Source organism: Homo sapiens, chromosome 5 (assembly GCF_000001405.40).
Source record: "Homo sapiens chromosome 5, GRCh38.p14 Primary Assembly".
Lineage (NCBI taxonomy): Eukaryota > Metazoa > Chordata > Mammalia > Primates > Hominidae > Homo > Homo sapiens.
In genome coordinates, this window is record NC_000005.10 from 68,016,533 (window position 1) to 68,068,108 (window position 51,576).

The 51,576-nt window shown below is 40.7% G+C and overlaps 1 annotated feature.

The window, feature by feature from the left end:
* Positions 24,635-24,744: an enhancer, noted in NCBI's record as "active region_22627". NCBI's record gives its function as "activates an Ori minimal core promoter by ATAC-STARR-seq in GM12878 lymphoblastoid cells {active_cell/tissue: GM12878}" and the evidence as "EXISTENCE:reporter gene assay evidence [ECO:0000049][PMID:35858748]".

Genomic DNA, 51,576 nt, shown 5'->3' on the forward strand with positions numbered 1-51,576 from the left:
GAGTAGCTGCTGTCTCTGAAGAAAGAAAACTGGGGCTGGGTGAATAATCACCTGTTATTTTATGTCTTTTTGCTTTGTTTGAATTTTTTTCTTAATTTGCCACATGTATTATTTTTCAGTCACAAAATTAAATTCAATTTTTAAAATGTAGTACGGCTTGATTGAAACTTCTCATGGTAGGCTGATAAATAGCCCCTCAAAGATATCAGGTGCAAACTCCTGGAACCCGTGAATGTTACCTTTCATGGAAATAGGATCTGGCAGATGTAATTAAGTGAAGAATCTTGGCTGGATGCAGTGGCTCACACCTGTAACTCCAAAACTTTGGGAGGCTGAGGCAGGAGGATAGCTTGAGCCCAAGAGTTTGAGACCAACCTGGGCAACATAATAAGAACTTGTCTCTATTTTTTTTTAAGTAAGTTAAGAATCTTGAAATGGGAAGATTATCCAGAATTGTCATAGCGGTTCTACTTATTATAGTACTGTCTTGGCACAATCTGTGTTGCCATAACAAAGTACCCAAGACTGGGTAATTTAGAAAGAAAAGAGGTTTATTTAGCTCATTATTCAAATGGCTGGGAAGTTCATGATTGAGGGGCCAGCACCTGGGCAGCTTCGGCAAGGGCCTTGTACTGTGTCATACCATGGTGGAAAAGCAGAAGGGGAAGTGGATGTGTGCAAGAGGCCACCTGGCTTTACAACAACCTGTTCTCATGGGAGCCAATCCATCCCTGTGAGAACTAACACAGTCTCTCAAGAAAGGCATTAATCTATCTTAATGACCTAATCACATCTTAAAGACACTACCTCTAAACACCGCCATACTGGGGACCAAGACTCAACATGAATTTTGGTGGGGACAAACCATATTCAAACCAGAGCAAATATCCCAAACTGGGAATTACCCAAATGTCCATCAATAATTGAATGGATAAATATATTACGGTGTAGTCACACAACGGAATGCTGTACACTAATGAAAACAAATAATCTACCATTAAACTGCACAGTTAATTATTTTTATTTTATATTTTTGGAACTGCTTAAATTTCATTTTTAAAATTTTGCCACATATATTACTTTTTCGATCACAAATTAAATTAAAAATTTTAAATGTATTAGAGCCTGATTGTTCTCAGAAACCTGAAAGAAGACAGATATGAAAGAATATATATTGTGTGATTCCATTTATATAAAAGGAAAAATAAAAGTCAAAATCTATATGTGTCTGGGCACGGTGGCTCACACCTGTAATCCCAGAACTTTTAGAGGCTGAGGCAGGTGGATCACCTGAGGTCAAGAGTTCGAGACCAGCCTGCACAACATGGTGAAACCCCATCTCTACTAAAAATGTAAAAATTAGCTGGGCGTGGTGGCGGGTGCCTATAATCCTAACTTCTCAGGAGGCTGAGGCAGGACAATCACTTGAACCCAGGAGGTAGCTGTTGCAGTGAGCCAAGATCACACCACTGTACTCCAGCCTGGGTGACAGAGCAAGACTCCATCTCAAAACAACAACAACAAAAAAACAAACAAACCCACTTGCTGTCGAAAGAATCTGAACAGACATTTCTCAAAAGAAGAGATACGAACAGCCAACAGATATATGAAAAAAGTGCTCAACACCTCTAATCACTAGGGAAATGCAAATTAAAACCAGAGTGAGATATCACCTTATACCTGTTAGAATGGGTAATATCAAAAAGACAAATAATAACAAGCATTGGCAAGGTGGGGATGAAAAGAAAACCCTTGTACACTGTTGGTGGGAATGTAAATCAGTGCAGCCATCTCAGAAAACAGCATGAATGCTCCTCAAAAAATTAAAAATAAAATTACCATATAATACAGCAATCTCACTGCCAAGTATATATCCAAAAGAATTGAAATCACTCTGTCAAGGAGATATCTGCACTCATTTCAGCATAATTCACAATAGCCAAGATACGGAACCAACCTAAGTGTCCATCAATAGATAGATGGAAAAAGAAAATGTGGTATAAATATACACGGAATACTATACAGCCTTTAAAAAGAAGGAAATTCTATCATTCGAGACAACATAGATGGAACTGGAGGACATTATGGTAAGTGAAATAAGCCAGGCACAGAAAGACAAATTTCTTTGAGACTATATGATCTCATTTATATGTGTAATCTTAGAAAGTCTATCTCATGGAAACACAGAGTAAAAGTGGTCACCAGGGGCTGATGGAGAGGGAGAGAGATGGGGAAAGGAAAGATGTTGATCAAAAGGTACAAAGTTTTGTACCTTTGGAGGAATACATTTTAGTAATCTGTTGCATGCACGGTAACCACAGCTGATAATAATGTATTGTATATTTCAAAATGGCTTAAAAAAAATAGATTCTTAATGTTCTTACCACAAAAAAAGTTAGTGAGATTATATGTTAATTAACTTGATTGACTCATTCTATAATATATACATAAATCAAAACATCCCATTGTATACCATAAATATACACAATTATTATTTGCCAATTAAAAATAAATTGTAGGGCCAGGAGCGGTGGCTCATGCCTGTAATCCCAGCACTTTGGGAGGCCGAGGTGGGTGGATCACGAGGTCAGGAGATCGAGACCATCCTGGCTAACATAGTGAAACCCCATCTCTACTAAAAATACAAAAAATTAGCCGGGTGTGGTGGCGGGCACCTGTAGTCCCAGCTACTCGGGAGGCTAAGACAGGAGAATGGCATGAACCTGGGAAGCAGAGCTTGCAGTGAGCCGAGATTGCGCCACTGCACTCCTGCCTGAGCAACAGAGCGAGACTCCATCTCAAAAAATAAATAAATAAATAAAATAAATAAATAAATTGTAAACATCTATATGCTGTCAGAAGACAGGAAAGGGTACCCTAGAGGGGGAATATGTCAGGGACGTGGGGATAATGACTTATCCCTTTATCTGAATACTTATTGCAGAGTTGTGTACACTCTGTGAAAATTCAAGCTGTACACTTATGCCATGTGCAGCATTCTGTACCATTGTGGGTCCGTAATTGGTGGGTTCTTGGTCTCACTAACTTTAAGAACCAAGCTGCGAACCCTCGCGGTGAGTGTTACAGCTCTTACAGTGGTGTGTCTGGAGTTTATTCCTTCTGATGTTCGGATGCGTTCAGTTTCTTCCTTCTGGTGGGTTCGTAGTCTCGCTGGCTCAAGAGTGAAGCTGCAGACCTTCGCAGTGACTGTTACAGCTCTTAAGGCGGCGAGTCTGGAGTTGTTCGTTCCTCCCGGTGGTCTCGTGGTCTCGCTGGCTTCAGGCGTGAAGCTGCAGACCTTTGCGGTGAGTGTTACAGCTCATAAAAGTAGTGTGGACCCAAAATGAGCAGTAGCAAAATTTATTGCAAAAAGCGAAAGATCAAGCTTCCACAGTGTGGAAGGGAACCCAAGCGGGTTGCCACTGCTGGCTCGGGCAGCCTGCTTTTATCCTCTTATCTGGCCCCCACCCACGTCCTGCTGATTGGTAGAGCCAAGTGGTCTGTTTTGACAGGGAGCTGATTGGTGCGTTTACAATCCCTGAGCTAGACACAAAGGTTCTCCACGTCCCCACTAGATTAACTAGGTACAGAGTGTCCACACAAAGGTTCTCCAAGGCCCCACCAGAGTAGCTAGATACAGTGTCGATTGGTGCATTCACAAACCCTGAGCTAGACACAGGGTGCTGATTGGTGTGTTTACAAACCTTGAGCTAGATACAGAGTGCCCATTGGTGTATTTACAATCCCTGAGCTAGACATAAAGGTTCTCCATGTCCCCACCAGACTCAGGAGCCCAGCTGGCTTCACCCAGTGGATCCCGTACGGCGGCTGCAGGTAAAGCTGCCTGCCAGTCCTGCGCCATGCGCCCGCACTCCTCAGCCCTTGGGTGGTCGATGGGACTGGGCACCGTGGAGCAGGGGGCGGCGCTCATCGGGGAGGCTCGGGACGCCCAGGAGCCCATGGAGGGGGTGGGAGGCTCAGGCATGGCGGGCTGCAGGTCCCGCGCCCTGCCCCGCGGGAAGGCAGCTAAGGCCCGGTGAGAAATCGAGAGCAGCGCCGGTGGGCTGGCACTGCTGAGGGACCCAGTACACCCTCCTCAGCCGCTGGCCCGGGTGCTAAGCCCCTCATTGCCCGGGGCTGGCAGGGCCGGCCGGCGGCTCCGAGTGCGGGGGCCCGCCAAGCCCACGCCCACCCGGAACTCCAGCTGGCCCGCAAGCGCCGCGCGCGGTCCGGGTTCCTGCTCGCGCCTCTCCCTCCACACCTCGCTGCAAGCTGAGGGAGCCAGCTCCGGCCTTGGCCAGCCCAGAAAGTGGCTCCCACAGTGCAGCGGTGAGCTGAAGGGCTCCTCGAGTGCCGCCAAAGTGGGAGCCCAGGCAGAGGAGGCGCCCAGAGCGAGCGAGGGCTGTGAGGACTGCCAGTACGCTGTCACCTCTCAATTGCATTAAAATTTTTTGAAAGATCCAAAGGTCTGATAAAAGACACGGACATATGTATGTAAGAATGTAATATATGTATGTGTGCCTACATACCACACACACAGAACACTGCTTTTATAGAGGGCCTAATAAACTTAGCAAAAATATTTTAAAGCTGAGCACTGAAATTCCTTGTGTCCTCCTTGCTGACTTGCCCTTTCTCATAATGTTATTTGAAGTCACACAAAATTTGGTATTTCGGTGTTTCAGCACATTTTTTTTTTCTCTCAGTGGAAGGAAAAAAAGAAAATGTCACATGAAGACTTATATACCTCAAAGGCAATTCTGCGAACAGTTCTTAATCATCCCCAGTTTTCATCTCTGAGCCAGTCTTCTTGACTGAGGGGACTTATTTTTAGATAGTTGTGCATTTGACAGTTGAGAATCCAGCCACTCCACCCTCCTCCCCTACCTCTCTGCCAGATCCTGCTCAGTTGGGAATTTACATTTTCCGCTGTCCCCCTAGGATTTTTAATGATGTTGGGAATTAGCTGATGTGGAAAGCACAACCATAGAATTGGACAAAAACTGATGTTTGCAATGGAACATTTAGAAACTAAAACAATGACCATTTAATTTAAAACTGAGGCTTCAGGAATGAGAAATGAGCTATGAAGTTTTCACCTCCAAGTCACTAGATCAAGTTACAATTCTAAGCCCTAAGAAATATTAGTCCCCAAATTAAGTATCGGTTTAGAAAAATCAAGCACCCGACTTTATACTATAAGTCAATGGCTCTCAAAGTGTGTTCCCCAGACCAGCAGCCGCAGCAGCAGCAGCAGCAACCCCCACGAACTTGTTAGAAATGCACATTCACAGGCCTACCCTGGACCTACTGGATCAGAAACTCTAGGTGTTGGCAAACGCTATTGGGGAACAATATGAAAATAATTAAGTGTATCAGAAACAGCACTGCAACCGGTGTTTCAACGTGCCCTTGAGGTGATTATGATGCATAGTAAAGTCTGAGAACCACTGCTCTAAATAAGTGTTCTTTCATAAAGAGTTAAAACGTAATCATTGTGCTGCATCATGCAGTTGCATTTTCCACATATTTAAATAAGTGTAATAGAATATTTGCTAGCATTTGCTTTTCCTGAATTTCCCAACAGGCCAGACACAGTTCAAGAATTATCTGGCAACACAAACACCTTTAAGCACAAAGGTAGGGATGTGAGTGGATATGGAGTGTGTCTGCATGCACGTGTACATGCTTGCATTGGGCAATGGAGCCACAGCAGCCTGCCTCTGTACATGCTGGTGTCCACTGTAACCTGCAATTATTTCATTTGCTTAGGTTTGAAAAGTAATTTTTCAAAACTCTGCCTACCACCTAAAGACTTGTGGGAACACCCAAAAATAGATCTGTAAGTCCATAAATATGGTCCCATTAAATTCAAGGCAGCAAGTGAAAGCTTAATTTTTTTTCAGAGGAAATTGTGAATGCTGGAAAAAGCTCCCAGATAGGATTTCGAAGATAATCAACATAACGCCTTTGAAGAAAACCGACTTGAGCTAAAGAGACAGAAGCACTGAATCTAATACCCCATGGAAAAAACTCCATCATTTAAGTTTAGATTTAAGCATTTACTGAGCATCCATATGTGTAAGGATCTGTGATAGTATTTTACGCAGTGTGAAGAGCAGTCTTCTGATGGGACGGTACATCCCGACCTCCTTGGAAATATAATTCCCTTGTAACAGGAGGGCTGTTATGGCAAATGACAGAAAATCACCATGAATTTGCTTAAGCAAAATTTTAAAAAGAAAAAGGGGAGGAAAGGAAGAAGAGAAAGGCATTGAGATTGTATTGGCTCATCAAACCAAACTTTGGAGAGATTAAGGCTGGAATATACATAACAAAAGTTTAGAACCAGCAACTCAAACAACATGCATCTACTTCTGTTATGGTTAGTATTACTCTATTTCTCTCTCTTGTTTAACTGCTTTATTGAGATATAATTTGCATGCCATACATCTGACCCACTTAAAGTGTACAATTTAATGACTTTAGTATAATCACAGAGTTTTGCACCTGTCATGATAATAAATTTTAGGATATTTTCATTACTCCATAAAGAAACCTTTCACCCCTTAGCCATCAACCCTCCCCAAAACCTTACCATCACTCCCACTTCTAGGTAACCTCTAGTTTATGTTCCATCTCAACAGGTTTGTGTTTTCTGAATATTTCATATAAATGAAATCATAAAATACATGATCTTTTATGACTGGCTTATTTCACCTAGCATAATGTTTTTAAAATGCATCCATGTTGTAGCATGTGTCAGTAATTCATTCCTTTTAATGACTGAATAATATTCATTGTTATGGATATGCCAATTTTTATCTATTCATCAGTTGACAGACATTTGGGTTACTTTCGCTTTTTGACTATTAGAAAAATTGCTGGCAGTACTTTCATAAAACAGTTTCTCTAGGTGGCAGGAATCTAGTCATCACCAGTCCTATGTTCACACCAAGTCCCTAATAACTTCCCAATCAGAAGTAAAATCTTCCCTACAGATTTCAGATTGAAAAAAGAAACAGGTGGGCCTGTAATCCCAGCACTGTAGGAGGCCAAGGTGGGCAGATCACCTGCGGTCAGGAGTTCAAGACCAGCCTGGCCAACATGGGGAAACCCCAGCTCTACTAAAACTACAAAAAGTAGCTGGGTATGATGGCACATGCCTGAAATCCCAGCTGCTCCAAAGACTGAGGCAAGAGAATCGCTTGAACCTTGGAGGCAGAAGTTTCAGGGAGCCAAAATTGTGTCCCTGCACTCCAGCCTGAGCAACAGAGTGAGGCTCTGTCTCAAAAAAAAGAAAAGAAAAAGAAACAGGGAGGAAGTATGTCTAGGCTGACTCAGTGCAACTCTCGACCAACTTAACTAAGGGGCCAGAGAGAAGGAAGCACCTAACAAGACAGCCACTCCTATTCAGATCACTTGTTTAGAGCGGATGATTGTTGTTTCCTGAAAGGAGTAAGGGGTAGCATAGACATGGTTACTATGGAAACTTTTAGTTGGGCAGCTTCTTCCATTTTTGTCTAGCTCTTTTCTGCATATTCCCTGTACCTCAGGCATATGAAGTCGACAAACTTGACATCTTGAGATGTGAAACCATAAAGCTACCAGCTCTACAGTCCTTCAGAAAGACCCTAGAGAGTTCTCAAGAACAAAGTACATGAGGTGGGTCCAGATTTAAAAGCAAAGAGAATACACAACGTAAAAGGAATTCATCCAGTTAGTCAACTATCAGATATTTATTACTTATTTATGTACTATGAGTTAGATACCATTGTAGGTAACAAAGCAAATAAGATCCATGAAATGATTTGGGGGCTGAAGTGATCTTGCTAAGAATTTATTTTCTTTCTTGCTCTTTCTTCTGCTTCTCTTCTTAACTCATGGTGGCCTGTGAGTGTACAGGTTTGACACAGTGGGCCTCAGGGTTTTAAAGTTGTGAATTTTTTCCACTGTCAATTATCCAAGTTTGTTCTCTTCCATGGCATCAAAATGCAACAAGCTCTTCAAGACTAGGCTTTGGACCAGGAGAGAGAACAAAGAACTCTCAAACCTGGAACAAATCCATGCTGGAAAACCATGCAAAGGTTACCAGTCACTAGGGTTTTTGTTTTGTTTTGTTTTTATCAAAGGTAAGAATTGAATTTAGGAGGAATTTCAAGAAGTTAAAGACCTTAGAATATGTGGTTCTGACTCCACACTGTTGCATTTCCCTTGGGACTCTGTCACCACCCCCATTATTCCCCTGAGAAAGAGTCCTCTTTAAAAGCCTGGATAAGCTCAGACAAAACCTTTAATAAATGTGAGTTGGCAAATGCTATTTGGGAACAACATGAAAAAAAGTAAATGTATCAGAAATAGCATTGGCTCTGAAGCTCATCAAAACTGTTGTAGCACTTCCTATCTGTGGGAGGCTGGAAAAGTCATTTATATTCTTTTAAATTCTTTTTTCTCTTCTGGAAAATAAGGGTAATAATACTTATCTTGGGCCAGGCATGGCAGCTTCTGCCTATAATTCCAATGTTTTGAAAGTCCTAGGTGGAAGGATCACTTGAGGCCAGGAGTTTGAAAGCAGCCTAGACTTCATAGCAAGACACCATCTCTACAAAAAATACATATACATTTTTCATTTATATATAAATAATATATAATATATAATTGTATATTTTAAATATATTTTTATAATATATAAAATATATATATATATTTAAAATATGTATTTTAGTCCCAGCTACTCAGGAGGCTGAGGCAGGAGGATCACTTGAGCCCAGGAGTTTTCAAGGTTACAGTGAGCTATGATCATGCCACTGCACTCCAGCGTAGGTTATAGAGCAAGACTCTATCTCTTAAAAATAAAAAAAATAAATAAATAAAATATAATACTTATCCCACAGGCTTATATTGAGGGTTAAATAAGATTTATTCACTTGACAAACGTATACTGAGTGCCTATTAAGTGTCAGACACTGTTTTAGATATAGCAATACATACATACACAAAAATCATACCTTTATGGAGCTTACATTCCAGTAAGGGAAGACAGACAATGAGCAATTAAATAGATAGAAAATTTGGGCTACATATATTTTACTTAATATTTGCTGCTATAACAAAATACCTGAGACTGGGTAGTTTATAAAGAACAAAAATTTATTCCTCACGGTTCTGGAGGCTGAGAAGTCCAAGATCATAGCACCAACATCTGGTAAGGACTTCTTACAGTGTCCTCACATGGCAGAAGAGCAGAAGAGAGCAAACCCAACCCCACAAGCCCTTTAGATCGTGGCATTAATCCATTAATGAGGGCAGAGCCCTCATGACCTAAACACCTCTTACTAGGCCCCACCTCCCAACACAGTTGCATTGGAAATTAAGTTTCCAACACATAAATTTGGGGTGACATATTCAGATCATAGCAATGTGTGTAGCCATGTCTAAGAAGAAGAAAAATATATATATACATATAATAATTAAAATATATATATATAATTACTATCTGAAAGCCACCTGCAATTTGTAACTGTTGCTCAAGAATGTGCTTTTGGAGGAAGTTGACGCTTTTGTCTGTGAAGAGCATTTCAAGGGGGATTTCATTATCCAAAGGAAAAGGCCAAATCCCATTTCACAACTAAGACATTTTGGAGAATGAGGAGCTAGACTTCTATGCACAATAATTAAGACATTAAGACAGGTCTGGGACATTAAGACAGGTTGAGGGAAACTTGGCCTAAGTCTAGTGAGTACAGAGTTGAGGGAGTGGGGACAGCCCCTGACCAGGGTAGCAGACTGGGGCTCAGGAGGAAGCAACCAATCACTGATCCTTTGTGAAGGAGCTTGGTTTGTGTTTCCAGGAGTAGGAATGTCTGATATATAGTCTGAATTTTCCATCTTGGCATTGTAATTGTCTTCTGTTATTCTCAAGCTATTTGTAAAGTTTTATCATACATTAAAAATTGGTAGGTAGTAACCATGCTTTCTGAGAAAAGGAGAAGAGTATTTGTTCATACCAAGAGTGCCTCAGGGTGGGGAGAAGCCAGAGGGCATTACAGAAATCAAAAAGTGTGAAGAGAAATGCCTGAAAGAGAAGTCTAATGTGAGAGATGACAAAAGCCAGATCAGAGGACTGAGGGTGCATTTTCTAGCAAGCACAAGATTACTAAGAAAGGGGAAACTCAGGAAGATGAGAACCTGTGGAATGGAGCATCGGGTTACATTTGTTGAGCATTTAAAAGAAACCCCAAAGGCAAGAGAATTTGGGAACTTTATGAGCACATATGTAACACTCTGGACACATAGTAGACACTCAATACATGTTCATTACCTTCCCTTCTTCCTTCTTCTTTATTTACATGATAAAATCATAAGAAAAAAATCAAAGATGTGAGAAAATATTCACCCGTCAAGGTAACGTGGAGCTACCAGAGTTAATTTGGATACAAGGCAATGTCAATTCACAATGTTTATAGAAATTTTCAAGGATTCTTGCTTCCTAACTTTCATTTTGCTGCCCCATGCAAATCCTTTTTTTCTTTTTGATACGTAAGAGTCAGTGTCCAAACATCCTTTTCTTTGTCCCTGTTCAGGCTTCAAGTGAATTCTCACTGGTCAATCACTTCAACATCTCAGCTCAGTTCCGGTTCCTGGTTGTAAATGTCCTCCCTCCACATAATTAAGCATTATATTTGATGACTTGCCTGGTCTTATCTCTAAGACCAATCTTGCTTTTTAAATACAGGATAGCCTGACCATATGACCTGTATCCAAAGAATACTTCAGTAAACACAACCATACAGCTAATGTGCCAATAACACTATTATCGGGGTGGTGGTTCCGATAGAGTGTAGTGAAAATTATATTTTCTTTCCCGGTGCTTCCCTTGGCTCTTTATCCTTCATTTAAATGTTTCTCAGTGAAGCAGCACAAAATTTGGTTTCTCTCCTTTCCAGTATTTCTTTTTCTGCTCCCTTTGGTTGTGAGTTACCATTTACAGGTAAGACTGGAGATGGAGTTTGGCTATAGTTGCATAATTTCATCTGTTTAGCCTCATCACGAAGCATGCTGGAAAGATCTTAAACGTGGTGCACATTTTGCAGGCTAGTAAATACCTTGTGGTACTTTAATTTACTTTATAGCTTTTTTCCAAGCCTGGTGCTTGTCTGCAAGGGAAGAGTCAGCTCTTCCTCTAAGTGACGGAAATAAGCCATTCTCAAGTAGAAGGAATGCATATTTAAATTTATGATAGCTGAACTTGGCTGCAACAGCCACATTCTTGTTCTGCTTGGAGCTTGGCAGGCCACCTAATACTTGTGCTTGGTCTGTAGACGAAGGAACTCTTTATTTTTCTTTGTTGGGATCTTACAAAGCTCAAAAATATATTTTCATTTGAGACTTTGATAGACCATACAAAGATGATGTGAACAGTCAAGTTTTGCCCAGCCTGACAAACCAGTGAAAAGAATGTATTTACAGTTTGTTTATGTTTCACTGCCATAAGACCGTCAAACATTTTCTTTATACAGAGGCTGATTTACAGTCAAACTCTAACAGCAAATTATTTTATTCTAGACTATCTGTTCAATTGGTTCAGTATAGAAGTCTGGTTTTAACAGAAATAATGTTTTTAAAAGCATATAGGCCCACAGTATAAGTGGTCTAGTTTAAAATCCAGAGATATTGCATTTATTTGGCTCAAGTCCACATCCTAAATCCTGGGGCAGAGTAGTGAATTAAACCAATCTTTCCTTCCATCTACCTCCACATATTCAAACACACTCACAAGAATGTTATCACAACATATCAGGAGGAAATTTTATTATAAGAAACACATGAGTCATCAGTATTCTGCAACCTGTCAAGATAGACTGTTTTTTAGACTTTAACTCATTTAATAAGTAGTCATTTAAACATCTATTATGTACCAGATTCTGGAGATACATGTAGTAGCAAGCCAAAAGACAAATTTTGTATAATCCTGGAGCATTCTACAGGGAGGGCAGGGAGTGGGTGTGAAGCAGGAAGGCAATAATCAGATGACTATGTAATATAAAGTTAGCTAGCGGTTACAGCTTGGAAGAAAAGTTAGTTTCCACAAGAATCAAATGGGCACTTGTTTAAAATGCAGATACGTGAGTCCACCCACACTGAACTGGAGTATTCATTCTAACACCTCACACTGTAACCTGGAAAGTGTCTCCAATGCTACTTCCAGTTTGGTGGAAGTCTGGTTCATCTAGACAGCCCTGGCAAGGGAAAGTAAAGCACCGTCCATTGCAGCCTGCCCTCCACATGGTCATCTATGCTTAGTGGGTAATGATTAGTCCGAACTGATGATCAACCAGTAGACTTTCTACCAGCCCCAGGCAGCTGCAGCTCTGTCTGAGACAGCAAATGCCTCTGGAAGTTAACTATGCCCTGTGCCCACTCATAAGGTTGCTATAGGCAGGGGTCACTTTAAAGAGAAGAAAGCAGAAGATGTTAGAGAGAAGCATTTATTATAGGAGGTGGGGAGGTGGGAAAGGTCAGTTAGATTCTCCTCCTAATAACACATGACCCAGATGTCCCAGATATCAGATCTATCCCAATCAAATGACAAGGTTTCTTGAAAGGGAAAGTAAATAGCCTGATCCATTATGTGAGCCTCAAATGGTATATGAATGTGCGAGCAAGACAGAAAGAGAGAGAGAGTAAAAACTACAGAGCCTCTTTAAGAGGGAGCAGCTTGTATCCTTAGAAGGACCACTGAGGTCAACAACAGGAAGAGTGAGAAGCTTAAACTTTTTATTTTTTGAGACAGGGTCTTGCTTTGTTGCCCAGGCTCAAGTATAGTAGCACCATCATGGCTCACTGCAGACTTGACCTCCTAAGCTATCCTCCCACCTCAGCCCCCCAGGTAGCTGGGACTGCAGGCGTGCACTACCACGCCCAGCTAATTTTTGAATTTTTTATAGTGATTAGGTCTTGCTGTTGCCCAGGCTGGTCTCAAAATCCTGAGCTCAAGCAATCCTCCCACCTTGGCCTCCCAAAGTGCTAGGATTACAGGCATGAGCCACCACACTCACCAGTACCTTCATGCATGCTCTTATAACTTACATGTGAACAAATGAAAACGGTATCTGTAATTTCTTAGATAAGTCAATTCTGGAGGGAACTTTAAACAACATCCACCCCATATACAAGCAAGGAAAACAAGGACTAGAGGGGTGAATGATGTCTCCAAGGGTTCAAGACAAGTTGAAGCAAAAGCCCGTGGAGCATGTGGCCTCCTAGTACTAACTAGTCCATTTCAGATGTTAAAGGTAAATGTTATAGTTTACCCTATATAGCCCTTTTTAAAAAAATCTAAGTTTTTATCAGAAATAACTGAATTCAGATGAACTGTACTAACAGTTTATTAAATGGATACCTCAAAAGAGCCTTAACTAAGGTTAACTCAAATGTACCTAGTGAGTTGAGTGAGGATTCTCCTGACATAGGATGAAGATCTGGGTCAATTCACCTGTGTCCATCTGTCATTTGCTGAGAAAGACCTATGGGGGAAAAGGGTGAAGGGTTAACTTCGGAATGTCTAACCCTGCATTAGAACAGTTGGAAGGACCATGAAGCATGGGGGAGATGCACAGATTTCCCCTCTGAAAACAACTCCAATGCTACAGAGCCAGGGGAAGGAGGCAGCAGTATATCTGACGCTCTGAATTGGGTACAGCCATTCAGAAGTACAGAGACCTTCCTGAGGTAAGGTCACCTGGAGAGCCAGAGGCTCATTTATGGCAACTTTGATTAAAGGAAAAAAAATTTGCTGAGAGATTCTCAGTGTAGAAAGCAAATAAATATCTCAAGCAAGGGCACCATAGCTCCCCCTTGTAAATGCTGGGCTATGCCTATGAGCCCAGCTTTGCAACCTGGAGTTTCATTTGACCAGCCTAAGGTAGTACCAGCCAAGAAATTAGATCTGCCAGTGTCCCCTTAACAATAGTGATGAAGAAGTGGAGCCTACAGACAGGACTCAAAAGCAGAAATCCCAGCAAAGTGTGGAGCTAAGCCAATGAGGTGAAGAGGCAGCCCATTCAGATCTCAGCCCTGAAATCTCCTTCCCCCTATCTCCCCGCCAAAATCCTGACCACTCCTTTATGCCAAACTCAATCCAACTTGTTCCACGAAGATAAGCCTGTCTGGCTGCGATGGCTCACGCCTGTAAAACCAACACTTTGGGAGGCCGAGGCAGGAGGATTGCTTGAGGCCAGGAGTTCCAGACCAGCCTAGGCAACATGCTGAGATACCATCTCTGTCAGGCTGCTGCCAAAGGCTTTCCTTTCATTGTGTTCCTAAACTTTGCCTCTTTCCATCAGAATTCCCTACCTATGTGTTTTCACCAGTTTGTGAGCTGGACCTTATCTTATTCACATTTGTACGTTCCTCCAGAGCCCAGACATTTGCTTGCCTTTGTAAGAGTGCAAAAATTTATTTACTTTGTTGAATATAGAAGCACACTTAAAGGCTTAAAATGTTACGGCTAGGCATTCCAGCTAGCACCAACTGGGATTGCAGGAAGTATTGCTAAATGGTCCTGAACACTAAATTAGAAAATCCTCTTTTTTTTTTTTTTTACAAGTCTCTATTCAATTCTCACCTCCATCAAGACATTTCTTAGCACATTATTCTAGCATTTGTAGCCAACTTGGCCACTGCTCACTGTGCCCAGATTCTCTGCCTTCTGACATCTCTTCTACTTTTGTCCTTTACTGCTTTTCAACTCCCATATGTTTTTCTTATTATGTATCACAGAGATTAAGAACACAGACTTTGCTATCAAATAGATCTGAGTTCAACTCCTAAGCTAACAGTTACTAATCAAGCACCCTTTGACTTGCCTTCTCTCTAAGTTTTTATATCTGTAAAATGGGAAAATAATAACGCCTACTCCATAGGGTTATTGTGACCATTTAATGAGTCAAATGTAAAGTGCCTAGCATGAATCCTGGCACAATAATAAATGTTAGTTCTTATTTTTACTATTAATATATAATAAATAGCTCCCAGGTTATTAGATATTTTCTTAGGAAATGGACTTCTTTAAATATCTGATTTAAAACTCTTGCCATTCGGCCAGGCACGATGGCTCACGCCTGTAATCCCAACACTTTGGGAGTCCGAGGCAGGTGCCTCATCTGATGTTAGGAGGTCGAGACCAGCCTGACTAACATGGTGAAACCCTGTCTCTACTAAAAATACAAAAATTAGCCAGGAATGGTAGCACACACCTGTAATCCCAGCTACTTGGGAGGCTGAGGCAGGAGAATCACTTGAACCCAGGAGGTGGAGGTTGCAGTGAGCTGAGATCGTGCCATTGCACTCCAGCCTGGCAACAAGAGTGAAACTCCCTCTAAAAAAAAAAGAAAAAGAAAAAGAAGAAGAAAAAAACTCTTGCCATTCTCCTCTGAAAAACAATAGATATACACAAAATTTTGCAAATAATTGCAGGAAAACCATGGAAGCTGTGAATCCATCCTTTCACCTCAGTTTGGGATACCCTGGTATAGCGTGTACTTCAGTCTTCAATCACAGTATATGATTTTTGAGGGCTGAAATTATGTCTTCTGGGTTTTCTGCTCACTATAACACCTATAACAGTGCCGAGAGTTGGAAAACACTTAATAAATACTTGAACATTTGTTGATGCCAAATTTTAATTCTCCATTGAATGTTAGAATTAAGCTCTAAAAATGTGAAGTTATTCTCTTTATTAATAGAGGAAAAAATGAGTTTTGCTTTCCTATTCTTTGGAGGACTTGATGTTAGTATTGCTTTTGCCCAGAACATGAGTTATCAATTCCAAATGGGACTCTCAGTTTCCAAAGTTCTGCGGCCAGTTCCAAGGAAGGACATTCAAGCCCCTAAGCCAAGTCACACTATCTGGGAAGAAAGGGCGTTGTTAGCCAGTGTCTGAACCAGAAGTTTTTCACATCTCTGCGGACAACCAGATGTCATGGTGCACTATTGCAATTGCTTGCATGAGGCCATTTGCAGCATGTCAATTTGTACCAAGTCTAACTTTTTCAACATAGGCTAGAAATTGAGCCAAAAATTCAATAGGAACTCTGTCAATAATTAACTCATGTTATTGAACCCTTTTGTTAATGTAGACACACTATAAATATATATTTATTCAAAAGAATTGATAAAAGGTGCATTTGTCCAAATGTAAATACAGTCGTATGACACGACCTGCAGTTTATGTCCTTCCCTCCCTCTTTCCTTTCCTTTCAGGATTTTTGATATTTTTCCTTCTCCTTTGCTTACCTATGAGTAATAGTTGTAGCATGTTTTGGGGCAAAATAGATGCTGACCAGAAATAGCGTATCTTTTCTTGTCCTATTATTGGAATTAGTTTCTACCTTTCTTGAAGTAATCTGTTAACTAATTGTGCACTCTAACACTTGATCATAATGTGAACTGAAAATGCAATAACAATAGCTAAAGAAGATAAAAGAAAATTTAAAGTCTTTTTTTATAGATCCGGTCAGCATGAAAGCTCAGACCTCAACATTTTTATTCCTTTTTCTTTTCCTAACATATGTGTGGCAGAGACTAAGCAGGTTCTTTTCCTTGAGCCTTTGTGTTCTTCAGACTAACTGACTCTGGCACCCTGCTCAGAAGAATGCAGAGCAGGCCCGTGGGCAAGTGTTGACTTGTTTAAAACACTGTTGAGAGCATTAGGAAGGTTTAAGTAAGGAATTGGGAGCAGATTTTGCTAATTCTGACATTCTGCGCTGCACTATCTGCTAGCCTGGGGGCACGGACTTCCTCTATGGACCTTAACACACAGAAATGAATATAAGGCAATCCTCTATCCCCCACAGGGGCACGCACACACACTTCACACTTCACACTTCACTACCTAAAATAATGTACAACAGTGTATATGAAAGCATACTTAAAAGCAAAAAAACAGGCCAGGTGCAGTGGCTCACGCCTGCAATCCCAGCACTTTGGGAGGCCGAGGCGGGTGCATCACTTGAGGTTAGGAGTTCGAGACCAGCCTGGCCAACATGGTGAAACCTGGTCTCTACCAAAAATACAAAAATCAGCTGGGCGTGGCGGTGCACATTTGTAATCCCAGCTATTCAGGAGACTGAGGCAGGAGAATCGCTCAAACCCTCGAGGCAGAGGTTGCAGAGAGCCCAGATCATACCACTGCACTCCAGCCTGGTGACAGAGTGAGACCCTGTCTCAAAAAAAAAAAAGAAAAGAAAAGAGAAAACAAAAATCAAATCGTAAGACCCTGTGCTTGGTTCCTCTACTCCCACCAACAAGCTAATTCTCTCTATCCTAGTTCTTTGGGACTCTTGTCTGTGAGTGGAACTTGGAGGAGCCCCTCAGATGACAGCTTCCTAAGTGACTTGCAGAAGTGTTCAGAAAAAGCTTAGTTGCCCCGAGCCTTTTCTTCTCATGCCCGCTGTGCATACTCTTTCTATTTGAATGCCAGCAAGGAAACCAGTGCCTCCTCCAGTGCGTTCCTTTCTTCCAGACTTTGAGTGACCTCGAAGACCCACTCTAGTCACTAATGAGTTAAACTTTCTGCCTTCTTAGCCTACCCCACCCTTTAATAATCTTGCTAATGTATAACTTATCTTTGAAGATAGAGATAAGAAGACCCAATCACTCACAACTTGTGTTTAGAACAAAGTTTTGGCTTAATAACTAGAACCAGGAGCAAGTTAGAGGAAATAAGGAATCTGGCTTAGGCCAAAGTCCAGAGCCCCACTTGAGGCCAAGGGAGTGGGCTTATGGGTGAATTCTAAGTATATGAGTAGAGAAAATCAGCCCTGCTTCTGACTCCCATTGAGAGAATTAGACTCTCCTCTTTGCATTCCCTGCATAGCTCTAACAAGCAGGCCAAAGCTTGGCCACAAGCCAATAAGACTTGGAGCAGCCAGCAATCAAGATACCATTTTTTCCTGGTTCACAATGTCTCCAAGTTTCTAGATATGAACTTCCCTTCTTCCAATCCATGAGAATTAAATTTGCAAAGTGACAAAAGCTTTACAGAGAGCAGGGTGGACAAAGCACCCTGGTAGAATCTGGTGCTTAGCTAGAACCTGAGCCGGTTCTATTCATCTTGGTCCTGGGTCTCCTTCCCATCATGTTGCCCATGCTGAGCACAGTTACGCTGTGCTGGCACCAGCCTGTGTAGGTTTAGATGCAGTTGCCAGAAGGTGCTGGATTCAGGTACCCAGGCCTCTGCTGCCTGTCTGGGGGCTTAAATGACCAAACCATGTGACTATAGGGAGTCACTCTCCTTCCTGCCCATGTCACAGCCCCTACAATTTAGTAGGAGCTAGACTCACACAAGGAATTTATTTTTACTTTGGAAAATGGAATAGTGTTATTTTGGCTAATTATCAACATGCAAAAGCCTCATCATGAAAACAAATATACAGTGTGAATGGAACCTACGGGGTTCGCAGTCATCATATTTTATATATCCAAAAGGGTGTTGTCTCCTTTGACATAGTTTCTTCAACTAGTCAGAAGTTTAAATACTTTAAATAAGAGTTCACGACATTTTCATTTTTTAATATCCTCAATGGTGGTAGCTCTGTACTCTTGCAGGGTGGATTTGGGTTTTGAAGGCAACCAAAAGTCATTTAGACTTCAGTCTGAAGACTACCATTGGTTGTCCAGCTGGTTACAGGCAGCAACTAAAATGGTCCCTGGAAATCCCTGCCTCCTTGTATTCATGCCCTTGGGCAATCTCTTCCCCTTGAGTGAATGCATTTTTAAGAAACAGTATATAGCAAAAATGATAGTGTGCCACTTCCAAGATAAGGTTACAAAAAGTGTGGGACTTCCATCTTGCTCACACTCTTCCTATTCCTTTCTCCCTTGTTTGATTTCTGAGGGAAGCCCCTGCAATGGTGTGAGCTGCCCTATGAGAGGCAAGAAACTGGTGTCTCCAGTCCGCAGCTACAGAGAGCCAGAGGTCGGTTAGGAGCTGCCTGAGTGAGCTTGGAGCAGATCTTCCCCCATGCAAGCCTCCACAAATCTGTGGCCCCAGCTGTCACTGTGCTTGCAGCCTCATGACAAACCCTAAGGCAAAGGACCCACATAAGCTTCACCCAGACCCCTGACCCACAGAAATGAAGAGATAGCAAATGTTTGTTTTCACGATGCTCTGTTTTAGGGGTAATTTGTAACACAGTAATAGATAACTAACACAGATTATGTTAGAATCAAATGAGGGTGTGGCCGCTGAGCAAGAAAAATGATTTTCTTTTGTACCTCAAAACTGATGACTCCAAATTAACTCTCATCCTGTCTTAACATGCATCTTACATCTGGGAGCCCCTATCTTCAGGACTATAAGTCTGACACCTCCCCTCTCCGCCTGACAGTGAGCTTAGGGCAGGGACCAATGGACCAATGGACCAAGGCTGGTCTGAGTAGAAGGCTACCTAGCAGGGTGCTTAAGGAATGCCTTTGAGTCTTCCATTCTTTTTCTTTTTATTTCAAATTACTACCCTGTCTTCCTGCTATGGCCAGGATGGGGAAACGTATTTAAACATAGCTTCAGGTACAAGAGCAGTTCTGTCAAAGTAATGAGGAGACCAGTTTAAGTGAGCAATGAACTGAGTTCTAGAGATGGTGGCAGCAGCACTCCCTGCCTCCCCACCCCTAGTATTTAAAATGCCCACCACCCAACCCACATTGTAAGCAAACCTTTATCATCTCCACTCCTTATAACCAAACTCTTCTTTGTCAGCCTTCTCCAGAACTAAATCAGAGAAAACAGGTTATTCGAACTGCTCGAGAGGAATTTCTTCACACACTTAGCCTTCTCTTCCTGCCTCTTAGGAAGCTGCTGTGAGGCACATTCCACTCCCTGATGATGAGAGAGAGAGGGAAAATGAAAAGCAAGATGGAGGCAAAATAGAAAGTCAGGGAGAAAAAGAAATAAAGAGAGGTGACCCCACCTGCCCTACCACTGGGCTACCATGCTGCTTGAGTAGTCACTTCTTTTTCTGACAATGGACTGGCAGGTGTGTTCCTGATTTGCTTGTTGTCTATTTGATATGACATGTCATATCAGTTAGTCCAGTGAGTTAAAATTGCTCAGAAATGTGGTCACAATATATCTCCATTTCCACTTTTGTCCACAAGCTTCTCGACAAAACTGGTTGGCCAACTTTTAAGTGTCTCTGCTCTTCCCTGAGTGGGAAAAGTAAAGACTTCTTTAAAATCTGGAATCATTGCTTTATGAACTCAAAAAAAGAGAGGGAGAAGGGGTGGGGACTGTAATTTCCATGGTAAGCCTTCTGGCCAGGAGGCCAAGTCTAACTTCTTATCTTAAGTGTTGAGTTTATACAGCTGATCTTCTAACAAGACTATTATATGTTGCTTCTGGGCTCAAAATTGTATGGGAATAACTTGTGGAGTCTTTTGTTTATTTGTTTGTTTGTTGTGTTTTGTTTTGTTTTCAGATGGAGTCTCGCTCACCCAGGCTGGGGTGCAGTGGCACGATCTCAGCTCACTGCAACCTCTGTCTCCTGGGTTCAAGCATTTCTCCTGTCTCAGCCTCCTGAGTAGCTGGAATTACAAGCGCATGCCACCACACCCAGCTAATTTTTGGGTTTTTAGTAGAGACAGGGTTTTGTCATGTTGGCCAGGCTGGTCTCAAACTTCTGATCTCAGATGATCTGCCCCCCTTGGCCTCCCAAAGTTCTGGCATTACAGGTGTGAGCCACCGCACCCGGCCAATAACTTGGGTTTGGTGCCCTTGTTTGTAGTAGTTGAAGAATTATAGAAAAATGCATAAAAATCTTTCCACGTGAAATTTTTTGCCTAATTTTAAGGCTGTTTCCTCAACTTGCTGTCCAACAGTCTCTTTCTTTTGATGCCACCAACATACCTCTTATCCAGAACACTCCTTTTGCCTGCTGGCAATCAGGAAACAGAAAGCCTTTGCTAAGCTGTCACATGGCAGAAAGGACAGCTTGAAGAATCAGTGAGCTGTTCTCCTTGGACTATGGGAAGCAGTTCTCTAGAAATCAAAAAATCCAAAGACAGCCCTGAGGCAGGGGAGTTTTCTTTCTAGCCCCGGGGAACGTATCCTTTCCAATGGAACTAAGAAGGTGATGTGTGCCCTTTCTCTCCCTACTGCACTGACTAAATTCTAAATGGAGCAGGAACTTCTGTGATCTCATCCTTCTCTTTCTTCATCATTCTTCCGAGTTGGCAATTCTTTGCCAAGAACAGGAAATTGCATACTTAAGATTTGCTTTGGATTAGAGAGTTCGTGAAGAAGAGGTAGATTTGGGGTATTAGTATGAGTGTATGTATGTATTAGAGACACTTTCAGGTCTCCTCGTGGGAGGCGCAACCAGAAAGCAACAGTAATAGCATTTTAAACTTTAGTGTCAGGCCTGCAGAGAGACGGTGCCAAACACCCTTCCAACCCCATCACCTTCCTGCTCCTCACACCTTCAGCAGCACTTCCCGTCTGGTTTTCTGCTTGCAGCACGGGCTGGATGATACTTGTACATGCCCCTGCCATGGGTACCCAGAAAGCACGTGCAAGTGAAGGTTCTAAGCTGTAATTTTCCATCAGGAGGAAAGCATAATATTAGTGAGTAAGGAAGATGTTATTAGAAGGCTGACACTGGATCCGCTATCACTTATATTTTTAAAAATAAAATAAATAAACCATTCACATGTCAGTATTTGCAAACACTACTGATAGCCAACTGCCTGCTCCCCATTCCACCAGTTGATGCAATGCAGTGTCATGGTATGCATGGAGGCTCTGGGTCTCAACCCCTTACTGTGCAACTCGTTGAAGCTGCTTAACCCTGAGCCCTGGTTTCTTTTGAAAACTTAGGATGATAATAATTCATAGTTCATGAGGTTGATGGGATTGTAAAGTATACTAACTACATCTAAAGCTTTTGGAGTAATGTTAACTTTAGGAAAGCAATAGTATGTATAGTTCAATTAGGGAAAAATGTACCAAAGTGTTCTATGCGTGTTATGACAGTAGAATGCTGCCCACCCCACCTATGTATCTCTTAGACAATCTTGGTAACCTGAGATTAAGAACATTTGCCTAGCACAGGGTGTGACAAAGTATTGTGTTGGGGGGCAAATGCAGCCGACTTGCTTTTGTAAATGAAATTTACAAAATTAACTAGTTTATGTATTGTCTATCACTGTTTTCAAGCTACAGCATCAAGGTTGAGTACTTCAGGCAAAAGACTGTATGAGCCACAAAACCTGAAATACATATTCTTAGCTCTTTGCAGGAAAAGTTTGCCAACCACTTACATAGCCTGCTGTGAGACACTAATTATATCCAGCATAGCCTGTATTGATACAGCTTTTTTGCAGGACCAACTACATAATTTGTGAAGCACACTGCAAAATAAAAATGTGAAGCCCCTTGTTCCAACCTTATTAGGAATTTCCAGACAACAACAGCGTATCATTAAACCAAGCATGGGACCTCCTGAATTAGACCTAGTCTGACTGACTACAGAGGTAACACACCATGAATCCAGCCATGCCTTTATGTTCTCCAGAATTTACCCCTAGTGTAAATTCCATTTTCATTTTCATCCCCAAAGTACTTTTGAGGCAAAAGCTAGAACGAAAAAAGAGAAGTATTACCAAAGTTATGCCATGAAATAATTCCAGGCGAATTGGGTTTGGAGTTATCTATTGAAGGCAGAATTGTTCATATGAAACACTCTTCCTTCATGTAGCACAATATTTTTTCTCTTGGTTCTTTGTATTAAATTATTTTCCTGGGTTTTTTCTAATTTCTTAAGTTATTTAACTAACTATTTTATCCATTCTATCAATACTGGTTAGCTGAGCCACAGAGAATCATCATATTTGGCATTTGGAGTCTGACAACTATTAATGCATTTTTCCTTGAGCAATAAAGAAGGCATTTGGTATTTTTAACCTTGTAAAACTAGAAAATGTGTCCTAAAGGTGAGAAGAGCAACCCTAAGCTTATCAGAGGCAAGGGTCCAAGATAAAGTATTACTCAAGTTTTCTTTTTCTCATTTTTTTCTATAAAATATCACCTGCCATTTGGTTCCTAATTTATAGTATTCCTTTTTTAAAATGGAAGTTTTATAGATCTTTGAAAAGTATGTACTTTTAACTCATTTGAACATTTCTGTCCCATCAATGTCAGGACTTAAAAAGGCTTGATAACCAAGAGCAGCTAGGAAATAATTCTGCTGCCTTTCTTCGCTGGTTATGCTGATAAATGAGGAACAAAGTGGACAATCTCCTACCTCTTTGTGTCATTTATGCTACAATAACACGTGGGTTAAGGCACAGGATAATTAAAAAGATAAAGTTGGGCAGACCCCCACAGATCAGCATCCTTTCCAGACCCAGACCCACGTTTTTTCTCTTTAATTAGCAGGATGACAAAGGCAATGGGAGCTAAGAGACGATTCCAGGAATTAGCCGGGCATGGTAGTGCCTGCATATAGTCCCAACTTCTTGGGAGGCTAAGATGAGAGGATTGCTGGAGCTAAGGAGTTTGGGGCTGCAGTGAAACTAGGATTGAGCTACTGCACTCCTGCCTGCGCAATAGAGTGAGATCGTGTCTCCAAAAAAAAAAAAAAAAAAAAAAAAAGAAGTGGATTTCTTCTCAGGCAACCCTTCCTAAACCCCTTTACCCATAAGCTTTTCCAAAGTCAAGAATAGGAACAAGGGATGTATAAGGCTAGGCACAATGGCTCATGCCTGTAATCCCAACAGTTTGGGAGGCCAAGACAGGAGGATAGCTTGAGCCCAGGAGTTCAAGACCAGGGCAACAAAGAGAGACCCCATCTACATAAAAAATAATAAAATGAAAGAGGGAGAGAGAAAAAAAATAGACATATATGTTAACTATAGGACGAGACCCTGTCTTTACTCTTCCTCTGTTTGCCCATCTCTGGGACCCATTCTCAGACCTGGCGTTCCTTGTTTTCTTCCTCTTGAAGTAAGGAGAGTTTGTGCAAATTTACTGGAAGTTAGTCATGCCTTTGTATTCCTACTTCCACAACTCAGCGTGGTCCTCCAGCTTCCACAAACAAATGGCCCACTCTCAGCCAAACAGACCACATACCTTCAGAAGAGAGTGACCCTAAGAGGCAGCAAGAGCTGGAGATGATGTCTGAGAGCCATGCACTTGAAAGCCGGCAGTGTCCTGGCCGTGGCTGGCTGAGCTGGTGTCCTCACCACAGTCTCCCTGCAACATGGTCTTGAGAGATCCTCTGCTCCTAGTCTCCTGCAGTCCAGCTCATCTTCACCCTTTTTTTTTCCTAGCCTTCCCACCCACTTTGTGAGATCTCTGGTTGTTGAGATCTCTGGTATCCTTCTAGTCATCAGCTTGTCCACTTTTGTTCACTGAAATTGGCTTCTGCAGTTTGTAACCAGGAGCCCTAACCGACACCACTGCTGTTTTTAAGAATCAGGGTTGTAAAAGAAAGAAAAAAGAAATCCCAATTGTTTAGAATGGGTCATACCCTCTGAGGGGGCTGAAGACATCTGTGCTGGCTTCCTATAAAAAGTACCTGTGGCCTGGCACAGTGGCTCATGCCTATAATCCCAGCACTTTGGGAGGCTGAGGTGGGTGGATCACCTGAGGTCAGGAGATCGAGATCAGCCTGGCCAATATGGTAAAACCTCTCCTCTACTAAAAATACAAAAATTAGCCGGGCGTGGTGGCACATGCTTGTAATCCCGGCTACACAGGAGGCTGAGGCAGGAGAATCGCTTGAACAAAGGAGGCAGAGGTTGTAGTGAGCCGAGATTGTGCCACTGCACTCCAGCCTGGGCGACAGAGCCAGACTCTGTCACAAAAAAAAGTACCTGTAACTCTGCCCAGTAGAGCATCTTGGGCTCAGTGCTCTGTGCAAATACGCTTGTCTCACACCTCTGCCCGGCCACCGCAGCCTCTCAGGACTCCCCCACGGGACTGAGCTGTCTTCAACTGGTGGTAAGAGAGAGGAAAGGCATTTTTAAAGTGGAAGGAACTTGACTGACCACACCCTCCTGAGCCTTTTTGCTCCCCTCCCGTCCCCTCAGTGGTCACTACCATACCCAAAATGTGTTTAGAATCAGAAGTAAAATGTTATCAGTAAAAAAAAAAAAAAAAAAAAAAATCTGTTTTGTTCATTTCTATCATCCCTTCTTCAGGGCAAAAACACATAGAAGTTACAAGTAAGGGTTGTTAAAAATAGAGACCTGGATTCAAATTCCAGCTCCACCATTCACTTGTTCCCTTAAACTCTTTGGGCCTCAATTTCTCCATCAATAAAATGAATATAAAAATGATGTCTGCCTCATAAGTGTTGTGAGAATCAAGAGTCCCATGTAAAGCATTCAGAGCTGTGACGGATACATTAAGTGCTCATTAAATGTTAATTACTGCTATTATTATTGTATTATTTCAATCTCGTCATAGTGCTTGCTGCATAGCATTTTTTCCAAGGTGGGGCGAGGTTATATGAGTGGGAAAATAATCAGCTGATTCTTTTTAAATGCAAAGGAAATGCATGTTTTTAACATCACAATAGGATTTCACTTCATCAGAAGCCCCAAGCAGAACATAACTAACTGTTTGAGGAAGTGGTGTGGGTAATTATAACTCAGTCTCATTGACAACATGAAGCGAGGCCTCCGTTTTAAAGGGCTCACTTGGCATTTCATATGGCTGCCTGCTGCCCCTCTGTTCCAAGTTCACTTTAATCTGCCATTTTGGACCCAAATAGAGATCACTGACACATTCAAATAGACACGCCTTTCTGTTTTAAACAGATTTTAGTGCATTTTGGTACAAGCAAAAAAGTTTCACAAATAATGTGATTTCTAGAACTTCAGGCTAGTGAACCAACATCTGCTGAGTAATCACATGACCTCAGGCCAGGGAACTCTGTAGGCCACTGCAAAAAGTAACTTAAAAATGAAATTTGGCCAGGCGCGGTGGCTCATGCCTGTAATCCCAGAACTTTAGAAGGCCAAGGCAGGTGGACCACCTGAGGTCAAGAGTTCGAGACCAGCCTGAACAACATGGTGAAACCCTGTCTCTACTAAAAATACAAAAATTAGCCAGGGTTCCCTAATCCCAGCTACTTTGGAGGCTGAGGCAGGAGAATTGCTTGAACCTGGGAGGCGGATGTTGCAGTGAGCCAAAATTGTGCCATTGCACTCCAGCCTGGGCAACAGGAGTGAAACTCCGTCTCAAAAAAAAAAAAAAAGTGAAATTTTTTTCACGCTTATAATCCCAGCACTTTGGGAGGCTGAGACATGAGGATCACTGGAGCCCAGGAATTCGAGACCAGCAAAATAGAAAATAAAAAAATTAGCCAGGTGTGATTGTGCATGCCTGTGGTCCCAGCTACTTGAGAGGCTGAGATGGGAGGATGACCTGAGCCTGGGAGGTCAAGGAGGCAGTGAGCTGTGGTCTTGCCACTGTACTCCAGCCTGGACAACAGAGTGAGACCCTTCTCAAAAAAAAAAACATCGAATTTTTTTCTAGAAAGAACATTAGACTGCCTGGCTCCTTTTTGCCATTGGAATAATGTCACATAATTAGTTCACCACTCTGGAGTGAAGGCTTCCTCTCTTGAGAATATGAACCTGCAGTCACAGCCCTGCTGTGGCCAGGGAAACATGTGGCCTTGTGTGTGCCACGGGGATTATACATGGGTTCCCTGGAAGATTTCCCCTGTGAACAAAAGCAGAGACCCACCAAGAGGACAAAGAAATTAGATTCATGACCCACAAAAGGGGAGACTGAGCCTGAGAAGTGTGTGTAAACAGTGATGCCATATAAATGGAAAGAAAGGTCAGGTGCCAGGAAGGCCAGAAAGAGTCCAGGGCAAGAAAGAGAAGGGGGTTACACTGCCAGGGTTTGGATCCTGGCTTCAATACTTACAAGCTGTGTGATTTCAAGCAAGTTAGTTGAATTATCTGTACTTCATTTTTCTCATCTGTGAAATGGAGATGAGTCTGTCTGCCACTTCTTCTAACCACCATGACCTCCAGAGAACAGTGGCTGCGGCTATTCTTCTGTCTCTAAAACCTCAACACCTTTTGGTGAACTCTCACCAGGAACATTTAGATGAGGATAATACAGTTCCTGCTAAACCAAACTGATAACCAATCGTTAGGGGCTGAATTGTGCTCCTCATCTTCCCAAATTCGTATGTTGAAGTCCTAACCCCCAGTACCTCAGAATGTGACTATATTTGAAGATCTGCAAAGAGCTAATTAAGGTTGGATGAGGTTCACAGGGTGGGCCCTAATCCAATATGATTGGTATCCTTAAATGAAGAGTTGATTAGGGCACAGATAGGCAGCTCTGTCTCACAGTGCTATTGTGTGGATTAAACTTGTTAATATACATAACAAGTTTGTCCAGCCCGCAGCCTGTGGGCCACATGTGGCCCATGATGGCTCTGAATGTGGCCCAACACAAATTTATAAACTTTCTTAAAACATTATGATATTTTTTGTGATTTTTTTTTTTTTTTTAGCTCCTCAGTTATCATTGGTGTCAGTGTATTTTGTATGTGGCCCAAGACAATTCTTTTTCTTCCAGGGTGGCCCAGGGAAGCCAAAAGATTGGACATCCCTGATATATAAAGTGCTCAGAACATTGCCTAGCACATAGTAACACTGTATGAGTGTTAGCTATGTTATCAACATTTGCGATGATTAACATATTGATGATGGGTCAACAGGTGCAGCTAACCACCATGACACACGTTTACCTATGCAACAAATCTGCATGTCCTGCATATGTATCCTGGAACTTTAAATTTAATTTAATTTAAAAAAATATTGAAATGCTTTGCAATGTACAAAGCAATATGTAAATGTAAGGCGTCGTGCTGGATTGATCAGTGTATGTGTTTGCTAAGGCTGCCCTAACAAAGTACCACAGACTGAGTGGCTTAAACAACAGAAGTGTATTTCCTCATAGTTCCGGAGACTGGAAATCTGAGATCAAGGTGTCAGTATGGCTGATATCTTCTAGGATATCTCTCTCCTTGGCTTGTAGATGACCGTCTTTCAATGTCTCTTCACATGGTCTTTCCTCTGTGCCTGTCTCTGCCCTAACCAACTCTTCATTTAAGGATACCAATCATATTGGATTAGGGCCCACCCTGTGAACCTCATCCAACCTTAATTAGCTCTTTGCAGATCCTGTCTTCAAATATAGTCACATTCTGAGGTACTGGGGGTTAGGACTTCAACATATGAATTTGGGAAGATGAGGAGCACAATTCAGCCCCTAACGATTGGTTATCAGTTTGGTTTAGCAGGAACTGTATTACCTTCATCTAAATGTTCCTGGTGAGAGTTCACCAAAAGGTGTTGAGATTTTAGAGGCAGAAGAACAGCTGCAGCCACTGTTCTTTGGAGGTCATGGTGGTTAGTAGAAGTGGCAGATAGACTCAAAGATGTCAGGCAGATCCAGATTCTCCTGGCTCTTCTTTGCTCCCCAGCCCTTCTTCCAGATTCCTGACCCCATTGACCAGCAGTGGCCCTAAGCCAATCACCAGACATTAGGCTGAGAACTCACAGACGTTTCCTATACCCCTCACCATAGCACTTCAGTGGCTGGATGTGCCTGGCTCTTAGGATTGACCAGCAGCAGCTGCCCTTCACCTCCCACAGCTGCACAAAATCTAGCCAGGAGGTACATCTCTTATCCTATAACACTCAGAGTGACTCTGCTCCCATCATTGGACCTGGATTCTAGCTAGCTAGAATAATATTTAATAATAATGTTATTATTATTTTTTTAGACATGCTATCACTGAACCAGAAAGGAGTCTCTGCTTCACTGATAAGCATATATTTGAAGTTCTAATTATCTCAAGCAGGAGCTCATTCCAAAGTCCTCTGAATTTGTCCTCATGCTGCCATCTCTCCTGGCTCCAATATGTCCCACAAGCGGCTGCCAGATAAAATTTCTTGAATCACATTTATGTCATCTAGCAATGGTCAAGGGAAGTCCCAAGATGACAGCTGAGTAGCAGGCCTAGAGGGCAACACATTCAGACTAGAGCAAAACAACAAAGAAATGGAGGGTTCCCAGACAGTGGTGTCCAGGAAAAACAAAATGGAACAAATGCACCGAAAGTATGGGAAACATTAGAGGGTGGTTTACCATGCCATTGGGTCACCGCGGAAAAAAAAATAGTAATGAGGCATAGAAAATTATGCAATTTTTAAAGTCATTACAGTTGTCTTCCTTATCCATGGGGGATATGTTCTAAGACCCTCAGTAGATGCCTGAAACCACAAATAGTACAGAACCTGATTGCCATCAATCATAATACATTTCTGTTCATGTCTCGCACCCACAAACTTAATTCCTTTTCCATCTTAACTAAGCACTTATGCACTGTGGCCATAACTTTTGATGTTTCATGTGTGACAGCAAAACTAGCATGAGTTTCTTTTTCCTTCTTCACAATTTGATAGATAAAAGATTTGTTCTTACCTTAGATCTTAGCAACCTCAGCATATGATACATTTACTCTCCTTATTAAAACTTTCACATTTTTACTTGAAGGAAGCACTTCCTAGCTTGCTTTTCTTTGGCATATCTGTATTGCCAGCATTACAACTCTTTTTTTTTTTTTTTTTTTTAGATGGAGTCTTGCTTTGTTGCCCAGGCTGGAGTGCAGTGGCACAATTTCAGCTCATTGCACCCTCTGTCTCCTAGGTTTAAGCAATTCTCGTGCCTCAGCCTCCCAAGTAGCTGGAATTACAGGTGCATGCCACCATTCCCAGCTAGTTTTTGTGTTTTTAGTAGAGACGGGGTTTCACCATGGTGGCCAGGCTGGTCTCGAACTCCTGACCTCAGGTGATCCACCTGCCTCGGCCTCCCAAAGCAGCATCACAACTCTTGCACTTATGGCCATAGTCAAGTAAAATCAGATTTACCTGGATGCAAGCACTGGATACCATGACAGTGAATCTGATAGCTGAGCCGGCTACTAAGTGACTAATGGGCAGGGAATGTAGAAAGCATGGAGACGTTGGGCAAAGGAATGATTCACATCCAGCGCAGAACGGAGGGACATGGTTTGAGATTTCATCACACTACTCAGAAGGGCATGCAATTTAAAACACATGAGTTGTTATGCAACCATAAAAGAGAACAAGATCATGTTCTCTGCAGGAACATGGATGAAGCTGGAGGCCATTATCTTAGTAAACGAACACAGGAACAGAAAACCAAATACCACATGTTCTCACTTATAAGTGGGAGCTAAATGATAAGAACACATGGACACATGGGAAGAACAACAGACGCTAGGGCTTACCAGAGGTGGGAGGCTGGGAAGAGGGAGAGAATCGAGAAAAATAATAAATGGGTACTAGGCTATTGGTGACAAAACAGTCTATACAACGAACCCTCCTAACACAAGTTTACCTATATAGCAAACCTGTATATGTACCCCTGAACTTAAAATAAAAGTTAAATTTTTAAAAATGGCCAGAGGACATGAACAGACACTTCTCAAAAGAAGACATACAAGTGGCCAACAAACATATAAAAAATGCTCAACATCACTCATTGTCAGAGAAATGCAAATCAAAACCACAATGAGACACCATCTCACAACAGTAAGAATGACTGTTATTAAAAACTCAAAAACAACAGATGCTGGCAAGGCTGTGGAGAAAAAGGAATGCTCTTACACTGTAAGTGGGAATGCAAACTAATTCAGTGACTGTGGAAAGCAGTTTGGAGATTTCTCAATGAACTTAGAACTACCATTCCACCGGGCAATCCCACCACTGGGTGTATACCTAAAGGAAAATACTTTCTTCTATCAAAAAGACACATTCACCCACATGTTCATTGCAGCACTATTTACAATAGTGAAGACATGGAATCAACCTAGGTGCCCATTAACAGTGGATTGGATGAAGAAAATATGGTACATATACATCATGAAGTACTACACATCCATAAAAAGAATGAAATATGTCCTTTGCAACAACATGGATAGAACTGGAGTCCATTATCCTAAGTGAACTAACACAGGAACAAAAAAACAAATACTGCATTTTCTCACTTATAAGTGGGAGATAAACATTGAATACACATGGGAACAATAGACAGTGGAGACCACTAAGATGGTGGAGGGAGAGAAGGGGATGTCAGCTGAAGAACCACCTGTTGGGTATTATGCTTACTGCCTGGGTAATGGGATCACTGGGACCTCAAGCCTCAGTGTCATATATATGCCCATACAAGAAATCTGCACATGTACCCTTTAATCAATAATAACAGTTGAAATTATTTTTTAAATAAATAAAATGGTTGAGTTGTTTATTTCTGTAACTTTTCATTTAATACTTTCAGACCACATTGGACTGTGGATAACAGAAAGCAAAATCCCAGAGAGCAATGCCAAGACCAGCTAGGTCGGGAAGACCCTAACCCAGTGGCGCTAGAGGAATTAAAGACACACATAGAAATATGGAGGTGTGAAGTGGGAAATCGGGGGTCTCACAGCCTTCACAGCTGAGTGCCCCAAACAGAGATTTACCCAAGTATTTATTAACAGCAAACCAGTCATTAGCATTGTTTCTATAGATATTAAATTAACTAAAAGTATCCCTTTTAGTAAACGAAGGAATGGGCCAAATTAAAGGAATAGGTTGGGCTAGTTAACTGCAGCAGGAACGCACCCTTAAGGCATAAATCGCTCATGCTATTGTCTGTGGCTTAAGAATGCCTTTAAGCAGTTTTCCTCCCTGGGCAGGCCAGGTGTTCCTTGCCCTCATTCCCGTAAACTCACAACCTTCCAGCTTGGGCATTAGGGCCATTATGGACATATTACAGTGCTGCAGAGATTTTATTTATGGCCAGTCTTGGGGCCAGTTTATGGCCAGATTTTGGGGGGCTTGCTCCCAACAGAGCAAAATTGTGGATAATAGGGAACTACTGCATTAATTCCAGGACATACAGAAAATCGTACAGGAAAAAATATCATCAAATTACACTACTACACTCAAAGGTGAAGACTACTTGGCATAAGAGCATACAATGTCATGACTACTTACAGAATATTAAGTTGTGAAAAAGCACTGGAGAAAATGGGGAAGAGGCTGACCTAGCAGGGCAGAGGTCACAGAAGTGTGTTTCAGGCTGTAACAGGCAGCCTATGTGGACCACACCTTAAAGAAGGCAGACTGCAAATGGGTAGCTGAGAAGTGCAGCAGTAACTCGCAGGGCGTGTGGGACAAGGAAGATTTTGGGGAGATGCAGGAGAGAGGAAAGCTGAAAGCAGAAAAGCAGATAACCAAAGAGTATTTGAGAGGGCTAAGAGGATGGACTTAAAGCCCAAATGGAAGATCAGGGTTTCGATAGGAACAGGGATGTGTGTTTCATTACACCAGGTGGGAAAAAGATCCAGGCACAAGCAGGCTTGTGTGTCTGGGTTGAGAGGAGAATGATTTCCTTTCCTCTCATCTCCACCTCCACTTCCTTAGATGTGAAGTCTCAATGCACTTTCTTAGAGCTGCCTCTTCTCCCTACTAATTGGGAAGGTCATAGAGGAGTAGAGAAAGCTTAGGTTGATGATGGGGAGATCGTAAACCAAGGCAGAGATGAACCAACTCATTGGAGTCACACGGCTAATTAGTGACAAAGCTAGGACTAGAATCAAACTGGCTCCTAGCCTAGTACTCTTTCACTACCAAATTACCGTGTAATATTTAACAGATGGGAGTGATTAAGGTTTAGAGCCATTACAAAGACTAACACAAGCCGAGTTACATTAAATAAGGAATCAAGCAGAAATACAGCTGAGATATTTAAACTTCACTTCACAGGAAGGGGTAATTTTACCCACTGTGAGACCATGATTAGATCAGGGTGGGTTGAACTGAACTGTAAACTTTTTCAAGGCACTGCCTTTGCTGTTCTCTAATCCAGAGGGACTGGGAGAAGCCCTCGCTGTACTAGGTGGCACTCAGGGGATAGGATAGAGATAAATGTCAGCCAATAGTATTTACCAGTAAATTTACCCAAATTAACTGTTTAAATTACACAGATCCTCTGGCAATCTTTGCCCTACTCAATTCAGAAGCATGCGTTAAATACGCCGAAATGTACAAAGTACCTAAAAATAACAGGTATTGTTCCACCTCCGTGCATGTGGGGTCCCTGGCATTTGTAACTTCAATGAGAAGAGGTTTTTCTTCAAAATATACTTTCCATAAACTTCTCTGTCATGCCATTCATGTGGCTCTTGTTTCATTTGCAGCAAAAGTCTTTCATTGCTGTGTATTTGAATTTCCAGCGTATCTTGGACCTTGGTGTTTATTTTGATTGACATTTAGTTATCTGTCATGCAAGTATTATTTTTCCCTCAACATCACCGAGTGTGATATATGTGTGATATATGTTTCATTACAAATGCTGGCATTGGTCAGGTAGGTTGGTTTTGCTGTTACATAACTTTGAGGGTGAGGGGCAATTTGTTAATGCCCACATTGACAAGTTACCATCAGATTATGCTAATTTGCAGTACCCTTTGCAATTAAAATCCTTCTGGCTGAATATTTAGCATTTATAATTAATGTAATTTTTAAACACTCAACCAATGTTCACCTTTTCCACTAAGGCTGAACTCCAGTGCCCTGCCCTATAGCCCAGGACAGAATTCCTGGGCCAGGGGAAATCTGGAAGAACTCCACGGGATTCCAGATTGCCCAGGCATCAGAGGGAAAATACTCATCCTATCGAGAGGTATTCTATTAGATTACTACTCTTACTAAATTCTCATTACCTTACCTCAGACTAGATCAATATAATTATATGTCCAGGTCTCACTCTCACCTCACAGAAAGGCTCTGGAGCATCTAGGGACAAATAATACAGCAGATACCAGACAGAGTACCATTCCCCACCCACTTCACCAGGATGGCGTGTAACATAACTTCCAGTGGGGAAGTGATAAGCTTATAAATGCAGAAGCCTTCTCTGGTCAACCTATACCAAGAAAATGCCATCCGTATCTTTCCTTGTTATTCTGTGTCTCAACATCCTATGCATTGTCTTCATTTCACTCATCATGATCGTTTGAATTTCTGTTTTACTTGTTTATTATCTATCTTCTCCACTACAATGTAGTATTCCTAAGAGCAGAAGCCATGACCATCTTGTTTCCTGTGGAATCCCCAAGTGCCAGGAACAATGCCTGCTGCAAAGTAGGTACTAGATAAATATTAATTGGTTGGATGGAAGGTTAGATGGATGAATAGAAGTAATATGCTCCCTTCTCCCACAGTGAGAGTAAGATGGGGCCCAGTGAGCCCCCTGTTTAAAAGGAATCCCAGTTCTGGATAACTAGGTGGGTCTCAGGTGAGTGTAGCAGAAAATATGACAATTGCTAACTCTTTTGATCCAACTGACACTTAAACTTGAAAGAAAGGTAACAAAACCAGATGGAGAGTTGAGGGGAAACCTGACACTACAGGGAAGAAAGAAAACTTTGTTATAGAAAACTACCATTGTCATGTCTTGGAAACCTAAGTGAAACACAAAGGTGAATTAGACAAGAGATTAGGAGATATTTAACAAATACATATTGATTGACTAGTTAGCTGACAAAACAAACAAACAAACAAAAGGTAGACATACAAATTAGATTCTAACCTGTTAGGGTGGAGTCTTCTGTACTCTTGAGGAGGATCTACCCTTGGCGTGAAGCAGGGGAGAGTCCTCTTTAGGGTCCACTCCTCTGCCGCCTACTCCCGACACACACAGTCCTGTCCATATCCAGCAGGTTCATATTGACTTCCTGCTAATCCCGCCACCCAAAGGCTGCTTTCTCCATCAGTCTGCCCACATTGTAATGTATTCCAAGAATTTGGCTTTTCTTTACCCTATCAAAAATATTTGCCCTGGATTTTCTCCATTCAAAATTCTGATGATAAATAGTTAACTGAAAACCCCTCAAGAGTGGTCATTTCCATCAGGGAAAAAAAAAATCATAATTTTTTTCAACTTAAAAATAATAATTTATTGACCTCATCTCGCCTCTTGACACAGCTCCATCTGCTTCCCATTTCTCTGCTCCTCTTTACAATAAAACTCATTAAACTGTGGTCTACACTTGCCATTTTCAACTTTTCCCCTCTTATTATCTCTTGAATCGACTCCAATAAGAGTTTTGTCTCAACCATTTCACCAAAACGTCTTTCATCAAAGCCACCAATAGCTTCCAAGTTGCTAAATCCAGCAGCTATTTTCAGTCCTCAATTTCCCTAACCTCTCAGTGGCATTTGACACAGTAGAGTTCCCTCATCCTTGAGATGCTTTCTTCTCTGGCCTTCCAGGACATGCCTTGTCCTAGCTTCCTTCTGGTTCACTGGTCACTCCTTCTCAGACTCCTTTGCTGATCTCATCAACCTGATCTCTCAACTCAGTCCTTGGTCCTTTTCTCTTCTTATCTGCTCTCACTTTCTCAGTGATCTCTTCTAACCTCAGGGCTTTAATGGCCATTTACAAGCTGAGGAAGTTACATTTCCAGCCTGGATTGCACTCCTGAACTCCAGATCCGTAGATCCCACTGCCTAACTGAATCTTCTGCTCAGATACCTAGATCTGCAGATTTTCCTCCCAAATCTGCTGTTTTCACAGTATTCCCCACATGAATAATGGTAATTTCACTCTTCCAGATGTTCAGACTCAAAAACCTCAATGTTGCCCTTGGTTGCTTTTTTTTTTTTTCCCTCTCATATCCCACAACCAAACACCAGTAAATTCTTTAGACTATGTTTTTCAAAATATATCCAAAATTTAGATCCACCTCTTTGGTTCCAACCTGTTCAAAGTCATCAATACCTCTCACCCCGATTAGAACAGAGATTTTCCAATGAGTCCTCCTGCCTCTGTCCTTGCCACCTACGGTCTATTCTCAACACAGCAGCTACGGGATCCTTGCAAGAGAAGGTCAGATGACATCACTCCCCTTTTCAGAACCTTCCTATGGTCTCATATCTCACCCAGAACAAAAGTCAGAGTCCTTACAATAGCCTGCCCAACCTATACAACCTGGAACCTGTTGTCTCTCTGCTCATCTCACACTGTTTTTCTCATCATCACTTTGCTAGCCATCTGGGCTTCTTGGTATTCCTCAATCACGCCAGGCATATTCCCACAGCCTTAGCACCTACTGTTCTGCTCTCTTGCTGCTCTTCTCCCAGACTGCCTTGAGGCTTCCTCCTGTATCTCCTTCAGGGCTTTACTCAAATTTCATCTTCTTAGCTGAGGCCCTCTCTGTCTACTCTATTTCAAATCACAATGTCTCCTCTCCTACCACCTCTCATTCTTCCCCTCTGCTCTATTTTTTTCCCCACAGAACTTATTACCATCTATTTTATAATTTTTCTTATATTGTCTGTCTTCCCACATTATAGCGTAGGCTCCATTAGGACAGAAGTTTCATCTTGTTTGTTCATTGTTTTATCCCCAGTGCCTAAAACAATGGTAAGCAATCAATACATCAATACATATTTGTTGAAGCAATGGAAAAGCCATTCTGCCCCAATGCGTTAATAATTTCTAGAATTCTAATGGGAACAGCCTAGACTCAATTCATTCCCCCAAACACAGTTGTGTAACCCAAAGGAGTAACACAAATGAAGGGATATCAGACCACATAGAATGAGCCCATAGCACCAAACAGCCTAGTAAAGAGATATGTTAGGGTGGCTGGGCTCTTGTGGTACCCCTCAAATTATACTGCATTGTTGACTGCTATGTGAGCATGTAAGCCACATGCTCAATATGAGTCACAAGAGTGGTATGGCTGCCAAAAAAAATAAATACAATTGTTGACTACATTAATGGTGATATGTTTCAATGGGTATCATACTTCCATTGTTTTCTGGTCTAGTCATACCACATTGGGAGTGCTGTGTTCAACTTTGGGAGTTATTTTTCAAGAGGAATATTGTTCAGGAAAATCAAAGAGAATATCCATGATATATGAAAATAAAACAATTGAGTGACCAAAGGTACTCGGGGATTACATTACACTTAAGGATGGTCTAAAAAGGTACACCATCCTGCCACCACTCTCCTCCTCTGTCCGTGGAAGACATTAATAATCAATCATTATTCTCTTCCTGTAGTGTTTGGCCAGCTCATAGCCCTCCAGGCAACCACTATGCACTCTATTGGATTGGACAACTAAGATGAAATTTATTAGTTATTCCAGCTTTAAGGCAGGTATAATTTTCTCATTAAAATATTTTGATGTGGCCAGGCACAGTAGCTCACACCTGTAATACCAGCACTTTGGGAAGCCGAGGTGGGCAGATCATTTGAGGCCAGGGGTTCAAGAGCAGCCTGGCCAATATGGCAAAACCCTGTCTCCACTAAAACTACAAAAATTTTCTGGGCGTGGTGGTGGGCACCCGTAATCTCAGCTACTCAGGAGGCTGAGGCAGGAAAATCACTTTAACCTGGGAGGCAGAGGTTGCAGTGAGCCGAGATGGCACCACTGCACTCCAGCCTGGGCAACAAAGCAAGACTCTGTCTCAAAACTAAATAAATAAATAAATACATAAATAAGAAATATTTGAATCCATATGCTATGGGAAAAAAAAACTAAACAAACTAGTCCCATCTGGTTCTAGAGCGTAAAACTAGAACCTCTGAGTAGTAAAAATTCAGGATCAAGAAGAATATTCTAATGGTAATAACTGTCCAAAGTGAGGTATTGAAAGGTAGGAAGTCTGGAAGACCACCTGCCAAGGAATAGTGGATGAAATCTCCTATCTTAGGTGGGAGATTGGACTGGATAACCTCTAAACTTCATCCAGCCCTAAAATTCTTCAGATCTTTTCCTACTTGGCTCTGCTAGGCAGGGCCAGGGTGTTTTCCTACTTGGATCTGCTAGGCAGGGGAGGTGGCTGGCAAAGAAAGTCTGCAAAGCAAAACCATTCACCTTTAAATTTCAGTTATCTCACTGAAGAAGATAACAGAAAAACAGAATAAAAGAGATGATGGATTCAGCACAAAGAGATAAAGTGATTATATCTAAGTTGAATAACAATAGAAACAAAAATCTTTTTGTTAGCTTTTGGATACTCTCGTCTCCCATTTATCTTAGTTCTTCCTTATTCTCACATTCTTTAACCTCGTGCCCTAATCTTTTTGGTGAGAAGCCAATTAACTCTGTAAAAACTCTGGCAGCTGGTGCCAGAAGCGTGGCTCACTGTGTTCCAAGACTTGGTAATTCCTTCCCTAATGACATAGTAGAAACACTGTCGCCACAGTTAAGAGCAGGCTAGAGACAATTACTATATTTAAGCTGTGCTTTGCAGGTTATCATACCCACATCTGCAAGCTATTCCCTTTGTAAGGCATTTGGCATCATTTGCCACAGAAAACTCATTGCAAAGGGCCAGCAAGCAACTACAGGAGGACCAAGGACTGAGACTTATTCCATATGGCTAGCAAGAGAGAGACGTATAACTTTCTTTCAGCAACTCCAAACCCACTCCTGCTTCCTGGAGCCAGGCTCCTCTTATCAAAACAGGAAATCTACAAAGAGGGGTCCACAGAAGGGCTGGTGAGGAACAAATGCTCTAGCAGCCACCCACCCACTGGTCTGTGAAGGGACAGAGACCAATCCAGCAAGCTGGGCAGCTGGAAGGTTACTTGCTGAACAATCTCCCTGAAAGCACAGGACTCCTGCACAGGATGGCATTATCTAAAAGAAATCACAGGACTTGCTGGGTCCTTCTGAATACTGAACTGCTAACATTCATGTCATGGAGCAATTCATGGCCTGGAGTTCACAGCTGCTCTGGGCCTTGGCCCCTTCATCTTTAAAATGGGGATATCAGTGCTTAAACTTCACTGCTCTGGGGGGAATGGAAAGATTAAAGTAATAGATGTGAAAGCACTTTCAAAAGCATTTTAAGAATTATCCAAATGTCAGTATTGTTCTTATGAGTATTAGTATTATTTTGAGCCTGTAATGATAATTACCTATAAGATTTCATATAGTGATGATTATCCTAAACCCAAGATGAAATCAAGGCCAGTGTCACTCTAATGCTTTTGCATAGGACCTTTGACTGAGTTCATCTTTTCTGAGTTCATACCTTTCTATGTTTTTCTAGAATTTTCAGTCCTTCAGTTGGTTAATTCTTTCAGTCATCACCCAAATATTGAATCAGTTATCTTTTGAAAGAGTGTGTCAGTTATTCAGGACAGGTGCTTAGGCAAAGGCCTCTTACATAGAAAAATCGCACTTCTATCTGCTGACCACCAGGACTCCCACTTAAAATTTCACCCCATCTTACCCCTTGTCTCACCTCATCCCCATCCTCCTTTCCCAGTAAGTTAGACCTAATTAAATGTACCCATGTTTTGTCACTCCTACCAAACAGATGAGTCTGCAAGATACATAGATACCTCCATTTTTCAATTGACTATTCTAGTAGCTTATTGAAAAAATATGTCTTTGTTTTCATTTGCATCCATCTGCACAAATTTTAATTTTACCCCAGAGGTAGATAGAATAAGATAAAAAGTTAAACTATTTAACAAGTACTCAGAGACAAACAGGGAGCCAGTACGTAGGACAGGGAAAAGAAGTGAGAAAGCAGGATTGAACCACTGGTTAAAAGGATGTTTATAGATATCATTTAGTATAACATTGATGCCGCCAATTACCATGTGTGTATTGGCTAAATCTGTGTCAAGGGAACTGTTTTCAGATATTTTCCAGGATTTCCCAAATAAAATAAATTAACTATTCTAGAACATAATTGGTTTTATGCCTGTGAGATATAATCTTGCAATATTTATTGAATGTTAGGCTCTTTACTTTTTATGTTCACTATAGTCATGGAATTGTAAGAAACACCAAATAAAATTGAGCACTAACACATTTCCTAAAGTAGTTTAACAACCAAGAAATGACAAATTTCTGCATTATCTTCAGACACTTAGGCTAACCCTACTTTCATTTTATAGGACCAAATAGAATATATAATTCTAATTTGTGTTGCGTTGAATGTATTATAAGAACATATATATACTAATGTATTTTATTATAAAAAATTGGAAGAGAAAAAAATGAGTCAGACACAGCAAGTAGACAAATTTACAACATCTCATCCATCACTTTAAACCTCCTTATTTTGCTTCCTATTACAAGCATGGTTGGTGTGGGACTTGATATGACAATGTAAGGTTATGACAAATGTATCTTCATATATGTATCTCACATTGATTATTCTAAATATTAAATAAATCACACAGCATTAACAAAGAAAGGACAAAACCTTTGAAGATACAGAATGAGACACATATGTATAAAAGAACTATGATTCCAGCAATCAGTCACTAAATATTTAGTTTCTTTTTCCTGGTTTTTTTCCACCCCTTCCAATCCCTCATTCAACTCTGCTCAGGATCTTAAAACTTACAGTAACTCTATAAATAGCTAGTCCCTAGGTCCATAGAAGTCCATAAAGGTGGTGATAAAGACTCATACACTATTTTCAGTATTTCAAAAATTCTAACAGACAGTATCTATTTGCTATAGATCTGAGTGGTAGTTATAGATGTTTTCTGTAAATAAAATATTTGAAACAAATAATTAACAAGTTCTCGTAAATGTTTCTAGGTAAATCTGTGAAAACATAGGATCCGTGTACATGGAAAATACTCCTAAAAAGAAAATACTCCTAAAGCACTCCTGCATTGGTGATGAAAGCTTTGGAAACCTCTGAAGTAGCAACTTCTTGAGAGTAAATTGTGGAGGAGATAAGAGACAAGAATTATTGCGGGCTGCTTTGACCTTTTGATACAAGGAATTCCTATCTTCCTGAGAGGGCTATTCATGTACTTCCTTAATTCTTTCTCACTCTCATCCAGGAGCAAACTCATTGGCAATAGCTATATAAATAAAATTATAATCTGCATATGGATACTCATGTACATTTTCAGAGGTAATCTAAAAAATGTGAAAATGAAAATGATCGTATCTTGTCTGATATAAAACATGAGCCCTTGGCATGTGGTGTGTAGAACATGCAGAAAATCTTGGAAATAAACTGTTACTGAAGTATGGCTCCTGAAGAGGAGTTCCTTTAAAAGAATCAGTTAAAAATTATGCATTCCTTATCATTTTTGAAGAATCCAGGGTTTTCTTTATAAAGGAAAGGATAGCATGCCATGGTACATGAGGGAAAAGTAAGAGTCAGGCCCTAAAAGAAAATCAAAGAAGCCACCAGTTCCGACTTCTAACTGGAGTCTAGGCTGGTTTCCTTGATCAACAATGAGTATCTATTCCTGATGTTAAAAGCCTATGTTTGTTTTATTCATTCATGTATTTATTCCTTTATCTATTCACTTATTTTTCTATTTATATAATATTCAGCAAATATTTTTGAGCACCAATCATGTACCAATATAAGTTGCAGAACTATAAAGATGAATATATTATGATCCATACCACCAAAGAGCTTACAGTATAACAAAGAATGCGGTAAAATAAGTATCACTGAACAAGTGTCTATTGAACACCTGCTAGGCACCAATGTTCTAGGTGCTAGGACACAGCAGATCAGAGCAGACACTAATCCCAGCTCTTGCACAGCTTATTTTGTAGTGCAAAGCTTGCTATGATAAAGATATAGCCACGCTGCTACAGGAGTAAGAGGTTGCGCTAACTAATCCAGATTTGGAGTCTGGAACTAGAGTAGATTCAAATTTGTAATATCAATTCCTCCTAAGGCACAACAATCCCTCCCTCCTACTCCAGCCACAGCATAAAGCCTCAACCTGTTGAGATATCATTGGACACTTTTAGAAAAGTAAGTTATAGTGAATAAAAAATAGGTGTTATACATTTACAACATGTTTTGAAGTCTTTGATAAGGTTAGGTCCAGGAATCACTGTCTGCAGCTGTTATCTCAACACAAACTATTTAATCCATCCAACTGAATGTGACCTTTCCACAACTTTTTAGAAATCTAGAAATATGAAAATGTATTTGTTCTCACCATTCTTATCTTCCTGGAGGACAGAGTTGGTCTCAGCTGTATTATCAGGCTTCAGTTTCCCATAAAACAAGGGGTATTGGGAGGATCATGGTTGTGATTCTTCCAAGGTCATACTTCTTGAGTTTTTCATAGATTATGCATAATCTAACATGATATTGTTTATATGTCCAAAAATTTATATTTACACTTTTATATAGGTATGCATGTAAATTAATTCAATATTTGAGAGCTACACATATCATATCATTAGCAGTGATTGGTTCTAGAGTGTAGAAATAAAATGGGAAAATGAAGTAGAGTATTTTAATTTTTAAATGATTACATAGTTATATGTTATTTGTATGATTTTTAAATGACTTTATTAAGGTATAATTGACATAGAAAAAGCTGTATATATAATATGTGTACAACTTGATAAGTTTGGAGATAAATATATGCCCATGAAACCATGATCACAATCTGTGCCATAACCTATCCATCATTTTCAGAAGTTTCCTTCCACTTTCTTAGTTTTTATCATTGTTGTGATAAAAACACTTAACATAAAGTATACCTTCTTTAACAATTTTATGTATAAAATACCATATTGTTGGCTGGGCACAGTGGCTCACACCTGTAATCTCAGCACTTTGGGAGTCCAAGGTGGGAGGATAGCTTGAATCCAGGAGTTTGAGACCAGCCTGGACAATATAGCAAGACTCCATCTCTATTTATAATATATTAAATATGTAAAAAAATAAGAATGCAGTATTGTTAACTATGCTGTACTGTAGATCTCTATGACCAAGCTCACCTACAAATAACCCTTTTTTTAAATAATGTAACAAAATAATCCTAATTCCTTCCTCTCATCCCTTGTATCATTGCTTCACTTATTTTAGTTATATATACACATACATATGCATATATGCACACAGAAGATATACATAAGCATACAGAATCACATGCATTGTTGCTGTTATTATTATTTTGAACAGGTATCTGTTAGATCAATTAAAGGTAAGAAAAATAAAGTTTTTATTTATTTATTTATTCATTCACTCATATATTTATTTATTTATTGAGATGGAGCTTCGCTCTTCTTGCCCAGGTTGGAGTGCAGTGGCGCGATCTCAGCTCACCACAACCTCCACCTCCCAGGTTCAAGCGATTCTCCTGCCTCAGCCTCCCGAGTAGCTGGGACTCCAGGCATGCACCACCACACCGGGATAATTTTGTATTTTCAGTAGAGACAGGGTTTCTCTATGTTGGTCGGGCTGGTCTCCAACTCCCAACCTCAGGTGATCCACCTGCCTCGGCCTCCCAAATAAAGTTTTTATTTTACCTTCAACTATATCTTCTTCAATGCTCTTCCTTTTTTTGTGTAGATCCAAGTTGCAGACTTATATTATATTCCTTCTCTCTGAAGAATTTCTTTTAACATTTCTTGCAAGGCACGTTTACCGGGAACAAATTCCCTCAACAAATTCCCGTTTTGTACGAGAAATTTTGTTTTGTTTGGTTTTTTCACTTTTGAAGGACAGTTTTGCAGGGTGCAGAATTCTAGGTTGAGTTTTTTGTTTGCTTGTTTGTTTTTCTTTATGCTTTAAACATTTTACTCCACTCTCTTCTTGCACATCTGTTTTCTGAGCTGTCAGATGTAATTCTTTGCTTCCCCATAGGTCAGGGGATTTTTTTCCTCTGGCTTCTTTCAACCTTTACCTTGATTTAAGAATAATATACCTAGTGTCATTCTTCGGTTTTGTTTTTTGTTTTATCCTTTTGTGGGTATTTTTTGAACATTTATCTTGCTTGGTATTCTATGAGCTTCCTAGATTTGTGATTTGGTGTCTGACACTAATTTGGGGAAATTCTCAGTCATTATTGTTCCAAACATTCCTTCTATTGCTTTCTTCCCTTCTCTCTTCTGGTATTTCCTTCTCTCTTCTGGCAAATCCTCCTGGTACTTCCATTATGCATATGTCGCAACTTCTGTAGCAGTTCCATAGTTCTAGAATATTCTGTTCTGTTTCTTCTTAGTCTTTGTTCTTTCTGCTTTTCAGGAGGTTTCCATTGAAACATCCTTAAGCTCAGAGATTCTTTCCTTAGCCATGTCCAGGCATTCTTCATTTTATTACAGTGTTTTTTTGTTTGCTTGTTTGTTTTGTTTGTTTTGTTTTTGAGACAGAGTTTGCTCTTGTCACCAGGCTGGAGTGCAATGGCATGATCTCGGTTCACTGCAACCTCCACCTCCCGGGTTCAAGCAATTCTCCCTCTTCAGCCTCCCAAGTAGCTGGGATTACAGGCACCTGCCACCACACCCGGCTAATTTTTGTACTTTTAGTAGAGACAGGATTTTGCCATATTGGCCAGGCTGGACTCAAACTCCTAACCTCAGGTGATCCACCGCCTCCCAAAGTGCTGAGATTACAGACATGAGCCACTGCACCTGGCCATTACAGTTCTTTTTATCTCTAGTATTTATTGTTGGTTCTTTCTTCGGATTTACCTCTTTGCTTACATTGATGATATAGTTCAAATGTTGGTAGCTGCCAAAATTCATCTATTGTTACTTAGTACTCAGTGTGATAGTATTAAGAGCCTTTTGGCAAGTAACTAAGTAATGAGGACTGCACCCTCATGAGTAGATTAGTGCCCTTATAAAAGAGGCTAGAGGAACCTAGCAAGACAGGCCAACATTCAAATTCAGGAAATACAGAGAACACCACAAAGATACTCCTTGAGAAGACCAACCCCAAGACACATAATTGTCAGATTCACCAAGTTTGAAATGAAGGAAAAAATGGTAAGGCAGCCAGAGAGAAAGGTTGGGTTACCCACAAAGGGAAGCCCATCAGACTAACAGCAGATCTCTCCACAGAAACTCTACAAGCCAGAAGAGACTGGGGGCCAAGAGACAATGTTCTTAAAGAAAAGAATTTTCAATCCAGAATTTCATATCCAGCCAAACTAAGCCTCATAAGTGAAGGAGAAATAAAATGCTTTACAGACAAGCAAATGCTGAAAGACTTTGTCACCACCAGGCCTGCATTACAAGAGCTCCTGAAGGAAGCACTAAACATGGAAAGGAACAACTGGTACCAGCCACTGCAAAAACATGCCAAGTTGTAAAGACCATGGATGCTAGGAAGAAACTGCATCAACTAACGAGCAAAATAACCAGCTAACATCATAATGACAGGATCAAATTCGTACCTAACAATATTAACCTTAAATGTAAATGGGCTAAATCCTCCAATTAAAAGACACAGACTGGCAAACTGGATAAAGAGTCAAGACCCATCAGTGTGCTGTATTCAGGAGACCCATCTCATGTGCAGAGACACACATAGACTCAAAATAAAGGGAGGTAAGAAGATCTACCAAGCAAATGGAAAACAAAAAAAAGCAGGGGTTGCAATCCTAGTTTCTGATAAAACAGACTTTAAACCAACAAAGATCAAAAGAGACAAAGAAGGCCATTACATAATGGTAAAGGGATCAATTCAAAAAGAAGAGCTAACTATCTTAAATATATATGCACCCAATACAGGGGCACTCACATTCATAAAGCAAATCCTTAGAGACCTACAAAGAGACTTAGACTCACACACAATAATAATGGGAGACTTTAACACCCCACTGTCAACATTAGACAGATCAACGAGACAGAAAGTTAACAAGGATATCCAGGAATTGACTCAGCTCTGCACCAAGCAGAATTAATAGACATCTACAGAACTCTCCACCCCAAATCAACAGAATATACATTCTTCTCAGCACCACATCACACTTATTCCAAAATTGACCACATAGTTGGAAGTAAAGCACTCCTCAGCAAATGTAAAAAAACAGAAATTATAACAAACTGTCTCTCAGACCACAGTGCAATCAAACTATAACTCAGGATTAAGAAATTCACTCAAAATCACTAAACTGCATGGAAACTGAACAACCTGCTCGTGAATGACTACTGGGTACATAATGAAATGAAGACAGAAATAAAGATCTTCTTTGAGATCTTTGAGAAACCAATGAGAACAAAGACACAATATAGCAGAATCTCTGGGGCACATTTAAAGCAGTATGTAGAGGGAAATTTATAGCACTAAATGTCCATAAGAGAAAGCAGGAAAGATCTAAAATCAATACCCTAACATCACAATTAAAGGAACTAGAAAAGCAAGAGCAAATACATTCGAAAGCTAGCAGAAGGCAAGAAATAACTAAGAGCAGAGCAGAACTGAGGAAGATAGAGACACAAAAAAACCTTCAAAAAAATCAATGAATCCAGGAGCTGGTTTTTTGAAAAGAGCAACAAAATTGATAGAACACTAGCAAGACTAATAAAGAAGAAAAGAGAGAAGAATCAAATAGATGCAATAAAAATGATAAAGGGGATACCACCACCGATCCCACAGAAAAACAAACTACCATCAGAAAATACTATAAACAACTCTATGCAAATAAACTAGAAAATCTAGAAGAAATGGATAAATTCCTCGACACATACACCCTCCCAAGACTAAACCAGGAAGAAGTTGAATCCCTGAATAAACCAATAATAGGCTCTGAAATTGAGGCAATAATCAATAGCCTACCAACCAGAAAAAGTCCAGGACCAGATGGATTCACAGCTGAATTCTACCAGAGATACAAAGAGGAGCTGGTACCATTCCTTCTGAAACTATTCTAATCAATAGAAAAAGAGGGAATCCTCCCTAACTCATTTTATGAGGCCAGCATCATCCTGATACCAAAGCCTGGCAGAGATACAACAACAACAAAAAAGAGAATTTTAGACCAATATCCCTGATGAACATCGATGCAAAAATCCTCAATAAAATACTGGCAAACTGAATCCAGCAGCACATCAAAAAGCTTATCCACCACGATCAAGCTGGCTTCATCCCTGGGATGCAAGGTTGGTTCAATGTATGAAATCAATAAACGTAGTCCATCATATAAACAGAACCAAAGACAAAAACCACATGATTATCTCAATAGATGCAGAAAAGGCCTTTGACAAAATTCAACAGCCCTTCATGCTAAAAACTCTCAATAAACTAGGTATTGATGGGATGTATCTCAAAATAATAAGAATTATTCATGGCAAACCCACAGCCAATATCATACTGAATGGGAAAAAACTGGAAGCATTCCCTTTGAAAACTGGCACAAGACAGGGATGCCCTCTCTCACCACTCCTATTCAACATAGTGTTGGAAGTTCTGGCCAGGGCAATCAGGCAGAAAAAAGAAATAAAAGGTATTCAATTAGGAAAAGAAGAAGTCAAATTGTCCCTGTTTGCAGATGACATGATTGTATATTTGGAAAACCCCATCGTCTCAGCCCAAAATCTCCTGATATTGCAACTGATAAGCAACTTCAGCAAAGTCTCAGGATACAAAATCAATGTGCAAAAATCACAAGCATTCTTATACACCAATAACAGACAAACAGAGAGCCAAATGAGGAGTGAACTCCCATTCACAGTTGCTACAAAGAGAATAAAATACTTAGGAATCCAACTTACAAGGGATGTGAAGGACCTCTTCAAGGAGAACTACAAACTACTGCTCAATGAAATAAAAGAGGACACAAACAAATGGAAGAACATTCCACGCTCATGGATAGGAAGAATCAATATCGTGAAAATGGCCATACTGCCCAACGTAATTTATAGATTCAATGCCATACCCATCGAGCTACCAATGACTTTCTTCACAGAATTGGAAAAAACTACTTTAAAGTTCATATGGAACCAAAAAAGGGCCCGCATTGCCAAGACAATCCTAAGCAAAAAGAACAAAGCTGGAGGCATCATGCTACCTGACTTCAAACTATACTACAAGGCTACAGTAACCAAAACAGCATGGTACTGGTACCAAAACAGAGATATAGACCAATGGAACAGAACAGAGCCCTCAGAAATAATACCACACATCTACAACCATCTGATCTTTGACAAACCTGAGAAAAACAAGCAATGGGGAAAGGATTTCCTATTTAATAAATGGTGCTGGGAAAACTGGCTAGCCATATGTAGAAAGCTGAAACTGGATCCCTTCCTTACACCTTATACAAAAATTAATTCAAGATGGATTAAAGACTTAAATGTTAGACCTAAAACCATAAAAACCCTGGAAGAAAACCTAGGCAATACCATTCAGGACATAGGCATGGGCAAGGTCTTCATGACTAAAACACCAAAAACAATGGTAACAAAAGACAAAATTGACAAATGGGATCTAATTCAACTAAAGAGCTTCTGCACAGCAAAAGAAACTACCATCAGAGTGAACAGGCAACCTACAGAATGGGAGAAAATTTTTGCAATCTACCCATCTGACAAAGGGCTAATATTCAGAATGTATGAAGAACTTAAACAAATTTACAAGAAAAAATCAAACAACCCCATCAAAAGGTGGGCAAAGGATTTAAACAGACACTTCTCAAAAGAAGACATTGATGCAGCCAACAGACATGAAAAAATGCTCATCATCACTGGCCATCAGAGAAATGCAAATCAAAACCACAATGAGATACCACCTCACACCAGTTAGAATGGCAATCATTAAAAAGTCAGGAAGCAACAGGTGCTGGAGAGGACGTGGAGAAATAGGAATGCTTTTACACGGTTGGTGGGACTGTAAACTAGTTCAACCATTGTAGAAGACAGTGTGGTGATTCCACAAGGATCTAGAACTAGAAATACCATTTGACCCAGTGATCCCATTACTGGGTATATACCCAAAGGATTATAAATCATTCTGCTATAAAGACACATGCACAAGTATGTTTAATGTGGCACTATTCACAATAGCAAAGACTTGGAACCAACCCAAATGTCCATCAATGATACATTGGATTAAGAAAATGTGGCACATATACACCATGGAATACTATGCAGCCACAAAAAAGGATGAGTTCATGTCCTTTGTAGGGACATGGATGAAGCTGGAAACCATCATTCTGAGCAAAGTATCGCAAAGACAGAAAACCAAACATCACATGTTCTCACTCACAGGTGGGAATTGAACCATGAGAACACTTGGACACAGGATGGGGAACATCACACACCGGGCCCTGTCGTGGGGTGGGGTAAGTGGGGAGGGATAGCATTAGGAGAAATACCTAATGTAAATGACGAGTTAATGGGTGCAGCACACCAACATGGCACATGTATACCTATGTATCAAACCTGTATGTTGTGCACATGTACCCTAGAACTTAAAGTATAATAATAATAATAATAATAATAATAATAAAGTGGTTGGAGGGAGCTTCCTTGCCCTGCTGCCATGACAAGGTGCAGCTAGAAGGTGCCATCTCTGAAGCAGAAAGCAAGCCTTCACCAGACACCAAATCTTCTGGTCCCTTGATTTTGGACTTCACAGCCTTCAAAAAATTATGAGTATTAAATTTCTGTTGTTTATAAGTTACGCAGCCTAAGATATTTTGTTATAGCAGCAGGAATGAAGACACTTGCCCATCTGTTCTTACATGCTGTAGACTTTATCCTTTAGAGCTGTTAGCATATTAATTACAGCTGTTTTAAATTTTCTGTCTGATCATTTCAACATCCCTTCTATGTCTGGTTCTGATGTTTGCTCTGTCTCTTTAAACTGTATATTTTGCCTTTTAGTATGCCTTGTAATTCTTTCTTGATAGCCAAAAATGTTGCAGTAGGTAAAAAGACATGCTGTAAAGGACTTTACTAATGTGGTGGCAAGAAGTGGGAAAATGGAAAACCTTCTATGATCAGTGCTGTGATTCAATCTCAGTCTTTTTAGTGAGTCTGTGCCCCTACACTGTGAACTTCACAATTGTTTCTCCTTTTTCTCCTCCCTTAGGTGAGACAGTATGACTAGAGTGGATGAGTGTGTGTTTCCCTTCTCCTACATGGAAGGCTAGCTGGAAGCTGGATATTTGACTTCTCTCAGGTAATTCAGGCTCTGATAAAACCTCAGCAAGTTAGACTCTGGTTAAATAATTTATCCTGAGGCAGCCTTGTTAAAAACAGTGTTCAGCAATGTTTTTAAATTGTTCATTTTCTCCTCCCACTTTCAGAATCGTGGGGAATTTTCTCCGATTTTTACTGTGAGAACCAGATTGGGTTCCCGGAGGTAAATTCACAAAAGTGTGGGCCCCTGATGACTGGGTCCTGTGGAATTTTTAACTCTCAGACTTGTCCACATTGCCTCCAGCAATTCATCAATTTACAGTTCAGGTTTTCCTACTCAGGCACTAGTTTCTGCAGAGGTTTCTACTCCAATAAGTTATGATTCTTTATATTCACCTATCTCTTCAATTTTGAGGGCAGTGGTTTGCCCTGTGACCTCACTTCTCTTAAATATTTAAAAAGAGTTGTTGAATTTTCAGGTTGTTCAGCTTTTTACTTGTTAAGATGGAATGGTAACACTTAGCTCCTTATATGCAGAACTGGCAACTGAAAGTCCTTTGTCTAATTTTTTAAAAACACACACAATATGCATGATAAAGGGGATAGTCTCTATCAAAAAAATACTACCTAGAAGTTAATTTATTTATTGGAACCACTAGGATTTGTTTTAATCATCAAATGACCTTTTCTTGTTTTCAACTGAGTAAGATGTGCCCATCTATTATTATTTACCCAGAAACCTTCCTGACAAGAAAATACAAAAGCATCAGCAGGCACGTTGGGGGCTGTGAGTGTGTTAGGAATTGTGAAGACAGGGAGAAGGGGTTAGTAAGAGGATCTCTTTCTCACCCACTCAGGTTTGCTCTGCATTTCCTTATTTGAATAGGAATAGGCAAAGGAAGTCAGAAAAAATACAAGAAAAAATTTAAAATGTGGAACTAGAAGAGACTTTATGGGTTATTTTTTATCTCTAAAAAAAAATAAGGCCTAAAACTTTTCAATGACTTACCCGAAGTCAGGGGTTGAGTAAGTATGATACTGTGATGTTGAAATCCATGTCTTCTTATGTCATGCTCTTTATACAGAATGTCCCTGTCTTTTGATCTCCAAGTGTCTCATAAAGTCTAATTGCAAAAGCTTTAAAATGAAAGGTTTACCAAACACAATATGTAAGAAACTGCAGTTTCTTACATATTGCCACCAAATCATGAGATCTTCTCCCCTGTCTTCACTAACATTTCACCCCAGGTTTACCAGAAATACCTTTTTTAAAGCTTCTCTTGAAGTCCAGGCTACACTTCAACTTCAAATCCAGATGGTTCTCTTAACTGTTGGATATTTTCAGCCATCAGGCTTTCTGGAGAGCCCACTTCAGTGTTGTAACATTTGTCTTTCAGTCCTATTCAAACTGCGTCCATTTGGTACCTGCACACTTTCGTGCCTTGATGGGCTTGGCCTGGAGACTTCCATGTCCTTATCTCTTTTCCTTTCTTCTACTTCTCTCCAGAACACCGGAGGTACAAAGACAAAACTTCAATCCCATGGTCTTAAAGATCCATTTTAGATGACTTAGACCCCTGACCCAACTATTTAAGAGTTTAGTTCTACA